This window comes from Pyrgilauda ruficollis, unplaced genomic scaffold (assembly GCF_017590135.1).
Source record: "Pyrgilauda ruficollis isolate IOZ18807 unplaced genomic scaffold, ASM1759013v1 scaffold55, whole genome shotgun sequence".
NCBI lineage: Eukaryota > Metazoa > Chordata > Aves > Passeriformes > Passeridae > Pyrgilauda > Pyrgilauda ruficollis.
Window position 1 is genome coordinate 2237110 of NW_024527155.1, and position 60948 is coordinate 2298057.

General features: G+C 40.3%; 2 protein-coding genes across 4 annotated transcripts; both read right to left on the minus strand.

The window, feature by feature from the left end:
- Nucleotides 1–14231: 14231 nt before the first annotated feature.
- On the minus strand, nucleotides 14232–32759 carry COPB1 (COPI coat complex subunit beta 1). 3 transcript variants are annotated; one of them, XM_041481214.1, is made up of 22 exons: nucleotides 32633–32759; nucleotides 29976–30126; nucleotides 29120–29349; nucleotides 28333–28502; nucleotides 28025–28139; nucleotides 27380–27472; nucleotides 26708–26845; nucleotides 25634–25753; nucleotides 25091–25198; nucleotides 24853–24999; nucleotides 24303–24448; nucleotides 23198–23294; nucleotides 22435–22595; nucleotides 21761–21881; nucleotides 21180–21407; nucleotides 20824–21003; nucleotides 19879–20023; nucleotides 18356–18475; nucleotides 17886–18031; nucleotides 16583–16672; nucleotides 15704–15859; nucleotides 14232–14562 (listed from the first exon to the last, which is right to left on the minus strand). In XM_041481214.1, exons 2-22 carry the CDS (start codon nucleotides 30064–30066, stop codon nucleotides 14503–14505), a joined length of 2862 nt encoding a protein of 953 aa, XP_041337148.1. In that variant the 5' UTR covers nucleotides 30067–30126; nucleotides 32633–32759; the 3' UTR covers nucleotides 14232–14502. The 3 variants fall into 3 exon arrangements, with proteins under 3 accessions (XP_041337148.1, XP_041337149.1, XP_041337147.1); XM_041481215.1 differs by lacking the exon at nucleotides 32633–32759 and adding an exon at nucleotides 32398–32543; XM_041481213.1 differs by lacking the exon at nucleotides 32633–32759 and adding an exon at nucleotides 32030–32159.
- Nucleotides 32760–34342: 1583 nt separating this feature from the next.
- Nucleotides 34343–43053, minus strand: PSMA1 (proteasome 20S subunit alpha 1). The gene is made up of 10 exons (XM_041481231.1): nucleotides 42745–43053; nucleotides 41730–41774; nucleotides 39460–39561; nucleotides 38861–38964; nucleotides 37993–38081; nucleotides 37706–37776; nucleotides 36691–36820; nucleotides 35990–36069; nucleotides 35191–35295; nucleotides 34343–34693 (listed from the first exon to the last, which is right to left on the minus strand). The coding sequence occupies exons 1-10, from the start codon at nucleotides 42745–42747 to the stop codon at nucleotides 34637–34639; spliced, it is 786 nt and encodes a 261-aa protein (XP_041337165.1). The 5' UTR covers nucleotides 42748–43053; the 3' UTR covers nucleotides 34343–34636.
- Between the last annotated feature and the right edge of the window lie 17895 nt (nucleotides 43054–60948).

Below are 60948 nucleotides of genomic sequence, written 5' to 3' on the forward strand. Positions count from 1 at the left end.
AATCTGTGCTCAGTACCTGCTTTGTTTGCTGTCAGAAGCACCACGGGGTACCTGTCACCCTTGGGTTTAAACACCAACTACACGAGTGAGATCAGCGTAATACTAAACCTGGCCAGGACCATTTCTGCCACTGACCAGTGAAAGATGTGTATTTCCCCTTCTCCTTATCTCTCTCAGACTCAGATAAATCCTCCCTCTTGAGCACAACTGTACATTCCTTGGGACATCCAGAGGAACACAAGCAGCACGAGGACATGCTGTAACCGAGAGTGCGTGTGTAAAGCAAGGCGTGCTGTCCCTCACCCTGAAAATTTAGAAAGGGAAAATATGGACTGTCCTCTCTTAGCTGTCATTGATGGGGAATCAGTTCCATGCAAGCATGATCAGAAAAGAAGTAGTCATTCAAAAAATCAGAGGAGTCAGTTGCCATCTTTTTGAAGCTGCTGTTTCTCCCAACCGCGCGCACAGCACAAGAGAGAAACTCAATTCCTTTGGGCAGCAGCCATCCCTATGCCAGCACCTGGCTCCCCTCAAAGGAGGAAAGGAAAAACAGCCAGAGGCCTTGAGCAGCAGTGCTTCCCTTTCCTTCATGGCACAGGCAGTGCTCTTGTGCACAGCACAGCCCTTGAGGGAACGGACCATGGCTTCACTGCACCCTGCTCAGGGCCCCAACTGCATTTACCTGGTGAAAGAAGAATTATTTCATTCAAAATGAAGTAATATCTCAAAACCCACTGGCTATGGAAAAAAGGACACTGCCACAAGATTCCTACCTTCTATAAGGCATTGGAGCAGTAAATCCAGGTCCTTTTCCATTAAAAACAAAGCAAAAAACAAACCTGACAAAGTAGGTGCATAAAAGAATTTTCTCCTACGGCTGACACTGAATCTAAATTAAACCAAATTGTTTTCATAATTTGAAACCTCTGGTTTCTCTATAATTACAATGTTGTGAAATGAGCAGGAACAGCTAATATATACCCACAGGGAAAATTACATTTAGTGACCCTATAATGATCTAGGATGAAGAAGATGCAATAAAGGAACCCACAGTATTCACTAATGAATAAGAGCAGTGGAGGAAACTAAACTTAATGAATGTACATAGGATTTTGATGTAGAACCTGCTGGCAAAAGTAGCCAACAGTTTTATTCCAGCAATGGTCTTAGCCATAAAACACTTCATTAGTGATAATCAACTTTCCCCATCTGCAGAATGCTCAACAAAAAACTACTTTAAAAGTTTTTTGCCTTTACAACATGCCGTGAAGTGATCTTAGTATCTATTAAAAATGAAACATTCTGATAAAAACTACTGTAAAATCACTTGATTTTAGAGTGGCTCTTTCTATCTGCTTTTCCCTTGCACTGCTGAACAGTATTTCTGTTGACCATCCACATTAAAATAATCTCACAGGGATAATGTGCTTTCTCTCTCTCTCTCTTTTTTTCTTTTTTTTTTCTCCCCCTTAGCTCTTATTATTACTTGTTAAGTGCTTAGGAAAAAAACCCAAAACTAAAAGCAAACCACTTACACAGGTGATTATGGAAAATTACAGAATGTTAGAAGAAATTTCCCTTCCTACACACAACCTTCCCTTGTTTCTTTCTCACAAACCTTTGCTCCTTGCAGTTTGAGGATATCCATGAGAGTAGGTAAAGAGAAGGTAAAAATCAGTGGAAGCCCTTACCTTATGGCATGGCTCAGCTTATGTGGTGCTAGCTGATGGCACAGCATACCATGGTCCATACATGTGAAGCACATATTGCAAACATACCATCCCTTTCTCCTATCTGACCATCTGCATAAGATTCAAATCCCAATTTTACAGAGGGAATAGTTGGCTTATAGTTAAGACAGTGTCCTGGCTAAAGCCCAGGGTGAGGAGTTCCTTTTGGGAAAGGCGAGTTCCCTCTCACTGACAGAGTTTGCAGAAATTAAACTGCCTTTGCACACCACATTTGCACTGTACCAACTCTGATTCATGCTCATGCTGTGGCATGTAGAGAAAAAGCAGAGAATAAGCTTAAGCCTGCTCCAGCACCATTAAAAAATGCAGTAGTCCATACAGGCAAACTCTACCCTGCCAAATTAACACTCCTATCCTTCAGGATTAAATATACACTTGCCTCTAGAGTACAATTACATCTGGTATCAAAACTTGACACTCTATTCTAATAGCTTTATAAAATTTCTGAGAAGGGTGAGCATCATGGCTGCCATTTTCTTCCAAGTCCATGAGAAGCCCTTCTCCTACCTCTCTGGAGCTATGCATCCACCAGTGCTCTGAGCTGGTAGAAAAGACTGACTGGTCAGAAAATAGGATTCCAAAGAATTTTCTAAAAATTCTAACTTTTAGAAATTTACTCTTAAAAATTTGAATTCTTTATTAAAATAGTATTATGTTACAGTGTTATAGGCAGCAGACAAACAGATGATTGGCATTTTGATTGTGCACTAGAAACTCCTCACCGATAAAGAAAAAGTGTAAGACGTCCTGTACAAAAGTTTCTGCCTTTCTTATATTCAGAGCTGCCCACAGAAGTTAATAAATACCTCAAAGACTCATTTCATCTCTCAGCAATCTGCTAGATGAAGAATTGTGAAGCCATTTATTCTGCAAAATCCCATTAGTTTTTGATAAACTCTTTCAGACAAACGGTAATTTTGAGTGATTCACCTGAACAAAATAACGCGCCCACATTTTCAAAATGCCTTTTGGGTGAGGTCAGGCAGAGAATGAGTCTGCCAGGGTAAATGACTGCATTTGTCTCCTGTCAAAGTCCTTCTTTTTGGGCACAAAAAGTACTTCCCTATGATTACAATTTGACAGAGATTGAGAAAATGGATTGATTTTTAATTTGCAGGAAATTTTCAAGAAATTTAGAGTAATAGACCCTTTTAAAAAGCTTCAGATGCTCTGAGAGTACATGGGGCTGTGTGTGTGAATGGGGAAGTGCTCATCCCTGTGGGTTTTGGTGTAGGGGAACCAAGGAGCACCCTCGTTTCAGTTACTTATTGCTACATTATGCAGAGTTGTGAACATTTGTGGAAGGAAACACACAGTACCTGGCTTTCAAAATACAACACAGTCCTCGGCAGAGATCCCTAATCCCCCTTGGGGGAGGGCTGGTAAGCTTTTATGTAGAAACAAGCTTCAGCAAATGTGCAAGAGGTGCAACAGGTATGTTGTAAGGATATCAGCTGAGGCCCTGACCCCAATGCAGACAGTGATAACTGCTGCTCCAAGCATGGTTAGCACCTGCCTGTAGATTTGGTAGTGAATGCACTAGAGGAAAAGCCATCCCATTGCCCTCAGGTCCAGTCCTCCCTTTCCTCCCCCTGTGGGAAGCAACAGCCCAGCCTCAGCCAGCCCCAAGCCTCTCATGCTCCAGGTTTCACGATTCCGTCTTGATTATGTTTCCAAGAAGCTCTAACCTGGCTCTGACTGGGACACCAGCAAACTTCCTCATCAGTTCAGACCAACTTCTAGGGAATGACAACCTTCCTTGCCTACCTTTTCAATGATCTGACGTACTAGTCCCAAACCTAGCACTGAGAAAACTTGAATTCGCACTCAGTCACTGCAGTGCTGACGTTGCAGCGTGGCTGTGCATGAGGTGATACTTTGCTTGGATCCCAGCAGGGCAGAGATAATCATCAGTCAGTTATTCCCAAGCTTAAATCCTGTTTTCATCACACAAATTCTGGAAACAGCTAAGAAAGACTACCCATTTCTCAGAGTAGCTGCTTAAGTTATGAAAGCTAAGGCTTAGTGTAACTTCAGAGAGACAGGTATCTTTTGCTCAGTCACAAGCACCAGAATTAATGTCAGACATAGGAATATCAAATAGACACAAGCAATCAAAGAAAATTGCATTGTATCTCCACTGGGCAATCTACACAACCCAGCTGGATTTTGAAACGATTCTATGGAACTCCTCTATGTGAATGGCACCAATTCAACATACTTTTGAGATGACTGAATTTTCTGTGATAATCTATAATTTTAGAGTTCTATCACATTTAAGGCTGCCATGAAAAAACATGAATAGACAAGTGGTTGTAATACCTGCATCACTTACATCATCCAGGAAAACTCTGATCATGTGCTACAGACCCACACCACAACATACCTCTGCTCCAGTGTCATTCACACCCTCCATCCAGCAGAGTTTTAGGGCAGAAACATTTCTGAATGAGTACTGCCAGGAGTTTAGTGGACAGCAATATTTCTTTATATGTCATTGTACTTCCAGCTCCTAATTATTCAAGTGCATTTTTAGATTGCTTTAAAAATACATCATATACTGCAAAACATTAAGTTAAAATGCCCCACCTGTAACTCTAAAAATGACACTGATCACACATAACATTTTAGGCCAGCAAAGTACATATTCCCTTGCTTTGGTAAGATCTGGCCACTTTGTGGCAGAGAACAGTGCCATTAAATGATTCCTGAACAACTTGGGTTACTAACCTTTTTCACAAAGGTAGATACAGAATAGTATCACAGAAAGCTGAGAAAATTAACTCCCCCACAAGTTTATCATAGTCTAATCAAGCAGGGTCAGCTAAGCCTGTAGATCCAGCTCCACTGCTCTTCCCTTTTTCTATGAATACACAGCCCTTTTGTTTTTCCTTGGTGAAGGTGTCTATTTTGCAGATTCTCCTTAAAACAGCAAGATCTGGGCCTCTAGGCTTCCCTTGATCTGCTCGGCTTCTTTGCAGCCTGAGGCAACTGAAGACTGGTGGAATATACTGAAGCACTGAATCATGGAATGGTTTGGGTTGGAAGGGACCTTTGAAAGTCATCCAGTCCCAATGCACAGCCCACACCACCCTGGCAATGAGCACAAGGATTGCTGCTGCTGGGAGATGGGCTGGGTGAGCTGGCAGGATGGCCAGGGGCAGAGGCTGGCATGGGTGTCCCTGTGATGGAAGGGACACCTGGCACGGTGTATTGGTGCCAGGGAAATTGCTGGATGTGCACCCACCTCCATGGGCTCCACACCATCAGCCAGATGGTCCATGGGGCTGGTGGAATTCCCATCTAAAGCAGCTTCTTCTTCCTCTGTGCTTCCTGCAGCCACGTGTCTTCTGTCCCTCCCCACAATGATGGGCAGCCACAAGCTTTGGTCTTGGACTTCTTGGTTTCAGGCACCCTTGGGACCAGAGGGCTTTAAATCATCCAACTGTAGGCTCACAGCTGGGGTTCATGTATTTTTAGAGCCCCAAAAAGTGGCAGCAAGATAGTTTGTGACATCAGGAGACCACTGTTATGGGATATATGTGACAAACTATTGCTTTTTGTAGCCTGTGGCCTAAAAGAAGGAGGGGAGCTGAGGGTGCCATTCCTGAGGGTTGCTCTCCTGCTGCCCCTTCTTGCACCTGGGTTCCCTGGGACAAGATTGTGACAAGGGTATTAAAAGAAGGTCGGGGTCTCTCAGAGGCATTGAAACAGACACTTATTGCAGCCCTCTAGAAGTAGATTTGGTCCTCTGCAACAAGGGATGTGCATGTGATTTAACAGGAACAGTCTAGCAAGAAGAGGAGCTTCCAAAGTACTGCCTACAAATGTCAACAGGACAATGCCATTTGCCTCCAAAAGCTGCTATGCCTGTCTCTGTGAAAGACAAACTGGAAAACAGCTAGAAAACATGATTTCACTGTAACAAACAAGGTGTTGCTCAAGTCTTTTCACTCCTGATGGCATGGGAGCAGCAGGAGAAGTCTGAGAAGCCCAGCTGTCAATTATCTATACATTTCCTTTCCCTGGCTCATGGGAGAGGTCACTTGAAACACACCAGGCTGTCTCTGTTGCAGCCTTGTCCTGTTACTGCTAAACAACACACAGTAAGGTAGAAAAATTGTAAAGAAAAGCCTTATAAAATCAGGATTACTCTGTTAGCCTGTAATTTCTTCTAAGTCAAGCAAGCATTTTGCAAGTTCCCATGTAAAAGCAATTGGGGTGTGAGCAGTTCGCTAGCATAACAATCAATTCCTGGGCAAAAAACAGCAACCAGCACAGGTATAAAGACTTTCAAAGCCATTAGACAGAAAAAGGAAAACTATCGCTAAAAAAACAATCTTTCCTGGACATAAAAACAGGGGGTTTGAGAAACCAATGAATACAGGATATCACCTTGGTATTAAGGCCCTTGGGACTCTCAAAGCAACCTGAGTTCGCAGTGGTGGCAGCTTGGGTCTGGGAGGCATCCTGTGCCATGTGGAACCTCAGCAGGCAGCCAGACACTCAGGGCCACAGGCCCCTGAACAACAATCCTGGGCTTTTCCCAAGGAAACAAAAGCCACCCGCCCAGGTTCCTGGTGTCATTTTGTAGGAGGCACTTAGGACCCTCAAAGCAGCCTGAGTTTCCATTGGTGGCAGCTTGGGTCTGGGAGGCATCCTGCACCATGCGGATCCTAAGCAGGCAGCCGGCCACTCAGGGCCACAGGCCCCTGAACAACAATTCTTGCGTTTTCCCTAGGAAACAAAACTCACCATCCCAGGTTCCTGATGGGAGTCACGAATAAAAAAATTGGCAAGAAAACTGCTAACCTGTTGGAGTCCCACATGAAGGAAAACTCTATGAAATGGAGTTCCATGAATAAGAATTGCCTTTTTCCACCATGAATTGCCTTTTTCCACCATGTGAGTTTCCACCCTTAACACAGTACTTACCTGACTCTTTATTATCTTTTGTGCATGTCAAAAACTAGTCTTTCTGTACTGAAAACTTACTGCATTCACACAAAACCACAGTAAAATATAAACTATTTCACAGAGCTGGCAGAGCCTCTGTTGTTCAGCCTGCTGCTTAGCAGAGCAAGGTGGTCACAGCCATCCAGCTCCCAGTTCTGTCTCACTGTACTCAGCCAGAGGTGTCTCTGAAATCTAAGCTCAACTACCCACCCATTTAGTGATGAGGGAGAAAGTGGGGACTGTTGACCACATTTTCAGAAGCAGAACAACAACTGAGCTTTTGTACAGAACTTTTCAACAGCAGATCTGTTGTTGAAACAGTGAAGAACACTTCACAGCAGTGGCAGCCTATCTCCACAGCTATGAAACTGAGGTCCTAAGGTGATTTCCTGGATATTCAGAAAAACTGACCTGCTCCCAGGTACCATGCATTAAATACTGCTACAAAAATCAGTTACAAGCTTTTGAAAACATGGTTGTTCCAGTTACAAACTCCAATAATTTCCAAGAAAAACGGCAATGCAAAAATATATTGTTTAAAAAAAAGATCAAATATTAAACAAGATTTGCAGGTTTGTTATTTATGTGCTTTACTTGGGAAGTTAGGGACTATGCTTTCAGTAATAAAAGTATGTATTTGTTAGGGCTTGTATCTTCATGTTTTATAGCAACACATGAGGAATTGGTTGGAACACACACAATTCCCGATTTTTCACTTAATTAAGAAATGCATTCCATACACAATTTCCTCACACAATCTGTATTTTCCATAAATATTACATTTGACTGATTAGCTGATAAATGTCTTCATGTGCTCTTCGCACCTGCCTGCTGCAAGAGCAGGTTTCTGTGGCGTTTCTACGGTAACATTCCCATTTATTAAGGCTGGATATAGTAGCACTGTTGAACTTGTACATCTGAAAGTGCAAGCGAGAACAGGCGTAGGAAAAAACACCTGTTCTTACTTATGGATCAGGCATCCAAACCCTGCAATAATTGCATCTCTTAGTCAAAATGTATTAACATAGTGTTACATGCTTGAAAACACAAGCACTAAACTATCAGGTCAAACACATTTAAGTTTTAATAGCTTCTTTTCTTTCACCATTAAAAGGAAGTTTGATATGGCATTCAAAAAATCCCACTTAAGAATCTAAGGCAATTCCTAACAATCTGAATAAAAGATGAATCTGTTTTCCAGGATGGAAATACTGATATAAGTAAACTATAACAAAGAAAATTGGATGAGCCAGAAAAGAAGAAGGCTCCTACAGCAGGCTTTTTACTGGCAGGTAGGTGCCATCTGAGCAGGTAAGCAGCTGCCTGAATGCAGCCTGGTAAACTGGGGAAGACTGGATTTATAGAAACTTTATAGAGGTTTATTTATAGGGGTATATTTATGGAAAATTTATAGGGGTTTTAGGAGTGAGTGCAATCAGCAGGACTCTTCCCGGGCACAGGTGTGGCACCTTGCAGCTAGTCTGAAGCCACTACTGATACGTGCTTTGCTGCATGTGCTATCAGTTACAGATTCAAGCTGCCTTCTCTTCTCCCTCAAGCTCAAGCACAGATGAAAGGATACAGAATCCTTGAAGATGACAAGACTTCAAAACCCCACTCTTTCTCCTCAGAACAATAATTCATGTCAATGTGGATGTAATTAAAAGGAGCCAGTGAAAGCCCTCACTTTTTAACAGTGACAACATCAGCTGCACTCAGCAAATAAACTGGATCACTTTGCCTTGTGTGTGATGCACAGGCAAACCTGTGCATCACACACAAGAACTTAAGTGAACCATTTCAAGTTGCAGTTTTCAGATATTGGAGTACTGTAAACAGGCAGAGATGGTGCTTAAGGTCAAATAGATGGTGCTTAAGCCCAGAGCATAACTCCCATGTGGTACAGAGAACTGTGCATTTGGTCTCTTGACAAGATGCCTGTTGATGTAGAACTGCCTCCTACTGACAGGAACAGTCTGAAAGGTCTCAGAACATGGGATAATGCCTCAAGCAGGCAGCTACTTCTCTGCATGAGGTAGGAAAGACAGAGGTTAGCTCATGGCTGAATTGAAGCTCAGACACCCACCTGGAGATCAGCTTCGATCTGCTCTGACCTGTTGCCATGCTGGCACTGCAAGTCTAGTCTCGGTTTTCGCCAGGAATGAAGCTGTTGCTAGGTCCTGGTCCCAGGTGCACATCCCACAGACGTGGGGTCCCAGTTGTCGGTTTCTGCGTGTCTGGATTGAAGGCCCTTGAGACAGTAGTTCATGTTTGGACTCAAGTGTTTATTATTTCTGATCAGTAAAACAGTCTCACTACTGTGAGTTCAGCAACTTTTCATTAGAAGGCACAAAATGGCTAACAATCTCTTGTTGCAAGGTCTTTTAAGACTAAACTATCCAATTAAGAACTGATACCTGGATTATTTTCCCTTTTAACCCAATAACTGATCCCAAATAACCCGCAATGTGGACTTTTCTGCCCAATTACAAAATGTCACCCAAACTGATAAAGAAGGAAGAAGAAGCCTTCTTCCTTCCAGAATGCCACCCAAACCCATGAAGAAGAAACCCAGGATGACACCCTGTGCCCTCCATCTTGCTTCCATCCACAACATACTAAAAATACCAAAACCTAAATTTCTCACCAAGTGATACACCTACACTACTCTCTACAATCTACTTCACACTTCAGTAGATTCTAGTCTATTTTGAAGTCTAGAAAATTTTCTCCATGAATGAGGGTCAAAGTCAGTGCTCACCTGGGGATCAGGGCACCCCAGAACAGACAGAGAAATATTCCCAGTGCCCTGGGTTCCCACACAGACAGACCTAACTGTGCAGGTCCTGGCAGCCACGGTGCAAGTGAGGCACAGGTTTGTGGCCTGGGTCACAACTTCAGGTCCCACCAGGAGGAAAACCACGCTAAGTTTGAGCCCATCCCAAAGACTACTGTACATGCAGAGGAGATCCCACTTAAAAACACGCACTACATTATTAAAACAGATTAACCCAGTGGGTTTGCAATGCCCACAGGTCCCACACAGCTCTGCCACAAGTTTAGGACACCTCTGAGGTGAAAATTCTACCCTCCCAAATTAGAAGGTGCTTACATAGGCCTGTCATCCACCATTCCTGTGAAGGGGCTTACATAGGCCTGTCATCCACCATTCCTGGCCTCAAAAAAGAAACTCCTGCTAAATGGTGCATACTTCTGCACTCTTTAATCTCTTTTAGTCATAGCTCAGAGGAAACTGGTCCACTAGCACCACTGAATTCAATGGATATTAAAAAAAATGACAGAATTTCATTTGAAAAACAAAAGTAGGGATGCCTATGCAACATATCATGGTAGTTTTGGTCAGATCATGTAGAGCTCATTGTCAGTGAAAAATTAAAATCAAGGAAGGAAAAAACAAAAGGACACAGGGAATCCCATCTAAGTGAAATTTCTACAAAGTAATAAAATATTTACATATAGCTTAAGAACAACACAGCAGAAATGTTTATTCTTGTGTCTAAATATTAGTGACAGAAGTTATTCAGAAAGATCAGATGAAGAACTTGTTACGGCATTTTGAAATTTATCTCCCAACTTTGGACGTAACTAAAATCAGAAGCATGATAAAATTCTTACAACTCTTTCTGCTACTGTGAGAAAAAGAAGAAACCACATTTTTAGTGAAAAGACGTAGTGTGACCATCTGCTGTGGCAGACTTTGATCAGCTATTACAGGAAAAACCTGAAACATCAAACCTGAAAACCACTGCGAATAAGATGCAGGAACAGTGAGATCCACTAACACTGCTTCTGAGTTGGGGCCAGGGTAACAATAAGCTTAGTATGTTCTGCTTCTCCTAAATGAAATTGCAGTGAAAGAAAGTGCAAAATAGGCACTTACAAGCCACAGAAACTGCAGATCTTATGCCTGTCTAAAGAAACTGGTTTAGACATGTATAAAATGTCTACATTTTATATACAGAAAATACTTGTACTTTATAACCAAATTATAAAATAACTACAGTCTATAGCTGGAAGAATTTTGCTCATCTTTCAAAACAAAAGAAATCACATTTTGCAAGCAATTCCATTCTATCCTTAACAGCTGTGGATCACTGATGAAATAAAAAAAAAAAATATAGAGTTAGAAAAGGTTAAAATCACAAGTTACAGAAAATACACATAAAAAAAAATCTAGTGAAATACAGTGGATATTTTATGGCTTTGCTCAAACAGAAAATGGCCTAGGTTAGTATTACAAATGTACAGGCAAAGTTTCAGCTAGAATTTCTTATATTACACCTCCATCCCTTTCTTAGTGAATTCATTTTCATGTCTCTCAAATGGGAGATCCTCCCTAGGCCAGCTGTGCACAGCCAAATCTATCTCACTGTGCTTTAGAAAAGTAAAATCTCTAGAGAAAAGGCAGTGTTTGAACAGATGTACTGTATTAGTAATCTGAGCTGTGAATTGGTGTGCACTGCTTACACTTAGCTAGGCAACCTAAAAATATACAAAAACCAATGGAAAGTGACCCCAAGAGTGGGCCAAAATTACTCCCTACTGCTTATATGACAAAACTTGCAGCACACTCCTGCACCAGATCCTTTACTTTCTTCCTTAACACTTTAAAAATAAAAGGCAACAAAAAAACAACCTCTGAAAATTTATCAGTTGCAAGACAGCACCCCCTGGTGTAACAACACAATAAAACTTTGAAGAATTTATAAAATGCTTTAAATTGGTGCTGGGGTGCTGCTAACTAACAGGATTAAGTGACTGAGTCTTTCAGCTGCAGCTTTGTGCCAAAAAGCACACAACAGAGAGCAAACACCTCACACAAGGCTTCACACTTCTCAGAGGTGCACAAAGCTGCCTTTACAGAACACTTACAAACCTTTCTGAAGGTTGGTGTACGAACTAAGCTCTTCTGTGGCCTGATTTTTAATTTATTTTTTTGCTTATAAAGTTTCTATAAATCCAGTCTCCCTATTCATGTTTTCTTAGGATGAGCCCCAAGTCTTATTTGACACCCAGTTAAGAGTTGCCTGCATCTGCCTGTCCTCAGGTAAACATTCCTGTTTCTCATGTTAGCATCTAAATAAGACATAAATACAAATCCTCATGAGGCCCTGAATAAAGAAACCTGGCCCTGATTCCTGGCAGGAGGGACATCAGGAGCATAGTACAAACTGGCTTCCTGCTATTCTAACACTGAATCCCGCAATGACTTTCTAAAACTTTTAATGGAAAAGCAGCAAGCTTTTTGCTCCATTTACTCCTCCTGGTAATTTATTCTTGTTCTTATAGAAGTTTCTGAAATCAGAGCAGTGGAGTAACACTCCCTTAACCCTGGGAGAGTGTATGCAATACACACTACTGTGCAGAAAGCAGGGTATAACAACTTCTGATATCAAGTTTGGAACAATTCAGAACCACAGCTGTACACCAGATTTTACTGCAGTGAAACAGCTGCAAGTGGATCCTGAAAAATGATGGTCTGTGCAAGATACTCCTTTGTATGCACGAGACCAGAATCAATTTGTTATCTGAGCTGCTGAGCAAAAGCTTAGCCAGAACACAATAGGATGGATGTATGAAAGAAGAGAATTTCATCTCTGAAGCATATACATGAAACACAGATCTAACATTTTTTGTTTTCAGGCTACTGAAAAAATGCATGCCACCAATGAAAATGTCTGTACAAAACCAGTTCTGCAGAAGAGCTGCTGGAAAGCATGGCAGGTGGAAAATGAATCCTAAAGTCATGGCAGCTTCTGCCGCACAGATGTTTCCATGTCCTTCCCTAAAATCCTGACTACAAAAAATATCCAAAACAAAATTATGTTCCCCTCCCAGCTGACTAAAAGCCACTTGAAATATGGATGTCTGCACGTGCCAGGATGTTTTTCTATTCTCCAAAGAGGAGAGCAGATTGTGACTGAAGCATGCTTGGATAACACGTACTGGAAGTCACTCTCCTTCTCCAAAAACATCCGTTCCTTGGCTGTGGTCAGCAAATTCATCCCACCCAAACCAGTCAGTGCCCACAGAGCTATGGCTCAGTCTCTGTTAGTGACTTACAACTCACAGTGTCTTCATGAAGAGATGAAACCATCCATTGGACTCCTAGGATTTTCTTTTATCTTGGTTTGGCTTTAAGTGACTGCAGAATGAGATCCCCCACACTCACCCCAGAGCAGCATACTGATATCCATGGAATTTCACAGGAGCTCCCATGCAACATACTCTTAATGCTTTTCTCCCATCAGCACCACTCACCCCCAAATTATGAAGTATTGAGCAGATAAGACGAGAATTTGCTTCTCCCTACTACATCCTTGTGAATCTGGAGTAACTCCCCAGAAAGGAGTACAGCTGCTGTGGGATCATGCAGAGACATAAGGACATTATCAAGGCAGTCCTGCACACTCAGAGCTTCAGCTCTTGCTGCTATCATGTTATGCATGATCTAGAGCTTTCACTAAAAAAAACAACCAATGGCAAAACCAAACAGGGATTTCAAAACATGAAAAAGAAACAGGTCACTCAGCAAAACCACGCTCAGGTTTTGCATTGCATTTCTAGGGCCATCCTTTAGCCAGATAAAATTTCACTTCAGAATTTACATGTGTGCTCCTTGTGCTCATTATTTTCATCACTAAGGCCTTAAATGGCAATCAGCTACTCAGAATATTCTCTTCTTTCCTTCTGGAGCAGGTCACAGCTGTGGAAATCCAGCAGCAGGACTTTCAGCCAACTGGAAGAGCACTGCTGGCTCTGGACACTCTTCTGTAGAAGAAATTGCTTGCAACGATTTAATAAATTCAGAATTAATGCTGAATAGATACAGTTGACATTATTTTCAATCTATGGTTATATGTTTTAATCCACTGCTAATTTGCGTAAGATTTAGTAGCCAAATGGTGTTAACTCACTTCAACATCCTGACCTGACCTTCACTCACAACTCTTCCTTTCCAACATAGTTCAATTCGTTGCAAGCTCACAATGAGTCTGAATCTTTCCTTCCTGAGCTCACACACACGGCCAATGGCTGCGTTCACTGAAAAACTGCTTATGCTGCTACAGCTTTAATGCTGCACTTGGTTGTCTTTTCCACAGTAACTGAAAAGTAAGAACACCGCCAGCAATGTTATGTTACTCAGGATAACTCTGTTAGGAAAGCACTTTAGAAACAAAGTTTAAGGTTCTACAACTTGCTGGAAAGGGCTGAATTTTGTCAGCCTCTTTTTTGATACTACAAGCTTGTCTGTGCCAAGTTATTACATTACCATCTAGAATATACAGCCTTTAATTTAGTTGGCAAATTTATATTCTCCTAGGTATACCAGAGTATTTTAAGAATCATGATGACACTCTCACACATTCAGGTCTAGCCATTATTGTAAACACTTAAGCTATTACAGACTCCCACCTTCTCAGAGCATCAAAGTACCCCTGGACAGATATTCAATATTGATCAGATAATACAGAGATTATAATTTACAGACAAAACAGTACTGGTATAACTTGTTTATTGTACTGTGAGCATCAATATATATCAGAGACAAAGAAAACATGACTTCCAGGACAAAGAAAAAAAAAACCTGGAGATTTAAAATTTGCTCAATATCAATCATGGAGAACCTATAAATTATCTGCTGGAATGCTTTCAGCTCAAAAGCTTGGCTTCTACAATTACAGAACACTGAAGAATATGAGATGTTCTGGATCCCAAAAGCCACATACCTAAGGTTAAACTGTAAAAGACCTGAAAATACATTAGATAAAATTTATAAACTTGTCTTCTTCTGAGACAGATTGATCTTATCTCCCAGGCTCAGGGCCATTCCCTGTAAGGAAAAGGAAGACAACAATCATGACACAAATACTTCACTTAAAAAGAACTTTATCTCATCTATATTAAAATTGAAGTTCCATATATAGAAATCTATTGAGTCAGTGGCATGGAAAATTTCTATTTGCTCACATCTTTGTACATTTCATAGTGCTCACTTCCTTATCACTCACTAGGTAAAGGTTAGGTCTACATATATTACTGAGACAATGAAATTTAATTGAGCTGGCAACTGTTGATAACACATGAAAAGCAGAAGAATAAAACCTATTTCAACCTTTTGACCTCTGACCAATTGAAAGAGGACTACCAGGGGAGAAATTACAACTGCCTGTCCAGTTACTGAAATTCAACTGTTTAAAGTCCCAGTGCTGATACCAGCACACTCAGTGCACCACAGCTATGGAAAATTATTTAATCACAGAGCCAGATTAATATTGCACAAAACCTGAAGAACCATCAAAAGAAACTGCATGAATAAATCCACATATTCAATAGCACAATGATTTCAAGATGAAACCATGCTGGCATATGTAATTGAATGCAGTCTTATGTAAAAATGGCACTGTAACATATCAGAAACTTTAATTTAAACCAGACCAAAATCTTTGTAGTGACATCACATAAATTAAATGCTTTCTTTGAATATGAAAACTCTCAGGTACTCCTTTATTGCACACTGTTAAAAATAATTCTATATTACAGTGGTGTTTTTGCTTCATTTATCCCAAATCCCAGTCTTTTTTTTTCAGTTGGGAGGTAGAAACTCTAAAATCCAAAGCAGACTCATATATCTACAGAAAAAAAACCTCCTACTAAAAACCCTGGGATTTTGTTGTTTTAAAAAAGAATCAGTGAATAGGAATTACATGCATAAAATTTCCTTGTTATGTGACACTGAAATGTGCAATTTGGCTGGAAAAACATCATGCAACCATGGGGCACATTTGCTCTTTATTTAAAAGCAAGTAAGATATAACATCCTATTTGCAGCACTATGGACAAAATTGGGAAATCTTGGTACAAAAGCCTATTTTATGGCAACACACCAGAGAAAAGACTGTCAAAAATGTGTAGATTTTTAGGAGTGCTTGGCACATTGTCCTAGAAAGGGTGAGGATGGCAGGCCCCATTACCTGACTCTTGGCCCGGATCCGTATGTGGCCCGTGACAGGCGCCTCTGGCCCCAGGTGAATCGGCTTCTCAATGCTCACATTGGCCAGGGCATCTTCTCCAAAGATGGAACGGGCGTAAAGATTGGCTGCCATAAAGCCACAATAGCCTGAAAGAGCCTGTGGAAAGAACATGGGAACTTTTAAAAGACCAAAATCCTCTAAACACAGTTTAGTTCACCCAGGCAGTTACCAATGTATCATGTTTACACCTCTTTCTTCACCTGGAATGTTTTGTAACATGTGGGAATCATGCACTGGGAAACAGTTGTGGCCTTTTTCTAGAATTCATACTGGGAATTATGCAGTCTATAGAATTCACCAAGACAAGACAGGAGGGCATTTTACGGTTTGTTTCAACCAAGAGCAAAATGGCAAAAAGCTAAACAGCTACTATATTTAATTTGGTTACTACACATGTAGTAGCTAATAGCTATCATACATGCTATATCTTAACAGTAAGTAGCTATTATATGTATTTATTTTGCTTTATCACAAAAAGGCTAAACTGGCAAAAGAAAGGTAAATTTTGTCAGAGAAGGAAGAAATATGGAGCTACTAAAAAACCCCTTTATGTAAACAGATGGTGCCATCAAGTCTGTGCTACAGCTTAGCTACTATGAATCAAAATGGACATTCTGATTTTCCACCTTGGGACTACAGAGAATTTTGGTAACATTTATCAGCTTTTACTAATTTCAGAGTAAAAGCTTTGAGGTGTATGTACTATTTCATTTCATAAGCAGGCATTTCTAAGAATATTAACAACAAATGTTGAACAAATTAAATAATAAAGCACAGGAACTAAAAAAGGTATCTAAAACTCTCCAAGAAATAACTCACCTTCTCTGGAGTCAGGCATTTCATATTGGTTGACTTCAGTATGTGCTGTAAGTATTCATTTAAATCAATGATATTTGTATTCACTGTTACCTTCAAGAAGGAAAAAAATAAAAAGGCAATTACTTTAATTAGCACCTCAGGTATTTCTGAAATCTCTTCTTCAGGGCTCCATAAAGGAGATCACTTCCGCATTCCTCCTTGAGCAACAGCACACTCAGTAAGCTGCATGCACTTCCCACTATGTGGTGGCATCACAGGAAGTGTTCCCCTCCTGCCCTTCCACTTGTTAAGATAGAGAATTTGAATATGATACTCTGTTGAACACCTAGATTCTCTATAGCAAACAGTGGACTCCTTGTCTGAATAGTTTACACATTGCCAGAACAAGAAAAAGCAATACCTAGTCCAAAGTTTGCTTTTAACCAGTGATAAAGATTTCTTTCATCTTCCCCTTCTAGCAACAAAGCTCTCTGGGCCGCCTTGGCTTTATCATATTGCATATTATGTGCCTTGTTTAAATTGTTTTTTAACATATCTCTTAGAAGGAGACTAAGGCTTCAAACTACTAAGGCTTCATATATCATGTATTACAATATATTGTGCACAAGTTCTCCCCTAGGCATTTAAATCTAGTCTCAAGTGAGCACACCTATGTACCACACAAGGCTACAGTTCATGTAAAATATCTCTTATTCTGCTTCTATTCCATTCTTATATGATATCATCTCCCTTAAACCCTTTTTTCAGGTTTGGGCACTCTCAGTTACTATGAAGTGTAAGCACTGTCTTGCTGGTCTTACCCAGCACCCAGAACTTTATGCTACAGCTGTACCGCAAAGTATCAAAGTGAAAGAAAGATGTTCCTGTCCCCCTGGCAAGGGGCTGGACTAAACAATCTTTAAAAGGTCCCTTGCAACTCACAGGACAATGTGATTAAGAACTGGAGAGGATGAGCTGCACGAGTAATTCTGCAGCCTCAGTATAAACTTACACTTGTTGTCATCTCACCTTTGAGCCAAAATACACAGCAATCACCAGTCAGCTTGGACAGCTTCCATACAGGAGGTAAAGCTCAATGCACACAACCTCTTTTGCAAGCCAAAAACCCAGTTATTGCATTGCTAAGCTTGTGAAACTGATAAGATAGCTGTAAGAGAACAAGCTGCTTGAGGCAAACATCCAATGAGGATGTTCAATGAGGTTTATGTGGCAATAGATAATGCTGCTGTAATGAGCTGCTGTACAAGAGACAGAATTGTATCTCATCAACAAAGTAACATACAAAAAAATCCCAAAAACTAACTTTGTTTTCCCATTCAAATTCTGCCCACATCTGTCTGAACTCAGCATCTGTGCAGGAAGCAGGCTGGATGTAATCCATGATGTCAATGTGAATATCACTGAGAACCACACAGTTTCTGTCGCTGGCTGCTCCAGAGACATCGTACACTGCAAGAGAACACACAAAACCATTTCTGAATGTTCCAAAAAGTGAATTTGCACTTAATAAGGGTGCTGAGTTACCATCTGCCAGTTAACAGCAGTCAACCCTTGCTCAATCTCATGCTGACAATCATCCTAAAGGTAGCACATTCTATGATGGTTTTAAGTAACAGTGATACAGATTTTTTTTTTTAAATCATCACAAATTATTTACATTGTAATTTAATTTCTTCACCCAATATGAAGGGTTTTACTTCTTTTTGAGCTCATTAAGCAGTTAAAAATGCAATATATTCATGTTACTTTTGTACAATTAAATTGTTTACTTACCAACATTACCAAAAATTATTCCATTTTCTGTTGAAGCAACTTTGACATTAGCTTTAATGTTTGCAAAATCATGTGGAGCAAGTGTCAGAGGAGATGGTTTTTCCACAAGTTTCAAGTCACCTGTGTAAAGAAAATGGGAGATGAAATCAGGGAACACTAGCAGTATACAATGAGCTTTGCTTCTGAACAACAGCTCTTTATTTTCTTATCATTCAATTTTTGCATCTGTAGAGCTGCACTAAACACCACCATAAAGATATTACTTGATTTGGAATTGGTTGTTATTTTTTTTATAGTTTTCTAATTGCAAGATAAATTACACAACACACAAATTTCAGTTAAAATATTGCTGTGTTCACCCAAACCCCACTGAAAACAAATGCATATATTGAATTAAATGAGCTTTGGATGGAGTTTAGTATTCATTTATCAAGGAAATGGTTAATTCTACCTTGTATTTTAATCACTGACATCACCATAAGGCCTAACCCTATAGTCAAGTGCCTCAAACTCAAAGTACAACGTCCAGCACTACAGGCACTAAGCTATTCATGAACAGGTCAAAAGTATGCCCTTGATTCTGAATATAATTGCTCCAAGGAAACATTAAGGGATGCATTTTTACTAATCCTTCAGTAAGCAATTGGAAAGACTCCTTAATTCTATTAAACTGCAACTTGGGAACACAGCATGAACAGCATGAGCTCCACACATGGGAGTGATGCCTCAAGTCAGCTTTTGCAGAACATCAGCTGGGAAATACAGAATTCCACTTAACTGAGCTGACAAATAAAAAACACAACCTATTAAATAATGCATCCATTTGATTTATTTCCATTATTAGTCTCATCAAATTATGTACAAAATTTTAGGACAAAGGTTATGCCCCTCCAGTCATGTTTACCATAGTGAAAAGTACATAATGTGAGTTCTCCTAGCATATTGTATGAGTATTTCAGCTCCTGACTGCCAAAGCAGAGGACAACTAATAAGAAACTGGTTACTGTTCTTGAATTATCTGCTCCAGTGACTCCTCTAAGAGAAGTTAATGAAGCCTCAGTGTTGTCCAAGCAAGACTCTGGTACAGGGAATGGTTTCAGTTGAGTAAATGCAGTATTTAAGTACCTCAGGCTGAGTGCAAAAACCACCTAGGGCAGATGGCTTTCTGCTCCACGCCAGTTGGGATTTTGACCTATTTTTATTTTCCTGTCTATGGTAGCAGCACAATGAAAAATAAATACATCAAAAAACCTGTCTATATCTCAGGAAAAAAGAAGGGGAAATGGAACACTATGTTTTTAGTGATAAAATCTGACCATGACTTCTATCATCAGATTGCATTGTCAGTGTCAGTATATAGAAAATTCCACCAAATACTTAAAACAGTATATTTTTAAAGGCCTTCAAAATGGTGACTAACTGGCATCACTTTGGAAGTGTTTCAGGAATTCCTTACAGCACGGTAATGCCCAGTTCCCAGAACCTCAGAGCTGCTTTGTTTGCAGCAGTGCAGCCCCCCTTACCCAGCGTGGCCAGCTCCAGGGTGCAGTTCTGCAGGGTGTCACTGGTCTGGTTGACCACGAGCACATCCAGCACGATGTCATACTGATTGACGTGGACATAGGCTTCTGCATACACAGGGTCTGAGAAACCTGTCAGCTGAGTGACCTGTGACACAAGCCAAGGGATTCACCTTCTCAGAAACCAGTTTAAAACACAGAATCATTCAAACAATCACAAAAAATAAGAATAAAGTACACTTAAATTGATTATTCTTTAATATGGGCCTCCAAAACAAGTAGCCTTCCCTCACAAGTCCTCCTGCATACACACTATATCTTTATATACACATATAAACCCTCTCCAGACGAAATGAATTCTGAACTATTAAGTTCCTAAAATATGAACTGTAATGCCATTTATTCTTAAGATGATCAGCAGCACAAAGAAATGCTGACTTAAAATGAAAAGGTAACTTCAAACATCAAAAAAAAAAAATCATCCATTCTTTCAAAGTCTGGGGGTTTAACTCTTAACTAATGAATTACTCAAGTGATTTCTTCTCTTTAAACATCCTCAGCAGGTTCTAAGAAAAAAAAAAAAGGCATAAAGAGAGTGAAATAAGGATGCACTGCACTTGGCAATAGGATACAGCAGCCAAACAAAGGGGATCTTAATCACTTCTGGTGTCCTTGCTCTTTGCCCCATGAACTTTATTGGGATTTCAAAGCAGCAAACCCTAATTTCTTTTCCACATTTCACCAGCTCAGCACTCTCCAGGTCTCCTTCTTGTTCTTCCTCTTCCCATTTGAGAAGGTAAAAACTATTAGCAAAAGTGCTTTTCTTCCTCCTGATCCCAACCAGGATATAATTGGGTCTTCCCAATCAAGCAGCATAGTCTGGTTCATCAGTTCCAGTCTGCCATTCCCAAAGTGATGCATACAATTGAAGCACTGATTTCCCACTACCTTATTAAGTTTGGAAGCAAGAGGATCAGCAGCCTCTTTCCTCTGTGTGTTTCCCATTGCTGCAAGAAGGCTAAGCTGGAACTGGTCTTCTTTTGAGCTCATTTCATTTTTAGCAGTAAGCTGCATGAAGGAAATGGGATCATCTGGCTGAATTGTCACATTCCTCTTCTCAGATTCTTTCTGCAGGAAGAGAATAATTCAAGAATTTGCAGTGAATTCCATTCCCCAGCACAGAAAAACAGTCAAATAATGGCTGACCTACACAGAGTCAAATGGTGACATTTCTGGGACCAGCTTGGATGTGAACATCTGTAAAAACTCCAAGTGTTTATGGTTACACATTTACAACAGCTCACCTTCTGGGAAAGTTTCTCCTCTTCTAGCTTGGCTGACAGCATGTGAGAGAGGGACTGCCTGCATTCTTTGTTGAAAATGTCATTCATGAGAGGAGAACACTCTGACAACACTTTCAGACACAACGAAATACGATCCACATCATCATCTGTAATTGGCTTCTTGGGAAGAGAAGACTTTCCCAAGTGGAGAATAGTGGCCATCAGCAGCATAGCTTCAGCATTAAAGGACTGAGAAGGAGCACAAAGAGAATGGAAGAAGGTTATTGCATTTTCCACAGCTTTAAAGAAACGTTGACTTCTGACTTATTTAGAAAAAGGTGCGCATTAATCAAATCATAACATTCTGAATATATTACTTAGTTTTTTAGTACTTGTTATCTGAAACCAAGCAGAATGATTTAGAGACTGTCTAGACAGAATGGCTGGAAAGCAGCAGGTCCTGTTTGTGATCCAAACTATCATTATTATCCGATCACATAACTGGCACTTTACTCTGGACTTAACCCATTTTGCATCTTTGTAAAAGAAAAGAGGCAAAAAGCAGCTCTTCTTTAAATGTGAAAACACAAGAGATGACTCACATTTTGTTTCTTCTTTTCCTGAACTAGGGACACATAACGTAAAGCGATCTTGGTTAAAGTTGTAGCAAGGGAAGCTGCAACAAAGAAATCTCCATCCAGCAAGAATCCTCGTAGGGGAGGTCTGCAAAGACAAATGACCCTCAGAAAACTACTTTTGGATGACAGTCCTCAGCCTACTTCTCTTGATATCTTAACTTTCACATTGTACAAGCAAAACAAGTTTGGAACTCCTCACAAGGTTGGGTTTCTACTTTCTCAAAGTAATTTTCTAGACACAGAGATTTCCACAAGTCACACAGTCATTTCTATGTGGACTAGGGAGAGAGAGCTGTAGGAGTGCAAAGTGATATAAAGTGAAGAAAATATTTTAATCTAAAGGCAGTATCTCTGTATCCAACTAAAACTGTGGAAGAGCTTTAGAAGTAAAAAAAAAAAAAAAAAAAAATCAACTAGAATTTAGGATATCATAATTAATAAAGCACTTATTTACACAGTAAGCTTTGATTACAAATCCTAAGCAATCGATCAACTTCCTATACTGTTTAATTGGGATAATACCTTAAAACAGGAAACTCCCTCAACCACTGAACTCTGCATGACAGATAACACCACTCAAATAAACAAAGATAAAAATTAACCAAGTCATTCCTGGCCAAGCAGGAAATCACAAATACCTGTCTTCTTCCTTTTTGGCAGGTCGGGAACTGCTAAGAGCGCTTTGTGTTGCATAAGTGCCCATCTCTGTCACTAATTTTTGGGCTGGACCCACAGACACCTCTTCTTCAGGTTTGAGCTCACCAGCTTCTTTCTTGATTTCAGATTCTACTATTGGGATCTAGAAATGAGCAGGAAGCAACTGTTACAATTAAAATACAAGATATGTTTTTGTTCTGCAGGTTTTAATAAAAATTATCTGCATTACTGAGTTTTTTATAAACAAAAGGTCAGCTACAGTGCATGGGACTGGGGAGAATTCGAGGAAATAAGCAGATATTGAAATACACACAGAAGCTTCCTACACATGCAATAAAGCTCTCATTGATTAATTAGACTTTGTTACAGAAGTCATTCTCTCAGAACAACCCAGACTTAAAGCATTTTTTCTTTGCTACTGGATATAATTAAATCATATCTTAAAGATGCCATAATTTTCTGAAATAAGGAATTTACCAACTCCTCTCTTAACAGATATCACTTATTCTCAGCCCAAGTGTGCTACTTGAAAAAAATGAGTAATGAATGCAAAACCCTGACTACTTTTTACTTAAGATTTCCTGGGCAAATGCCATTACACAAGTCCCATCACAAGTCCCCAGTACATTGTTGCATCTTACTTGATCTTCCTAAAATACCTTTTCTTAGAAAACCCACTGCATGATGGCAGAAAAAAACCACAGAGTAAACACAGTTTACACAAAAACCCCAAAATATACACACCTCTCCGAGTGATCTGCGAACCTCCGTCATCACACTTTGTATATCCTCCTTTGTACTGCAATATTCTCCAAGGATCCATAATGCTCCTCGATAAATCCTGAGACAAGAACAGTAATTTAAATCATGCTTTTGTGATATACTCAAACTAGCACCAAGAAAAGTGATTTAAAGTGATTTATCAGGTAGTAAAGGCCAGTCTTGAGAAATTCAAAAGGACATAACTGACAAAAGCAGGTTAAATCAAAAGCAATTATCTTTTAAGCCTCAGTAAACTCATGAAAAAGTACATCAAATTAGATATATTCTCTGCTACATATTTATTTCCATCTGTGTTAAACCTGAAATACACAAAATTAAATTTCATTGTGATCATAATGAAATACTCCACTGCATGTGAATAAAGTCAGCTCTAAATTCTCCTTTTAACTGAGACAAACTAATTTTTCCATTATAAAGGAGAAAATGAAAAACCAGAACAAGAATGAAGATTAGGAAAAGAACAGCAAAGCTTCAGAGGGATTTTTTCCCCCACTTAATGAGATTACAATGGAGATGGGATTCAGAGTTTTCTGTGTATTAGGAGAGTGACAGAGTGCTCTTCTGACACAGAGAAATTCTCATATAACTTAACCTTTAGGTCCAACAGCAAGCAAAGTTTTTAGAGCCTTGAAAGGTACTAAAATAGCTTTATTGTTTGTAAAGCTCAGTCAATGTTAGATTAGGTTTTCTAACAAATGTTCAGTATTTCCAGTTGCCTACAAGTGCAAATTCCTTAGGAATTGTTTTAATAAATATATTACTTTATGTTTGGCCTTCATCAACAACACTATTTCCTAGCAAGAGGAATTACAATTATCAAGTGCATCACAGAAATTAAAATCAAATTTATTTTGTTTATTCAATGCAACAAATACCCAATTTATCTCTTGCCCAGGTAGGCAAGAAGAAAGCTGTACCTAGAAATTCTCTTCCTCAAAATATCTAGGCTCAGAGTCACTCTGTGTGGGTAATGTGGATTTTGGTCAGTATTTAATGACAATATACATTCAATGCAAGTGAGCCACAGGTGCCCCCAAGTCTGTTTGATGTAATATTCTGGACTCACTTGACAGATTTAATAGCATGAAAGACTTCAAGCATCTTCTCAATAATAAGAGGTCTGAGGTTTTCAAATCTCTGGATTGCTTCCCGCACAAACTCCAGGACATCGGCGGCTGCCGCTTCGTTGTTGTCACTAAGGAACTCCATCAGCTGCCACAAAAGATTAAACATCAGCACAAACAGCAGCACAGAAGTTTGTACAATAGTATTTCCCTTTTATGTTCAGAAAAATAAAATTCATTATGGATCTCCAGTGAAAAAAAACTGAAGTCAAACAACCTTAAGCACACTCCAAACAAGTACCAATTATCACATTCCCAAATCGTTTTTCTAGTGATACAAATTATTGCATTTTTAAAGGTCCTCTTCAGCTCATGTTCTTCAAAAATATAATAATTACAGCATCAAAAGTCCTATGTTTCTTTAGGAATTAAAATAGCATTGGCTCTTGTGAGGTTAATTATGAGGCCACTATTAGGAACACCTCAGCTCCAGCAATTCTGCAGGAGCTGGTGTAACACATGTGATGAGAATATAATGAAGTATTTGCATACCACTGGAATAACATTTGCAGCCATGTCTGGGAAGCGAACACTACAGGAATGCAGTGTCCGAACCAGGAGCTGTCTGTACTTGTCTGTATCTTCATGCTCTGTCACATTATTAGTTTTAATCACTTCCTTCTTCAGAACAATCACAAGCTGCAGAAAAGATCAAATCAAAATTTTTTTAAAGTGACATTTTTCAAAAGAAAGAAAATAGTGTAATGAATCAAAAGCGCATATAATTTACCTCCTCCACATTTCTTGAAGACACAAGATCCAGAGCCAGCTGAAGGGTCTTTTTGCGCACTTCTAGATCTGGAGTGCTCAACACTCTGAGGATGTCCATAACTAGATCCTGAAACAATAACAAAGTAAAGTATTTTGCCCTTGTAAATTACTTCCTCTTCATACAATTCTAAATTTCAGTCCTCAGTGATTTTCAAAGCCTTTCTGCTGTATTATATACATAATATATGATCTACTGATGAGCAAGCAACAGGCATTAGAACTCCTCAGTGTTCATTTAATACATTTACACAAAAGTCTCCTATGCAGCTACACCATTAAACCTTAAAACCAGGACAGCATTTGTCATTGTTAACTTTTATGCAGACAATAAAAGCAGCCAAGTCAGAAACACAGAAGTCCATCCAATATATTTTTACCAAAAACATACCAACAGGAAATTGAAACTTCAGTTCTTCTCTCCATACATTGCAAAAACCTGGGAGCTTTGTTATTGAAGGCTTTTCTTTCCTAAGGCTTACAGGAAAAGAGACACTCCACATACCTGCAACACTCGTTCATGGGAGGGATGCTCCTTCAACTCAATCAAACGATCCAAGACAATCAGTTTCACATTATTATCACTTTCTTTAATAATCAAATCTATGTAGCATTGGGCAGCAGCCTAAAATGAAAAGGATCAAAACTGGTTATTTTAGTCATGACGAGGATAAACAGGAACATTTCTGAAATTGAGGAAAAGACTCCTTCTATTATACTATTAAAGCAGCTACTCAGAGTTGGCACAGAAATTAACCTGATAAACAGACTTTAAAATTTTTTGTTCGCCATGTTACAAAAGTCACACATGAAGGCTCACAATGGCATCAGCTTACAGTACACAGACTTGACTTCAAATTCAAAGACCGTTATCTGACATGTTTTGGGTCAGCTGTGAAATATGCAACAGGGCATGAAAACCAACTTAAAAGAGTTGGCAGTATTAGTCTACCTAGATTAGGTTTTAATGACAGCTTCTATGTACAGTGTGTCTACTTAACAAAAAGGGTATGCCAAACCAAAAATGCTGGAATTCATACTCACCCCCCTGACTTTTGGAAACTACTATTTACAATGCTCTAAATCCATGCATAACCTATCTTTTACATTTCCATATAAATTCAAAACTTCAAAGTGATCCTCAATAATCAGCTGTAGAAACATAAAACTAAGAACCTCAGGTCAATCAGTAATCAACATGAATCTTCACTGCTTTATGCTTCTGCCCTGGTCTGAAATGAGTCATATTCATGAGTAAAAAATTTCATTCAATCTCTGAAATCTTCAGCTGTAGTCTGCTTTGCAAACTAGGCCAAGCAGATCATAGGCTGGTCCAACAGTTTGCACAGTATTCAAGCTTGTGCCCTACCACAGTGACATGAAATCCACTAGCTCCAGGTCTGCTCAGTCTTTTTTTGTGACCAGTTCTAAGAGATACTTTAGGACAGTATTTCACATGAGAAGTGTTGCACTAGCCCATGTTACTAAACCCTTCCCTCCCAAGTATCAACACGCAGCACACAGTGTTCACTTCAGTGCACTAGAAGCTACTGAAGAGCTGAAAACATCACTTTCATACCTTGATTGCTGTGGGTGCACTGGAGAGTGTAACCAGAGTACCTGCAGCCTCATACTTCACTGCAGGACTCGAGGACTGCAGCAGGTTGTAGATGCAGCGAATGAACCGAGCTCTCTCTGATGGATTCGCGTGACAGACCTTGATAAAGGAATGATCCACAGTTGGCACACAAAGAAAAGAGCAATCCTATAGCTCAGCTGCTCCACTGTCCTACAGAGAGGAGAAAGCTAACCAAAAGGTGACAACCTTTTCTGGTGCCAGAAAGTGTCATTCACAGCTGTAAAAATCTAATTTCAAAAGCTGTTCTCAACAACTCTGAGCAATGCTACAGGGTCTTAAAATCTCCCACCAAAAGGAAGGGCAGAGCCTCTAACAGGTTCTGTAAGAGATGCCCTGCTCATGCCCACCAAGAGCACTCTGATAATACTGTCCCCACCACAGCAAATCTGGTGAGACTTATTGCTCTGTACAGTGCACACTTGAGCTCTTTATCATTTCAAGAGACAAATTTTATTCAGCTCTATTAAGCAATGACATATTCCTGACACGGAAAAGAAGCCAGCTCAATCCCTTTTCCAGCAACATTCTATCCCTTTTTAAAAACAGTCTAATATAATTCTGTAAATTAACGTGTACATTTATTTTAAATGTGCCACGACATTTCCCTTTTACCTTGTAAATTAGTTCAACAATAACCAACTGCAGTATGTCACCAAAGGTCTGCACTTGGTCAATACAGGTACTCAAGTAATCCAAAGCTCGATCCTACACAGAAGAAAAATTATTTTACATTATTCAGAGTTTGCTCACTCAGTTGAATTTTAAATCAAAGCACATTCTCAACATCAAAATAAAAAACAGCCTTTATGCAATGCTTCCACAGTTTAAGAAAACACTGTAGACCTAAAGAGAAAAATAATCCATCCTGTCTACAGAGGGCAAAAAGAGAGACAAACTAATGGCAGTTAGAAACAAAAGTGACTGTAGAACAAGTAATCCAAAACATTAAACAGACACTGCCATTTCTTTCTCATGCAACTACAAAAACTTTAGAACAGCACATAATGGACTACTTCTCAGCGTGGTTATGCTCACATTTTTCAGCACCTTCACCAAATAAAGCAGTTCTCCTTTAACATAAAGAGAGCACTAAAGACCTACATTATCAGTACCACATATCCCACAAAAGCATTAACACTACCATACATGGGGTTTTTTATGAATACAAGTAGTTTATACTACCAACAAACTACTGGCTAGTTACTCAGCATATTAACAATTATTAAACCAAATGATTTTGAGGGCAGGTATTCTCACCTGATCTGCATGAATCAGCATCATAAATGCATTTCTTTTGCAGCTTGCATCTTTCTCATTCACCAAGAAATCATGGATCAGTTCAGGAGCATCAGGTATAAGATGTTCAAAGTTCCTTTACAAGAAAAAAACGTAATTAAGAGATACTGGCAAGGAGAAGAACCCAAGGATGCACATTAAACAGAAAAGGCACACAAACATAAAAATTCTGAACACCACACTAGGGCGTGATAAACACTTGAGCTCTCAAAAGCTGAAGGCAGCCCTGGAGCTGTGCGTGCAGGACTGAGCCTGGCTGGTGCAGGTACCTGTAGATGGTGTAGATGGCCAGGACGGCGTTGCGGCGCACGTAGCTGTGCCGGTGCTCCAGGCACGCGCGGATGGCCGGCATCAAGGGCTCCAGCAGCTCGGCTTCCTTCAGCTTGCACAGAAAGCGCAGAGTGGAGCCTCGAATAAACTCATTGGGGTGCTGGAGATCCTAAAAGCAACAGGAAGCATATTTGAAATGCCAGACTCTCCAGATGAATGCACTTACCACCTTCTCCCACACTCAGCTCTCCCATGGTACAAGTTCCAAACATCCCCAATGACACCTCACTGTTTTCTCAAGAAATGCTTTCCCAAAGCACTGCTGCCTCACAATATTTAAAAGTATGTGTTTATGTGCAATAAAACTTACAAAGCCTGTAGGATTTTTTTTTCTGGATTATATTTTTCCAACCCATTCCCAAAGTTGAAGCTCCTTAATATCTTTATGAAGGTGTTTCCCAAATATACCACAATAGTGTCCTTTTATGACCCACAGCTTGTCCCAAGATGCCTGGAAGATGGTAACTATGTTACCCCTCACCTTTAATGTTCACTGACAAGGAAACAGAGCACTAAATTTTTGTTAAGTTGTATCAGTAAAAGAATACAAAACTCCTTGGTCTGCTGCCTATCTGCATTTATCCAGCTCTGAAGCACTGAGACACAACTGATAGGAAGGAAATGCTGAGCGTAAACAATGTTTATTTGTATCAGTAACACAAAATGCTACCCCTTCTATAGAGATCCAGCAGAGGAACACAACCAATGAAATAAACAAGAGGCTACCTTTCTGTATGCATCACACACAAGGATCATTTCCTGCAGGAGCCTGCCATCTGGAGTGGTCTTTGGCACGATCTCCCAAAAGACGAGCAGCAGCTTTTTGATGGTATGGTCTTGGAGAGGCAGCACAAAACGTATGATGGTCATCAGGAGCCCAGGCAGCTTCTCACCATTCAGAATCATAATGATTACCTTCTTCAAGGCCTCTGTCTTCAACTTGACATCTCCTTTTTCTAGAGGAGGAAATGAAGTGAGGAAGGCTGACATGTCACAGATACTTTAACAGGAATATTGATCCTCAGTGTCAGAAGAAACAAAATCCTCTGAAGGAGGGAAATACAGCATATCAATAAAATCCATGCCTTTACTTCTATTAAAGGATAAAGAGGAAGCAAGAGATATTTAAAAATAAGCATGGAATTAATGGAATAATCAGAAGATCAATATATTGGAATTGAAAGAGTTCAAATTCCAAGGCTGTTTTAATGCTTACATTTATACCGGGATACTACAATACGCTGTGGTGTCACACATATATCAGGTACCAACACTGCTGTTTTGGCAAGTGACAACAGAATTTGTTGCTTATTCTGAAAAATTCTGCTCAAATCTGCCTTAGCCCAAGCAGGTATTACGATTTTGCACAGAGTGTGGAGTACACCAAAGCACATAAAACAATATCATGAAGTTTCTCAAAACACAGCAAACAGAGGAACGTCCATCTTCCAGAACTCAACAGAAAATAAACATGAAACTGACTTGTTTCAGCTTACAAAATGTAAACAGTACTCTAGGAAAGGCACAATGAGAGAATAATTCAGGTAAGACAGAGTATCCCTCAGTCACTGCCAACACTTGCCTAGGTCATTTTTTAAGCTGATTTCAGAAGGTGGCTCTGAGTCCATGGGAACATTGATCAAGGTGTAACACACGTTCTCTGCAGCAGTCATGGCTCTTGGTTACAGCAGTCCTCTCAAGGGAAGAATTATTTTCACACAAATGTCGACAACCTAAAAACCAAGCAAACAAAACCATCCCAAAGTTAAAAGATTTTATTAACAAACACAAAAGCATAATTGTAACTGACTTAATGGCTTGAAGGGATTGCTGCTTTCTTGAGAAGCTGCATGCAAAAGCTTTCTTGCTTGGCTGTTACCCTAAAATATTCCTGTGAGCACCACAAAGATGAAGAGCATGACATTTTTCAGAGACAACAGAAAAAAACCAAAATCTTTCCAATATTCTGGGCACATTCAGGGATAACACAAGTGTACAGGGCACCTGACTGAAGCCAAATGAATGCAGCAGCTTCTCCCTCCTGAAGTCATTCCCTGATCCCAGCTATATATCCCCCTACCTTCCCTGCACTCCTGTGCCCCTCCAGGTGAATGACCCGAGCTGCAAAATCAGCTGAAAAGACTCCACAGAAAAAAAAAAAGAAAAAACTAAAAGATAAAGTTCTGGACTCAATTAACAAGATGAATCAGTCTATGCAGGAAGCTTTGAAGATGAGCACAAGGTCCAATAGAGCAGAAACCAAGGATGGGAGTAAAGACCAAGTGATGGAGAGAGAAGCATTTTACCTGCCAGGGATCATCAGATCAGTTCAACTCTACTGTCTCCATTAGACACTAATGAGGAAACCAAGACTTTTTTATGGTGAAAAAGGACAAGAAGGCTAAAGATCTATCAAAGCTGCTGTGTGCCTGGCAGTCCAGGTAATGAAATCTGCTATTAAGATCAATTCTCATTCTCATGTTTGCTTTTTCCTTGTGTAATAGATATCTAGGATCAAATCAACCCTTTTGTTGTATCAATCCTCATTCTCCTGTTTGTTTATTCATTATGTAATAGACATCTAGGATCAAATCAACCTTTTTATTCTATTTCTTAAGTAATGATAAATGCTCAAGCTTGAGCTTCCTTGGCTAATGCTGTGATACCACACTGACAAGCACAGCAAAGAAAACCATTACTTTTTATTACATTAGCAGTTTTGTGCTTTCTACAGAAATTGTGTCAAAAATAAATAAGCTTTTATTGATATTAATTGTCTGGAAGTCTGAGACTCCCTTTTCTCATCAAATGGGCACCCAGAGACCCTCACCCTGAACAGGGAGCAGGGAAGTTGTGCTGAGCTGGGCTGCTGTCTCTTTGTCCACACAAGAAAACAACTCACATCAATCAGCACCACGACAACCACCCCAAAAAATACTTGCAATACAAGTTTTTAAGGAAACGCTCCTGTTCCCATTATGAATTCTGTATTTTAAGGCCCAGATCCCTCAACCTTGTTGCTTACAAATATCTACATAAACCACCCATTCATGAAATGACTGGATGTGGCACTTAGTGCCATGCTCCAGTTGACAAAGGTGGTGATCAGTCAAAGGTTGGATTTGATGATCTCAGAGGGCTTTCCCAACTCTTTTCTTGCCTCAGCAGCAGGTTTTTGCTTACTTTTCCTACGCTGTTACCCAGAATTCCTGCCTCAAAGCCCTGCAGCCAGCACCTTCACCTACAAGAACAACTCACACAGACCATAAAGCAGATCCTTGTGAAAGCAGGGCAGGTATTCTTTACTCATACAAAGACCTCAGCTGCAGAATTTCCAAAATCACGGTGAATCATATCTCTGAAGTGTGATAAATGAGTGCACTTTGGGCTCTGAAAAGCAGCAATGAAATACAACTCTCCTAAAACACAGAGCTGGGAGATTTGGCAGGGAGAACAACCAGCCAGTTTTCCTCCTTGCAAGGCACAAAGACTTGAAATCAGAGACATTGAGAGCCCACAGGGACACAGACACAGGTGCTACTTTAACTCTCCAGCAGTAATATCTCTGTCCCCTGTGGGGAGTCACTGAAGGGTTGGGGTCGGGACTTTAAAGACCAATTCATTCCAACTCCTTACCACCAGACCAGGCTGTTCGGAGCCCCATCCAACCTGGCCTCGAACACTTCCAGGGATGAGCACCCACAACCAGACCTCGGCACGCAGGGGAATCGAAAGTTACAGAGTTTACAGAGCGCAGGAACACAAAAGCCACGTCTGCTCACCACCTACAAGCCCGGGGAGCCTTGGGAACGGGGGCACCAAATGCACCAAAACCTCGAGGATGCACCGTTTTACTGACGCACAGCTATAATACAGAGTGTTCAAAATGTTTACTAAAAAATCCCGACAAATTTCCAGCCGGCTCGGGGCTATTTCTCCCTCCATGTCCCAGTTCCTACTTCCACTCCAAACCCGGGCATTTTAAGCTACGAGACAAAACTTCCCTCAACGCGCGGGTCCGCCTGCCATTCCCCTGAGCAAAGCCCGAGACGCGCAGCTCTCGGGGCGCCACAAGCCCTCCCACAGCCGCCCGCACCCCCGGGCCCTGCCGGGGGCCACCGGCAAGATGCCGGCGGGGCCCTGAGGCCTCGGGCCTCGCGGGGCCCAGCGGAGAAGCGGCGCCCGCTCCTTCCCCGCGGCCCCGCGAGGCCGCGGCGGGCCGGCCGTGCGGCTCCGTACCGGGCGGTGGGGTCGGGCCGGTCCCGGCGCGGAGCTGAGCCCGCGGCGCTGCCGCTCCGGCGATGGCTGACGTGGAGCCGCGCCCGCCCCGGCCACATCGCGCGTACGGCGGCCGCGGCGGGACACGCCTCCCGCCAGCGCGAAAGGGGCGGTGCCACGGGAGGGGCGGCGCCTGTGACGTCACGGCCCCGCGCGTTGGGATCCGGGACCGTCGGGATGCGGGAAAAGAGCGGAAAATAGCGACCGAAACTAAGAGGGAAAACCCCACACGGATGGACGGACGGATGGATGGCAACAAAACAAACAAAGAAAAGGCAATAAAAGGGGGGTAGGAAATGGTAAAGGGAAAAATAAACAAGAAATAAATGGGTGGGGAAAAAAAGGAACTGAGGGAAATTAGTAAGGAACTGGAAAATAGATTATGGGGAATTAATATAGGAGAGGGGACATAAATAAATAAGGGAAAAGCAAAGGCAGGGAAAATGCGGGGGTGAACAAGGGGAGAGAAAAAAAACAATGGGGAGAGAAGCAAAGGGAGAGAAAAAACCAATGGGATGTGGAAGCAAGGGGAAGGAAAAGGAGGAAAAAAACAATGGGAAAAATAAATGAAGGTGAAAACATAAGTAACGGTGAAAAAGTAATTAAGGGGAAAAATGAAAATGAGTAAGAGGGGGAAAATGAATAAAGGGGGAAATAAATAAGGGAGGAAATAAATAGAAAAATAACAGGGAAAAACCAAAATAAAAATAAATTTAGGAAAAAGCAGGTTTTTTTAGCACTTCTAAACCAAATATTTAGCTGTGACACTGCTCTTTTGCTATTTTCATATCTGAACTATTTGTATGGATTCAAGACTGTCTTTACAGCCTATTCAAGACAGCACCATGATTTAGTAATTTTTGTTTAATTAATAAATATTAATAAATTATTAATCTGCAAGTTCCAGGCCTGGTTTTTTTTTCTTTAAGGTCAGTGAGCAGGCTATCAGGGCCTATGAGGGTCCACCCCAGGTTGTTCCTTGTAATTTTCAATGCAATCATTGGCGAGAATAATTATATTAGAATGATCCAACATAGAAAAGACTGAACTCATTCTTGCTTAAAATACAGCATCCCACCCAGGAAGCACCAATTCACTCGGCCTCCCTGCCAGATGACTCTGTCACTGTTAGTCCCAAATTTTGTGGCACTCAGCTTAAACCCAAAGAGCACCAGGTGCACACAAGCTGAAGGGACAAAGCCCTGCAGAACCTGCTGGTTCAGGAGCAATGCAGGGACTCCATAGCTCAGCTCAGGAGACCTCTAATGGGAACTTGTGGTGGGTTTTTGTTACTCCAATTCAGCCCTCAGTGAGCTAAAAGCCCTGTTCTGGCCCAAGGCTGGCTGATGGCTCTAAAGAAACACTGACATTCTAAAAGAGCTGAGGTTGAGTAAATCTCCCCCAAAAACCTGACCACAACTGGTTGTCAGCTTCATGCTTCTTCAGCCTCATAACCACACATGCCTTTTCAGCTGGGACAAGCCGAAATGCTGTTCCCTGTTTGCTCCATGAGTATTTTATGGTTTCATAAGCATTTTAAGATCCTCTCAGTTCTACACGGTAAGCAAACACTCTAACAAATGGTCAAACACACAATGGCACCTTGGTATGACACTGCTATTTGTGAAGAGCTGTTTTTTCAGACAAAAAAAACCCAAACTCACAGCAGAGTCCGAGAAACTGATTTATTTCCACTTGTCCTTATGAGTTAAAGACAGTATCTTTTCTTTATAAAACAGTATCATGTACTATTTAGAAAATGATTACACCTTTCTTGTCCGAGCAGTTACACCCAGATGTCCTCCTGTCTGTCTTTTAAGGATAGGTAGGTCGCTTGGTTTCTTTCTTTATGAGCAATCCTCAGAATGTAGCGTCAGAAAACATATATAGGTGAGGATAAAGTTACCAGCAAATGGATAAATGTTCCTGGATAATTATACATTAACAGAGGAACTCATCCACCAACTAGTGCTCCATCGGCTCCTCTGCCTTCTCCACGGTTTCTTCAACAGGCGGAACCGGCTTAGAGAGAGGGAAAAGAAATATTTTAGGAAGGCAGAAGACAACACTTGACAAATCAGCTTTATCCCCATTGGAGCACCACAAGTGGTAAATGTAGCTCGTGTCAGCCAACAGCTCACAAATTACTGTTATCCAAATTAAGCACAAGCAGGACACAGATGGTAATTAGGAGACTATGGAGGCGTCTTGCAAAGGGCGTGAGAAACATATGCAACATACACTTCTGCTGTAAAACAGTGAAAACTCATACTTGATCAGAGATGAGGAAAGGAGATGACATTGGAACAGCCTGGCATAAATCTAGCATAAATTGATTTAATAAGTATCTGAGTTACCAGTAAAGATTATGCAGTGTGCATATAGTAATTACATATTGTAAAAATTGCGTTCCCAAAACTCTGCTACAGTAGTAGAGTTAAATTTATGTTAAACATAGCAGATCATATCTAATTATTGTCTTTCAACTAAGCCTATTTATTCATATCTGAACCACTCACCTTTCTCTGTGGTCTCTCCTCAAGACCTTCTAGGAATGGTGCTACATCATCATCATCATAGATGGTAAACTCCATGTCTTTGCCCACAATTCCAATTGAAACATTCTGTCAAGCAAAGGGTTGGAAGCAGTGAGAAGCATTTTCCTGCAATTAACTTTGGCTTTACAGCTTTCACTTATAAAAGCTATCGTATTTCAAAATCTTCTAAGGCATTCAAGGGTTTCAATTTCTTTCATTTTGTTTTCTATTTAATAACACACACAATTTCTCAAAACCACCTATTTTCATCTCATTTTGATTTTCAGTATTTTAAGACTTCTAAAAAACATGGTGAGCTAGGAATAAAAAAACATGGAAAAAGGTAGATAATTGGATATAATTAAAATTTTCTTCTTCAACAGTTCCTCAATTCATTGTCAAAAGTTTGTGCAGCTTTGTGATGCTGGATGCTCTATAAACTGTTGGTGCATTACCTTCACTCACCGCCCAAGTGAATTACTGGCTGTGCTCACAATGCAAAGTTGGGATTCTACAGCTGCAGGCAATGCACCTTAAACACTGATGAAACAAAGCTTGAGAGTGAAGCCACCAAGGAAACAATGTCTTATTTAGTGAAAACATGGTTTTGTGAAGAAACTTAAATCTGAGAAGAACACAGAACAGCAGATACACTGGTGACATGAAATAAAGATATTGTCCACCAGTATTCAGCTTCAAAGCTTCAGTGCCAGCCATACTTCACAAGAATTTTGCCACAGTTACTTCCAAGTAACAATGGCAAAGGAAACCTAGTCCTTACCTTGGTGGTCAGATCCTGTTCAGCAGGAAGAGTCTCTCTCAGGGCTCGCAGTCCATGTTTAACTAGCTCATTTAGATTACCTTAAAATGGAATCAGAAAGACATTGACAAACTATATGGTATTACCTCTAGACACTCATTCCCCTTCTTCCTAATCCTAGCTGACAACTCCAAAATCAGCTTGGGTCAACTTGACTCCCAGACCTCCTCTCCTTTCTGAGCAGAGCTGGTTATAAAAGTTTTCCTTGAGAAACCAGCCTTCCCTTATATTTGAGGTCAAGTGCATCCATTTTAGACCCCTGCCTTGATTCAAGTTTTTTTCCTCCAAGCAGGTATTCAGTGGTTCCTCATCATCATCCCATACAAAAATAAATTTGCCACTTAAAATGCAGCACCTAAATACTTGCCCTGACATACTCACCCTGCTCTGCTATGGAAACACTTTCCCTGGGTTAAAAAGGGTAGAGGCTTTTAATGTTTTTCACAGCTTTTCTTTCCACTAGATGAAATAAACACCCACACGTTAAGACATGAAAATCTCAGCCACATTCTCTAAAATTTTGTCTTTGTGCAGATTTACAGTTATGCCAAACTTGGCTCACAATATTTATCTTCAGCTCACTCAATGCAAAAGGATGGAGTGGCAGCAGGAGAGAAACTGCAGAATTGATGAACACCAGTGGGTAGAGTTCCATTACTCACAGTCAGTGAACTCAGTCATGTGCCTCTCCAAGTAAGTTCGTGCTGACTGTGAACGAGCACCAATGGACATTGCTTTGCAGTCAAAATAGTTTGCAGAGGGACAAGTCTGGAAGATGTGAGGGCCCATATCCTACAAAGAGAGAAGAAAACCCCCACACAATGTTAAACAAATATATAAATTCACACCACCTCTGCTGCTAGAGCACGTAATTTTCTAAAAGAATTTTACTTCATGGTACATGACACCTACATGTGTGCACAGAAATGTATTTTATATATATTTTATATTGCTGATCATATTACTGTTCTTATGCAATTCCTTCAACCCTGTTGTTTAAAAAACCACAACAACAATTAAAAAAAAAAACCAAAAATCTCTTTTTTTCCACTTTGTTCATCTGCAACTTTTAAATGGACAGGATGGCTGGCACAAAAAAGTGTTTCTTTCTTTGTTCTAAAAATTGCAATGTGCTTAAGTATGCTCCCTACTTCATGGCTTGCAGCAGGTATTTCACACACATTCTGTCTTATCTACAAAAAAGTAAAAACTTGCCATAGACTAAACCATGCCATCCAATATTTCAGGCAATACCAAAATTTCCTCCAACCATCCTCATGTCAACAATCTTGAGGACAGAGATTCTCTGTGTGCTGCATTAAGCAAAATGTTGTTGCTAAACAAGTGAGAGAGAGGCCAGCGGTGATTTCCACATCCATTTTCTTACTGGAAGTTTTTAAAATAATAATTTGCAAGCATCCAAAATCAATTGCAAAATATTTACATAAACAAATCTCATTTTTGCACCTTAAAATACTCAGTAAGCACAGGTAGGATTAGCTATTAATTAACACTTCTGAGTTGTTTTAGAGTAAGATACAGAAAATTCTTTCCTTCTGCAGAGAATTTTGACGAGTCTGCCTCTTCCATCTTTCCCTCTCAACATCTATTTGTTGCATTAAGTTTCCCTGAGCATATTTTCCTGCAGATCAGTAGCAGCCAGAGCAGCTTACTCACATCATAGCCTGCGATGAGCAGTCCTACTCCATAGGGCCTCCTGCCGTAGCGCTGAGTTGGAATCTGGGTTTCTTAAGAAAGCTAAGGAAACAATCTCAAAATTATATGATAATTACCCAAGAATTTTCCTAAACCAAGCAGAGATGGACCAAAATGCATCCTTATGGGATGTTCTCTGAAAGTATACACAAGCAATGTGAACAAAGAAGAATTGTCCAAAAAACTTTTTCAACTTTTAAGCTGTGACAGATGAAAGTCATTTTATGAAGTGTATAAAGAAAGGATACTGCTTCCAATTAGTGACACTAGGCGAGAAACTGGAAGAGGTCTATCAAACACAAATCTAGAATCCAAACACTCTTGACGCATGAAATTGCTAGGGAGCAAAAATATACAAAAAAAAAAATTCAAAATTCAAATCAGATCAAAGACACAATGAGGTTTGTCTCAAGGCTTGTCTGTTAAGGTAAGCATTTTTGTTTCAACTCTCTTCATGAGAAAAAGGGTCAACGGTGATGATTTCATTTCTTTCCATGATTTCATTTCTACATGACCTATCATTGTTATTGAGAAAGTTGACCACAGGTTTGATAAAGTATAAACAGGGTATTTCAGCCATACACATGCAAAGAAAGTAGAAGTTCACGCAGGCAACAGACGGGTCCTCTGGAGAAATGGCAAGGTTAAACGGTAACATTGCTTTGTGACATTGCAGCAATTAAACTTATTTCATAAATACTTCCCACCCCTTCTGATCAAAGTTGCTAAAAGCAAGCCCCCCAGAAGCCCACATAAACAGCACTGTATGTCTTTAATAACTTTCTCAAATGTGTGTACACAGAAGCAGCTGCCAGAGGAAAAGAAGTGATGGAGTTTCTCAGACTGCTTGGAAACCCTATTACACTGAGGAAACCAGACAGGACTGTTTTACTTGTAACAAAACCAAAGAGCAAAATTTTAGGCCAAACAAATGAGATTTCTGCCAACTAGTTAAAAACTTGCCAGAATTTCATGCTGAGGTCTTTGGCATAATATAACATTAAGCAGCAACTAAAGACTAATCCTTAGCAAAGCAGAAAATGTCATTTGCAATAGTCTGAATGAACTTTCCCTCATTATTGCAGCACTGTGTATGTCAACAAGCAGGATACTCACCACAAGAGTCTTGCATCGGCAGTAAGTCCAGCAATTGAAATACCAATATGGTTGTCAACGTACAGGATTTTTTTCTGATGAGCTGCCAGCTCAGACTGTGCTCTCTGTGCATAAAAGGAGAAAGCTATGTAGCAAATTGAACAGTCTGCCAAGCACTGTGGAGAAATCTGCTAACATTTATAGCAAGAACTGAATATGTTCATGAAACAATAAAAAAAATTAAATTTATAACTTGCAACAGAAGACAAGAAAAACCTAATTCCATTTCAGTTCTCTCAGAACAAAAGAAAGAACAGAACTTACTCCAGTCTTAGGAAAAGAAAGGAATATATTTACTGCTTAATAACAAATGGAAAGAAAACAAAAAAAGAGGAACACATCTGTTAAAGGAAAAAAAAAATCTTCTATTCATTTCCTTCACCATTTGGTGAAGATCTGCCTTGCATAGGTACTGGAAGTATTTCAGTCCTCAAGCAAAGGGAACCTGCAATTGCATTTACATTTGACGTCTAAGTACAGACTGCACAAAACTAATTTGCCAAACCAAAACTTTTCTATGAACATTACTGTCCCCACTGAGAGCAGAGTTCAGAAGTTACCTTGAGAGCCACCAGGACAGCGTGTGTTTTCGACTTCAGCCCCACAGTAGCTGAGCCTTGTTTCACCGCTTCCATGGCATATTCTATCTGATGAATTCGGCCCTGCAAAACAAAGCGGAAGGTTGTCAATCACTCTCTAGTTAATCCTCTGAATCAGTTTCCAATGGGTTTGCATTTTCAGACCTTTGGCTCCCCAGCCTAATGGGGACACCCACTCCAAGAGAGGTTAAATCAGCACGTGATTCAAAGACAGACAGAACTTGCAGCTGAAGCTGGATGCTTTAATCAGCTTTGCTGAAGAAATGAGTCTTACACAATCATTGTGTCTCACCAGCCACTCCCCAATAACTTCTGAACAAGTTATTGGCCAACTGCAGCCAAGTCTGAAACAGGAGTAGAGGTCTCAAAGAAAATGAAGTCTGTACGAGCTCTGCAGAGGTGGCCAGGAGCTTTAATGTCCACGTAACAGAAGCACTGAGGGTTTTCCCATTTTCAGCACTCCAGCCCGTGTCAGACAGCCAACACGGGCACTCCTGTTCTGCAAGCATGGACACCATGGAGCTGCATCCCATCAGCTGGGAGGGAGTGGAACACAGTAGCTGTTATGGTGAATGTCCAAGGGATGATCTACAGGATACCACCTTCCCACAGATTGTTGGAGATTTCTGGCATAAGGTTTTTTAAGTCTACTAGAGAGACCCTAATGTGAAATTTCATCCCCTGTTGTAACTGGAATTTCAATAACACAGGATATCTCCTGCCCAAGAGCAGGACTGAATTGCTGTGACCTGTCCAACATGAATTTTATGGCTGTCAGGAACAATATGCAAGACTGTAAAAATGCGACACCACTTCAAGTTTTTAAATCTCCTATTTCCTTTTCTTTACTAACATATTTGAAAACATCTCCCAATAAAGTATGATTTGCTGCTGTATTAACAGTGACAAAAACTATTATGGCATCACATCACTGCCTCACCTGCAAGAATGGATGGAGTATCAATTGCAGCACAGTAGCAATTTTAAATGTATTTTTTTCAGAAAAAAACTAATACTATTAACATTTTCAAGGCAATTTAAGCAAAACATAGAAATTTGTGCTGTTGATATTTGGCAGTACCTGCTAAAAGTCTCAAGAGAATGTTATAGTTTTTAAAGTAACTTTTAAAGTAACAGGTAAGACAAAAAAATTTAAAGTTTGTGATACAGAACCTGCCAGGGAAACACAATCAGTAAGAAGGATTAAAACAACTCAAAGGCACCTACACCTTCAAAGGCACCTACACCTATCATGGTATTGACTGAAAAAAAGGGGAAATATTCAAGGTTGTCTTCATGGAGAATGGAAAGGACAGAACACTCTCTGTTGCACGGTACCTCACACAAAACAGTACTACATGAAGAAGAATTTCAGTAGCAATACAAACCCACAAACTAACGATACACTAGCTTTATACTAATACAATTTGCTACCTGCATTTTAAAGAAATCTCTAGTTTTGCTGAATATATAAACGAGTCTTTTTCCAAGGCTCTGGTTTCCTGTAAGTATCCTGTCTTAAAATAGCCACAGTGAGAGAAGAGGCAATATTAAATACCTCAGCTGACAGTGTCTTTTAAAATTCCAGAATATTTACTTTCAACACAAGCTGTGTACATTTCAGAACACAGTGTATGTTTTCAGTAACAATATACAATGTGAAACTGATTCAGAAGTAGTAACATTTCAAATTCAAATGCAAATCTCACTTGAACCTCCCAATTATAAACTAAAGAGCTTCTTTCCCATATTATCTAGTGGACAGAAGAGAAGTTAGGCAATGGCCAGCAATGGCTAGCCTAACTTTGGGGAGATTGAAACAGTTTCATGCTTTGTGTACCTTACTTACCAACTTACTGCAGCTCTGTGAAAGGATCATAGAGTCGTGGAATGGTTTGGGCTGGAAGGGAGCTTTACAAGATCATCTATTCCAACCACCCACAGATGACAGCATCTCTTTTGTACCTCACAGGTACACTTAGAAAGCAACTGCCTTAAGCACCTGGAGGGGACAGGCGCAGGTAAGCAGCACTCAGGTTCACACAGCAGCAGACAGGGGTGTGCTGAGGGCTCTCTGGACACCTACAGCCTACAAAGGGAGAAGGGAGCAGCCTGCAGGAAGCTTCAGGCACCTGAGCACAACCTTTGTGACTGTAATACCACTGCTGTGAGGTGGAGAAAACCCAAAAAGCAAGTTAAAACCCCAGTGAGCAAGTGTATGAAGGTTTTACCTGCGGGCTCCAAACCGTGACATCATTGTCATACTGGTTGCGAAACTGGAATGAACAAAATAAAACTCATTAGTATCCCTAATAAGCTAACATAGTGCTCCTGGAGGAAACCCTGCTTTTTTCCACAGAATCCCAGCACTACAGAATCCTAGAAACAATAAGGTTGGAAAGACTTCTGATACACCAAGTCCAATGTGTGACTGAACACCGCTCTGTTAACTAGACCATGGCACTGAGTGCCACATCCAGCCTCCCTAAACACCTCCAGGGATGGTGACTCCACCACCTCCCTGGGCAGCCCATTCCAATAACCACCCTTTCTGTGAACAGGTTCTTACTTTGTTAAATTCCTTTTGTCAAACTGTTAGGTGGAAGGGATCTCTAGAAATCATCCAGTCCAAGCCCCCTGCCAAGGCAGGGTCGCAGAGCAGTGACACAGGCACACATTCAGGTGGGATTGAATGTCTGCAGAGAGGGAGGCTCCGTGATCCCCCTGGGCAGTGCTCTGCCACCCTCAGGGTAAAAAAGTTTTCCCTTATGTTGAGGTGGAACTTCTTTTGTTTCAGTTCATGGCCATTGCTCCTCATCCTGTGCCAGGGCACCACTGAAAAGGGCCTGGCACCGTGCTCTTAGCCTGCCTTTGAGATATCTGCATGCATTAATGAATCCCCTCTCAGCCTTCTCTCACAAACTGAACAGGCCCAGCTCCCGCAGTCTCCTCACTACAAAGATGCTCCAGACCCCTGCGGAGATATCTACATGCATCCTCCCAGGGCCTCGGAACTCTTTGTCCCAGCACCGAAGCAGGGCCCGCTCCCCGCTCCCATTCGTTTTCACGCCGGCAGCCAGGCCCAGTCCCGCCCGCGGCCCCGCGTGGCCCGGGAACTGCTTACTCACGGGCCCGCTCCCCGCCGCCCGCTCTCCCGGCTCTCCCGTGCCGGCTGGGCAGGCCGGGCAGGCGGCGGGGGTCCCCTGTCCCGGGCCGAGTGCCCTGTCCCGCCCCGGCGCCCCTCACCATCGTCCTGCTTCCCGGCGGCGGCGGCGGCTCCGGGCGGCGCGGGGCAGCGAGCGCTCCGGGAAGGGAGCGGGCAGGCGGCGCCAGTCGCGCCCCGAGTCATCGATGGGCCGCGCCTGCGCTCTGCCTCTGAGGGGCAGGCGGCTCGCGAAACGCCGGTTTAAGTTACCTAATTTGTTTTGTTATTTTTAGGCTTTCTGATGAATAAAGAAGTTTATTTGGTTCGGAAACGACTTCCTTTCCTCGCCGTTTTTGCGTGGGAACAGGAAGTATAAACACTTTATTAGGCGAGCTGAAGAGCTTTCAGGCCTCCCGGAGCTGGCAGTGAACGGTCCCGCAGCCTCGGCCCCAGCGCCGCTCCCCAAAAACTTCCTACGGCAACAAGGGACTCCCCAAAGCTCCGTTCACTCCGCCCACGGGCCCAGAACCACACGCAGACATTTCCTCTCCTTTCGGCAAAACCCCGTTAGTTTTGATAGAGGGCTGAGCCACGCCAAGGCTCCCCATTGTTCTCCATTTGTACGGCGAGGAATGCCGGCAGCCAGGATTTTAGCGATAAAAAGGCGGGATTGTAAAACTTCGTGGGGAATATTGGTAATAGCTGCGTAAATGAATAACTTTTGGAAGCTGTATGAACTGCTGTAGGTTTATTAAATCACAACTGAAGTATTTTCCCGAGTAATCTGTCCCTCTTTATTAGATGGATAGAACAAGACGAAGCCAAACCCGAACTCAGCAGATGTGCAGCTATTAAACATTTATTCTGAAGGGAAGGGGTTGGGGTCAGCAGCAGGAAGGGGGGCAGGACACGGAGTTCCTGCTGCCGCAGGCTGCACATGGGCTCTCTATTCCCAGGGCAGCAGCGCAAGAGGATGCTGGAGGCAGGAATAATCTCCAGAGCGGGGAAATGCTTACCGTGGGAGGAAGTCATTCACTTCCTTCGGGATGCTCCTTCTTGCCCTTTAGGCTCAGGACGAGACCTCTACAGGCAGGGCTAAAGCCAGAGGGTTGGAGGTGTATTTGTGATTTCACCTCAACGTGCTGGTGCTAAAGAGCACCCAGCCTATTCCTCATCAGAGTGTTTGAACTGAGGGTGTATGTGTCGATTCAGAAGGTGAGAAAGGCAAAATCAACAAGGCAAAATCAAATAGCTCTTTTTCAGATAACAAAGGCATCACACAGAAAGGAAGTGTCTTGCATATGTTATGAATTTAGTTGCAGAGCAAAAAAGCGAATGACGAGCAGCAATCAATACATTACATTGAGATGTCACAATATAAAAGAGTACAGGACTGAAAAGTAAAGCTAAAACTGTCCTCACATGTAAACGAGCTACTTACTGAAAAATCTAAGTTGGGAGAAAATAATGTTTTCTCCCTTTCAGTTTCACAGTTGGCGACCTGATGACCAGGATGACTTTGAAGCAATGAATACACAATTGATAGCTGTATGAAAACAAGTTCAGTGCCCAGTAGTGTCCAAATTAAATGTAAGGAATGATTAGGAAGAAGAACAAAACATGAAGCATTGCTGTGCCCCTGTATAAATCCATACTGCATATGACACCGTTGAACATTGGCCATGACTCGTTTCCCACCCTGAAATGGTGTGACACTGGGAAAAGTAGAAAGAAGGATTCAAATTATGGAATAGCTTCATATAAAGGATGACAGTAATGAGTAGAAGTCCTCAGTGTAAATAGCAGGAAAGGCTTTGAACTCCTGCCAAATCACAGCTGGCACAGAGATGCTGAATAGATTCCAGGCTTCTCTCTGTCCTGCAGTGCTGGTACGGGGTGCCATTAAAAGCAGCAGGTTCAAGCCAAGCCAAGGGGGTACTTCTGGGTTTTGTCATACCTGTACCATGGAAATCTCTGCACCTGAACACATAATGGGCTTTTGGTCATGTATTGAGAGATTCATATTGGAGATATTGGACAGATGCACAGACTAAACAACTGTCCAAGCCACCAATGCTGCTGCTGCAATGTTTCAGCTAAGTGCAGCAGTGAAAGCATACCTAACCTAAACCATGCATATACAGTCTCAAGAGAAACTAATGAGCCTGTTTTATTCTATGCTGTGTTTCCAGCAGAGTTATAAACAGCATCTGACATCTGAGCGATGACAGGCATTGCTCTGCAGAGATTAATGTACAGCAACTGAAAGGCAAGGCCATTATGCCTCTGCTTCTGCTGATTCACGAGAGGAAACAACATTCCTGCAAGTCCCTTTTTGGGATACCACTCACCATCAGCCCACATTAACCCCTATGTGCTATGCTCCTGTAGTTAGATGGAGTATTTGGCAAAAGATTGGCTCCTCTGAGGTCAGCGGTGACACTCTGGGAGCACTCCCAGGGGCTGCGTGTTGTGCTGCTTAGGCACAGCAGACTGCCAAAGCAGGAGGAAGAAAACTGCTGTGCCAGAGTAAGAGACAGACTGAATGAAGGCAGTGCCTCCATCCCCTTGGAGAAGGGGAAGGGTAGATCCCAGAGAGATCACAGAGCCACTCCTGTCAGATGAACAAGTGGTTGCCCACAAATAGCAGTGCTGTCATAATGCGCTCAGGACTGAGCATTTTGACTAAGTTATTTTGAGAACTGTCTTACTGCCTTGACAATGTGAACAGTCCATATTTGGATTTAATGCAGGTAAGAGATTTGCTTCATTAATAGATATATGGTGACCAGACTACTCAATTAATTAGAAGCCTTGGTGTATGGCATACGTAGTATTTGGTGACATTTTCATCAAGTAGGTTAAGGCTAAAAATAAAAATTTGACAGCAGTTATGAATTTACATACTTGACTATAGAATAATTTAAAGACAATCTTAGAAGTTCTTACAAAGAAAAAAATCATTTTGTATTAATACTGTAAATAGGAAAAAATAACCTCGGTATATAAATTACACCAGATTTCTATTCTTTTGCTGACACATTAGTAGAGGTGCAGACATTTCAGTCTCTATGACAAACTTGCATTCATGTTGCCAAAGGCATTTTTTACCATTTTTAAACTATTGACCAATTTAAATCACTGGAATATTTTGTCATGAAAGATGTTAACTACACACATTTTAAAGTCCGCTCCTTACTTTTTTTAATCCCTAGCTTTTGTGGACTGACATCAGTCGACCTTTTTAGGACAGGCCTACAGGGCAACTAACCTTGCTTGATCATCAAAGCTGGCTAAGAAAGACCAGGCAATGCTGAAAGCAGGCTTAAATAATCCCTGTGGAAAGAGAGCTGCAGGAAAGAGTCTGGCTCTTTCTGTCCAGTTCTGGAACAAACAAGGGCACAAGGTTCAGCACAGCAGAGCTGTTGTAGCATATCCTGGTCATGGAAATAGCTTTTATTTGTAGGTTTTTGTTTGAATAGACCAAAAATATATTTAGAGATAAATTTAGATGGATACTATTGCTGGTTATTTCTTGGACCTGAAATTTATTTCTTCTTTATTTCTTTCCTCACTCCGAGAGAGGAAGAGTTTCTGTATAATAAGCTTTTATTGTACAAGAAAAATGTATTTTGAGCTGTAAATTGCTTGCTAGCCTAGAAGTTATGATTTAAACAGCATACATAGAATTGTCTGAGTCATCAAAATACAACTGAAGAATTATTATGAAATTTGTGGAGTATTATGAAAGATATTGTTGCAGATATGAGAAAATCTGCTAAGCTTTTAATTTAATGAAAAAGAATGGCAGTTACTAAGTTTCTGTGGATAACAAATCCATTTCAGTGGGCATATAGCTGCATAAGCTCTTTCAAATATATTAACTGCTCTGTTGATTCATAGTGTTGGAACTGTTTTTGAGTATACCTGAATCAAAACCTCATCAAAAAGCATCATCAAACCTTCAGCAGTGGACATATAACATTTTGAGACAGAATGATGAACAGATCAACGAATAAACACTGTCTCAGTTAGGTTCAAAATTTCTCTCTATGAAAGAATCATCACAGATAGGAAATAACAGGGTGGCACAGAAATGAAGCCATGAGACCACTAATGGATCCCATTTCCTTACCACCAACATTGTTGTCATATTAAATTAATGAGTAGACAAAGTATTACTTTCTTACTTGTGCATTTATATGCCATAAATATTTTACAATGAGTGCTTATATGTAGATCACACAATAAAATGTTCAGAATATTTTTGCCGCATCTACTGGTGCCAAAAATTTCTGCTTGAAAAATGGAAAGACATTTACCTACAGAAACAAATTTTCTGGAGGATATTAAACTTAAAAAAAAAAAAAAAAAGAAAGAGAGAGAGAAAAGGCCCTAGGAATGACGTAATGACGTACTATCCATGACAAAACATTAAGGATTTATGTGACACTTCTCTTTACAGGCATTTTCAAGTTCTGTGGGAGAGATAAACATTGTAATAGTTACTGTTTAGGCAATGGTTCTGGTATTTGTAGACCACATCTTTTTAAAAGTGACTCAGCCTATTCTGACTGTGGATTGAGTTTTTGATTAGGAAAGACATCAATAGAGAATTAATAAGCAGGAAAAATAGATGTTTGAGTAGGCTTTAGTCCTAAAAATCCTGCTGTCATCAGCAAGGTTTATTTTACTTTTTGCCAAGCTCCTAATTTTGCTACATGGATTTTAACAGCTTTGCTGTCATGCATATCCCAGTCTTCATAGAACAAATTTTTTTTGGCACTGTCATCTTTATTGCATGTATTCCTAAACTAACAACAATGCAAGCAGAAATTTAAGCCTGTCCTGACAAATGTGAGAGAGCTTCTGGCACTGCTGTGTCCATTGTCTGCGATAATTCTGACAGATCATGGAGCTCAGACACTGCATCACACATGCTTAAATAATGAAAAAATTCCATTGATGTAAGGATAATTCTAAATCCAGAGTATTTGGCACTACCCTTGGCTTCTATGCCTGGTCCCTGGAAGGATTCAGTGATGGGCCAAAAGGGCTTTAAATTAATTCCAGACCACCTTGATGTAACCCTGCCTTGAATGCAGTGAGTGAGTATCTAAAAAGCTCTGCATTTGTTATTAAAATATCAGCACAGAGTCACACATCTGCATGTCTGGTTTTAATTTTAAGAAGTATGTATCAAATAAATTTGTGACTACAGATGTCTCATTCACAACAGATTCCACGGCATGAAAATATTTTTAAGCTGTGTTTATCATATCATTAAGCAAACGGGAATAATGATTATTCAGACAAAAGTTGTTACCAAATGAAAGGTTTCATACTCGGAGCACAAAATTAAAAATATATATATATATATATATATATATACTGTGAAATCAGAAGACTATTCCTGCATTTATATAGACCCTCTCAACTGTTTTATAATACTCAATAAGCACAGGAAGATATTTTCCAGGTTGAAAATTGAAGACATGCCTTAGGATTTTGAAGGGACCAGTGATAGAGTCTATCAATTTTTTGTTATGCAATTCAAAATGCATTACATCAATACAATTACCAGAAAGCCCTGGACACCTTCTTACCTCACAGTGAGCAGTGAATATGAATGGATTTGTATTTCTTTCTGTATTGCAGAAAATCACATGGGTGACAGTTACAAAATAATCTCCTTTCAAACAGAATGCTCCTTTTATCAGATTCTGTATTCTCAGTATTACCTTCAAATTCTGTATTCTCACTATTACCTTTACACAACAATCAGCATGTTATTTAGAATAGTTTCAGACAAAAATACTCTTCTTACCTCTAAAGCTAAACATTAAGTTAATTTGTTTAGGATCTTATCCAAAAAAATCACTTACACAATGTAATTTGAAGTATTCCCTGGTGCTGCTTTCCTATCAATAATAACCACGCTTCACTTGTGTATGTAGCTTGCCCTTTGATATTGTAGCTTTCTTCTAAAGTGACATCAGTATCTATTTCTAATGCAATTAAGACTCATTAATCATTTCTTCAGAATATATTCAACCTGGATTTTAAAATCCAGTTTCTGAGTTACACTCTTTAGAACATTACCAGTGGGTTTTTTTGGACTGACTTACTTCAGTATAGCCACAGTTTTACTTAGATCTTGAACCTGTAGTTGGTACTGCCAAATTTAAAACAAATTAGGAAAGCATATAAAATATTTTTTCTGCTTTTATTTAAAGCTGACAGTTACATGATTAAATCTCCAAATTCTGTGTCATAACATCTGCCTAGTGAGTTTAAAGGATTAATCTAGATACTGAGTATCACCCTCCAGCAACACATTTGTGAATGGTCTTCTGGGTTTTGGCCTAAATCTGATTAGCCACAAAGAAGGAAAGAAATTGAAAAATAGGTCAGGAATTGACACTATCACAACTTCATTATGCACATTTGTATTTTTACAAAGTTTTTAGTAACACAGCGTTGTGCAAGTGTAGTATAGCAGTAAAACAACAGCAGTGCTTCATTCTTGGGAGGGGTTTACCTCTCCTTTAGCAGACTTTTGAGCATTGGTTAGAAATTGACCAACTATCTCTGGGTTCCAGCCAGAGATGAACTCATTATGCACTCACTTTTACAAATTGAAGCGAATGTGAATTTCAGAGAATGTTTCTGAGCTCATGAAATGCCATTTCTTAATCTGCACTGCTGCATAAGCATTATCACTGTTTTAAGGTCTTTTATTGAAACAGTTGATAACTTTTTAAACTTATATCTATGCTTGCATGTGTTCTTCCATACCTTTTCTTTCTTAATGAATAGTCTTCTAAGATTAGGCTCAGTTATGAAGGATCTGTGATGAGCATTCACAAGTACTTCAAAGTTCAAATGACATTTCTTCGCTTCAAATTGTTAAGAAGCTGAAGAAACAACTATGATACTCAAAATCTACCTGAAAACTATCAGATAAAGGAGAAAAATAAATTAACAAACCTTTCAAGATAGAATTACTATTGTAGCAACAAAACCAAGAAGGATACTAGTCTGGAAGTGCAGTGCTAAAAGAGCAGTCAAATAGATTGAGCTGCTAGAGGAATCCAGCACCATCCAGGAAATAGAGCAGAATTCCTGACAAGGACAAGGAAAAGAAAATAGTCTTTTCTGTGTGTCACATGGAAAATTAAGCCTACTTGGCCAAATACATTTGGCTTTTACTTGTTCTTCTATTAATTATGGTATTTCTCTGAAGAGAAAAAAAATCACTCTGGGCAGTAAAAAAAAAAAAAAAAAAAAAAAAAGCCAACCAACAATTGATTACAAAAGAGTCTGGAAGCCACTCTGGAGTAAAAAGACTGACATTTCCTATTCATATTCACATCCATGGGAAGAGTAGGTCTTGGTTAACCACATTCCTTGTAGAAAAGTCTCAAGATCATTGGCATGGACTTCCTGCATGTGATATGGATGCTTGACTGACCTAATCTGTTTCTCAGCTCATTCAAGAACCTGGGCAGATTGCTAGCAAATGTGTCTGATACATGATATATTTACTTCTGGAGAGGACAGCATACCTCCTTCCCATCTCAAGTCTCTCAGACATCATAAGTCTCTAGCCAAGGAAGCAAGAGTCTGCTACAAAGACCTTGGAGAATGGGCAATTAGAAGAACATTCAAATAATAATGTTCCTCAGACTCATCCATGAAAAAGTCTATACTTTAATAAAAGACAAAACTTGACATAACAACCAGTAGAGGAGTAAGTAATTTTCTATCACTTCTGCTTACTTCTGGTATGATGTTCCAGCTCACTCCCCTTTGTGGACTGCAATGCTCCTTTGGAAAGGATGCTCAAGAATCTCTTTCTTTATAATGGCTTTATTCTTCCTGGAAACACAGAAGCCAAAAAAACTGCCTAAGAAATAAGGGGCTGGTGAAAGCACAGACTGCTGTCCCTGCTGTGTCAAGTGAGGCTTGCAGGATTGTTCTAGATGATATATGACCCTCAATAATTGGAGTGTCAAACTTCTGGCAAAAATCTTTAGGCAGTAATCTGATAAAGGTCACCAGATGGTCAAAGATCGTGTGGATATAGTTTGAGAAGCACACAAGGTAATTCCAAATGTGGAACTGAAATGAGGCTGAAGAGTCGAGTCTTTTATGGAACACAACTAACTGCTGGGTTTTTGGAGAAGTAGCCTTGGAAAGTACTTCTGATGTCCTGAGGGGAGCTGAAGATGTTGATCACAGGGAGAGCTTTCCCATAAACTGTATGATAACAGGCCATGGCCTGCTTTAGGGCTCGCTGGAAAACAAACAATGGGATGTTGCAGGTCTGAAAAGCTTCTCCAGTTGCCACAATAGAGCTGACACACTACTAAAGTCTCATTCAGGAATCAGAGTCCCAGGTATGGGGTTATGTCTTTGGACTGCTGCTCTTTCCCAATCTGATTGAAACAGAATGCTCAGAAGCAATTTTCTAGCTGTGTTGCTGGGATAATAAGGTGTTTTGATGTTTGGTCCTCAAGAACCCCAAAACCTAATTAACAGATGCTCCTGACAGTAGTGCTAGTGATCTCAGTGGGTATAAAGAGAAAATTGGCAAGGAATATTGGCTATCAATGTAAAGGGAGTGATCATCTGAGATTAGGAAACAATTGCCAAGATCAATGCACCTCTCAAGACCCCAGAGCAGAACCCAAAAAATATAGACTAAAAATTCCAGTAGTAGTCAAAACCCTCTTAGCTGTAAGAAAACAGAAAAAGTTTCCAGGTTGGGAGCCAGCATTTCACAATATATGAAATGAGGAATCATTTTGATCCAGTAGACATTTCAACTCAATTAGTAGAGATAAGTTTGTGCTTATTGTCCCATTGTCATTATGCAGGGGGCTGACACTTGTGCCCTCCCCTGCTGCCATCAGTAAGATTATCTGGCCTGGAGCACTGGTACAGATAAGGTCCTCAGGGTGAACAGAAACAGATCAGCTGATAAAGAGAGCATGGAACCTTTGCCCTATTCAAACAAAGTGTCTTTAGCTTACTCCTAATCATCAAGAAAGCTTTTTAAAAAGTGAGCTCTTCAAGTCCTATAGCCTGAGCTCTTCAAGTCCTGTGGCCTGTCCCTAGGGAAAAATGAAGTGAAAAATGGGGGGAAAAAAGGTGGGGAAGGAAGAAAAACAGATGGCAGACTTCTTATTAGAAGAAAGAGCTTTTGACTCTTGGAACCTTTGTTTGCATTCCATATCTAAATATTTTACATTTGCATGTGTGAACTATTCCTGGTGATTAAGCAATTAACAATTCATGGGAAGTAACCCATTCTATTGGTTAAGGTTCACATAAGTTAAACTTCTGCAGGTCATTTTGTCACTTGATACAAACTTTTCAAGTAACTTGAAAAGCTTGGTCTGACTTCACAAATATTCTCTAAACCAGCATGTCCATTTATAAAAATATTTTATCTATGTTTCAACCTAAAACAAACGTAACCAAAAGTGCTTGTGGATACTGCTGTGGCAACTGGAACTTATACCACATAGTAATCAATTATATACTAATTTCACTTACATTCCAGGTCAATATATTCCACTATAAAAACAAGGGCTTTTAGCTAGACCTCTCAGAAACATGTTTATAGGTAATTTTGTTCAAAGCCTGAGTATAAAATATATATATATTAAAGCAGTAGTCTTGTCTATCCTCTCTAAGACCTTTTTACTTTGCTAGGCAATAAAGAAAAGAATCAGGCCTCTCAACTGAAAAGCTGAAAATTATCTAGTTATTTTAATTTACATGCTGGATTAATATATTTTACAGCAATTCAAGGTTTTTCTGTTCAGAAATATGCTAATGTCACCATTGGATTTGGTACAGGCCTGTTTGTAGAGGAGACCTGACTGGGGTGGTAACTAAATAGGATACATCTCAGGATTTCAATTAACACCACAACTTTCTCATGTGCCTTTTAACAACTAAACTGTTGAGTCTGGAAAATTATCTTTCTTCTTCTAATATATCAGAAAGCACTGAAAATTTAACTAAACTTTTCCATAAAACCAGAATGCTATTTTCCTTCTTCATTCCACTCCTTTCAGAACTCACATAAAAAAATGCATCAATCATGGGAAGGGAACATGGTAATAAATAAAAGCAAGACTTAATTTATGTGTAGATGATGTATTCCTCACTTTCAGCATTAAAGAAAGCAAATATGCCAAGTATGTAATATTTTAATGATCAGGACTACATAAACAACTTCACAGTAAGAAATCCAGGCCAAAACTGAAGATCATAAAATCTTGTTCAGACCTGAACGTTAACAGTACCGCCTGACATGTGATGATCACTTTTTATACAAAAGAGCCTTAGAATTAACAGCAGCAATTTGAATATATGATGTAAAGAACTTCAGCTAAAGTGTGTCACTCAGCTGCTTTGGTATTGGGGTAACCCTCCTGGTACACAGATTTTTTATAATTTTCAGACATCAAATAATGAAAGTAGTGAATAGTATTTTAAATCCCAAAGATTACATACATTTAGGAGACCTACATTTAGGGAACTGCTACTCTGCAATAAGCCCTACAATCATTAAGTACTAAATACCAAAGTGGCCAGGAATCACAAACTTTCAAACTGTTACCAAGCACACACTGGTACTAGGCAGTAATTATTATGAATTTTAGAGTCTTTGTAATTAGCAGCAGTCACAGAGAAACAGATTACAAACCAGCAACTTTTACAAATCAGTAAGTAAATAATAATAAAAGGTAATACAGGTTCATGTTCACTTCATTTACTAATTGTATTGTTTGTTCACTATGCTTTTCTCTCTAGCAATATACTGGTGTAATACAGTATTCATGTTTAATAGAAATTCTAATTGTAATAAATACATTTTTAATGCAGCAGTAAAAAATACTCGAATAAACACAGCATAAACTGCAGTTTGTTGTAGGTCAGTGCTAGTGAATACTGTAGCAGTGAAATTTACTATGAAACGTGTATTGCTCTGGAAAAAATATTTGAATGTTGACTAAATAAAAACATCTGTAACTCATTTCATGGTCAGTGTTACGCTAGTAGTTATGAGAAAATAAGATATATGTGTTTCATATAACTTGCAATTGATATAGTATTTTTTCCAAATGTAAATAAAATTCCATCAAGTTTGAAGTAGACAGATTTTCAGGTTACAAAAAACCCTTGAGACAGTTTTTTCCATGCTTTCATAAAATCTTACATAGTCACAGAATCATTTCGATTGGAAAGGACCCCTGAGACCTTGAAGTCCAGCCTTTGACTTATCACCACTGTGTCCACCAGACCATGGCACTGAGTGCCACGTCCAGTCATTCCTTGAACACCTCCAGGGACAGTGACTCCACCATCTCCCTGGGCAGCCCATTGCAATGTTTGACAACCCTTTAGTGAAGAAGTATTTCCAGATTCAGCTCCATTCTTAACCTCCCCTAGCACATTTTAAGATGATGAGTCCTCTCATCCTGTCACTGGTTGCCTGGGAGAAGAGGCTGACCCCCACCTGGCTACAACCTCCTTTCAGGGTGTTGTAGAGAGTGATTAACAATCACAACAGGAAACATTATGGAATGGTATAAATGATATTGCAAGTGCATGACAAATAGGAACTCAGTTAATGATGTAAACTGAAACAAAGTTATTGGCTCACACAGTGAGTTTCTTAGATTAAGCATCAGTCATTGCTAGCTCGTTACTACTAATTGAGCATAAGTGCAAAGATATAATGTCAACTTCTGGGTTTCCCTAATCAGCTCTGGTAAAAGCCTACTGCTGTGTCCAGTTTGCTTCCTTTCAAGGTCCTTTCCTCAAAGGCTGTTGTAAATTCAAATACAAAAAACTCCAAAGCAATGGAAGAACCTTTCTAAACGTGTTGCTTTTGCTATTGCAGGTCAGTTGTTATCCTTTCATTGCAAGGTCCAGCAGGTGCACATGGCTGATTGTTTCTACACCATTACTTTGTATACCAGCATGCTGGTCTCATTTTAGCTATAAATAAACACATAAAATTTAATCAACAGAAGTTAATAACTTGCATTATCTAGATTTAGAATTATAAAATTTCTACAGCATACCCTTATTTTTACTTATGTAATCAGTTCAGACATGCTGTTAACAATTTTCTAAAAGATTCTACTTATTAAAAATATTAACTAACAAAAACACACATCTTGGAAATATTTAAACACATTTCCACATCTAACTCTTCCTCCTCTTACTGTAACATCATGCATTAAGATGATAAGCACTAGTTTTGTGTACAAAAATAGCTGAGTTAAATGATCCAGTCATTTATGTGTTACTTGATCTTGTGACACTGCTTTACCTCGATTTGTTTACCTTTGACAACTAAATACGTTTGCATTATTTACAAATATTGAGGGTTGTGTCGTTGTGCTGTGTAGAGGTGACATAAGCAGCAACCCCATCAGAATTACAAAAGCATTTCACTTCACTCAGCGTGCAGTTTCTTGTATGGTAAATTCTGAGCTGTCTTAATGGGTACTGCTTCAATAAACTGTGGTTCGCAGAATCGGAAAGGACCCACAAGGACCAAAGTCCAGCTCCTGGCCCTGCCCAGGACACCCCAGGAGTCACACCTTGTGCCTGAGAGCATTGTCCAAAAGCTTCTTGAACTCTGTCAGGCTGCTGCTGTGAGCACTGCCCTGGGGAGCTCTTCCAGTGCACAACCGCTCTCTGGGTGAGGAACCTTTTCCAGATATCCCCTGACACAACTTCATGAATGAACGGCCAACAAGACTTTCAGCTAAGATGCTAAGAGTAGGCTGATAAATTACTGAAATTTTACAGAGTATTGATTACAAATGCTGAGCAATCCTATTGTATTATATGAGCAACAAAAGTGACTTTTAGCTTCAGAGGTAGACTTAAATAGAAAAGATGATTGAACCAAGTTGTTTGAAACTGGAATGCTTTCACTACCTGTGATGTCTTCCTGAACAACATAGAAGGCTCAGGTTATGTGTGATCAGCAACTTGCCCTTAACAAGTAATAAAAATAAAATTAACCTAAGAAATGTAGGTGCTTAGGTTTTACAGGACAGACATAAACCACATAAATTTATAATTTTAAAACCAGACAATTTCTGTCTCCTACCACAATTTATTCCTGTCTGCTTTTTTACTCAGATAAATTCCTTCTGTGATTAGAATGACAAAATACTTCCACATTAATGAGCTAATTAGCTTAATTGCATAATTTTGCTGTATTTTTAATCTCATGCGGAATCTCTAGCAGATATAATTACTAAGTCACAATTACAGGATTCTGTTACATTTTTTTCTTCTTTGGAACATGTTTTTGTTCTGGAGATTTGCTTGCATAGACTATCTTGTTAGTCCTTTGTTGCTTCGAATGCTAAAAAATAAAATTAATCTCCAAACAACAGAGAGTACCAGAAGGCTTAAAAGTCCAGATTTTTTTTATTCAAGAAGTAAGATATTTTACATATTTCCACTAGTTGTCAGATATCTGCAGCCTGATACTTCAAGTTGAAGGTTCCAGTTTTATTGAACTATGAACAAAACAATTAGTGACTTTGTTTATGCTGTTTTCTTCAAGGTCCAAGCTTGTCCAGTACTTACCATAAGAAAGCATTAAAGTCTGATGATTTTCTAAATACATTAAGGTCTATAAGATTTTCATGCACAAAACTGGATGGAATAATACAGCCAAGCAAAACAGTTGAGATTATCTTCAAGCATGTGCTGAAACAGGCCAGACCCTGAAGAGGTATAATTCAGTAAATTTCTTTACTGGGTTATTTTATGCCTGCTGACAGTATAATGCAATTTTAGCAATTTAACAGAATTTAAAAGAATGTTAATTAACAAGGACCTGTCTTACTGATTTAAGGTCAATAAAATGGGTATCTGAAAGACCTGAAAATGATGGAAGCTCTCTGAAAGACTCAGCTCATTTTTTTCTCCCCTCTCACTCCCAATAAATGTCCTGATTCAGACTGATTTTGATCTTTCTGAGAATATACTAATGCATCTGATGCTCATGCATTAAGTCAGACTTCTCTGAAAAATCAAACCAGCTCCCTAGTTAGATTTAATCTTTAACTCTATTAATAAGCAGAGTCCATAAAATGCCTCTATTTCAATTCAAGACAGAAATTTCAAATAGCAAGTTAAGGACTGAATTGACATTGAAATATTAGTATGTATTTTAAAGTTTAATGCTATTTCACTGAAAGTGCAGGTTTTGTAATAAAACACAATTCAGCATAAAATAAACTTTTTATAGAAATGCTACACATAAAGAAAGTCACCTTCTGTTTTATTATTAACCTCCAGTTTCATTTACAATATAGGATGACAAATTGTACTTGAATAATTGGGTGAAAAAGTGAAATCTGGTAATGTTTGATGAATTCCTACATTTTTATTATTACCCCCCCCAACTATGCCACTATTCTCTAAATAAGCTCATGTAAAAAAATTAGTACCATATATAATTACACAGTTCTCAAGTATCTTAAAGCCACAACTTTGACAGCTATTTGTTGAACGTGATAGCCCATTATCTTTATTTTTGCTAGGATGTGAACATTCAAATTGATGGTGCCTTGGAAAAAACAATTGCCAAAGACATCCAAGTTTTACTTAAATGGGTACTTTCTGAACAACTCCTCAATTTTTTTTTTTTAGTTTATACTTTATATATAGCATTAAAATGTTGTTTTTAATAGTTATTCAATTCCATTAAATTCTTTAATAAATTCAATATGAAGTGTTAGACAATTAATTTTTTTTTATAGGGACATACAGATTATACATGTTTTTTTTTTTTTTGTATTTTTTTTTGTATTTTTTTTTTTGTTTTGCTAACTGGTTATGTTGTAATAATGCCATTTCTCTGTTTATTCAAGCATTGATGCACAACTGATAAAAAAGTTGAGGCAGACACAATTACTGCCTGTGTAATCCTCTCTTTAAATTAATTGAAAAATTAATTTCTCAAACTCTAGTATTCAAAGAAAAGCCAATTCAAATTTGACGGCCAAATTCAATGGCATTTGTCCATGAAATTCCTAAGGGATATTAATGAAAGAAAAGCAGCAAAAGTCATAACTTAGAACTTGCACACAAAGTAAGTCCTCTTTTCCCACCTTTTCTTGCCTATGCTCTACATCTCACCTGTAGTCAGGTAGTAGAATACTATTTCCAGAATATGGCATCAATTTACTGATTCTTTGATCATACACAAAACTTTCTACACAAATTATCCCAGATTATGATGAGAAAGTCAAAAAGGAGGCTCTAGAAAGCACTGATGTGTCTCATAATTTCTTGGAGTTATTACTCTGTGAAAGTTTCCAAATTAGGTACCAAATTGATAATTTCTTTCCCCATGAATAAAAGGGCAAGGACTACAGTCAGGGCAGGTTTACGTGCAATAACAGTCAGATCTGATTGTTATTAATTTGATGCTTAACAGTATGAAGTGCTTGAAGAGAAACTTTAAAGAGGACTTTCTAGAATTTACCTAACATTTTTGTGCTGATTCAAAAGAAAGCACAAAAAGGTTTTATGAAGTGAAGAGCTAGGCAACTCTGTCCAAAGTTACTAAACAGATGGAAAAGTTGTCCACACAGTGAAAAACTGATAGGAATGGCAGCACTACATTAGGAAGGAAAAATCAAATATCTGTATTTCATGTGTCTGAAAAACAGGAGAAAAAGGTGCTTTGAGAGGAAAACAAAAGCAATTCTCAACAGAGCTGATTTCTGCACCAAGATTACAGGGCATTGGCAAAAAGAAATCAAATTGGGCAGTAAAAACAGAAGGCAATTATTAAAACTAAGAAATATTAAATTGAATGTGATAAGATTTAGACAGGTTCTGGATATGTGGGTCACAATCAATAGGCTGAAGAGGATGCCAAGATTACAGCCTTGAGTGAAAAGAGTAATTGTTATGCAATTAGTTCTTTCTAGTTATTCTACACTAGAACAGACAATGTAAAATAAAGTTAGTATTTTGAAATATAGACAAATTCTCATTTAGAAATTACAAGACAGAAAATGAAGATATTTGTTTGTGTATAGAGGCCATAATATCATTAGCCACTGTTACACAGGTGCAGGTATTCTATCATATGGTGCCTTAAGTATCAACCAGTTCCAGGAGAGGCAGGAAGTTCAACAGAATCCAAGGGCTGGGTACTGCCCTTCCGACACAAGAATCCTCTGCAGTTCCAGGCCTCTCCATCCTTCCTGCAGGCCTCTGTGTGAGGCCCCACCTCCCTCCTGAGCCAGGGGCACTTGCTCCAGCTGGTGCTGCCACCAAGGCCTGGGGCACATCCCTGGCATTGTTGGGCATTGCTGGGCACCCTCAAGCAGGGCCCCATTCACTGAGCACCATTGCTGTCTCTGGGCCTGCACTGTGCTCCCAAAATCCTGGGGACATCAAAGAATTAGAATAAACAGCCCCTTGGCATGGCCAAGGGAAAGTTGAGCAGCAGTCATGGGCAAAGCCTCTTCTCCTGCCAAAGGCAACTTACTGACGAGGCCGTGCCAGCCTTCTCACAGATGGGAAGGACATGAGAGGGCAAATGCCAACAAAGATTTTAAGTGTGCCAAGGGATATTTGGGTTGGACATTAGGAAGAACTTTTGCCCGGAGAGGGGCATAGTACATTGGAATGGGGTGCCTGGGGCAGTAGGGCAGCTCCCTTTGTGGGAAGAGTTCAAGGGAAGAGTGGGCATGGCACTCAGTGCTCTGCTGGAGCGGCCATGTTGGGGATGGGTCCCCAGCTGGGCTCAGTGATCGCGCAGGGCTCTCCCAAGCCAATGGATTCTGTGATTCTGTGACATCACAGCCTCTGGGGCCAGTGCAGGGCTGGGAACTGTTCTCAGCCTGTTGCCGTGCCCAGAGCGTGAACAGAAGTTGGCGAGGAAAGACAGCCAAAGTGTGTGCTGAGGTGGCAGCTCAACCTACAGCAGCACCATGGCTGGCCACGGCTTCCAGTGGCTTCTGAGAGTCTGCGTGCTCCTCATGCTGGCCCAGCCCCTCAGCCCTTCCAGCTGTCCTGAGGGGCACAGGGGCACCTTGGGCCAGCTTCCCAAGGACATGGAGCCACAGGCCATGGGCCCTGAGACGACCCCCTTGTGGGTCACAGTGCCACTTTCTTTGGTGGGCTTAGCCCTGGGGCTGCTGCTGATAGGAATTGTCCTCAGATGCTGCCTTGGCAGAAGGCTCTGGAGATGCTGGGGAGAGGTGAGGGAGGGGCGTCAGGCAGCTGGGATGGGGGCAGGGGCCAGGAGGAAAGAAGGTCTTGTTCCAAGCCTGTTTTGGGTGAGGCATGAGTGCCCCTATGGAGGAGAAAAGCTGATCAGATCCAATGCTTCCTGGGCGTCCTGGGCAGCACTTTGCCCAAGGCCCAGGTTTCAGGCCCTGGGTGAGGAATTAGGCTCGAGGGCTGAGCCCCAGGGACACCAGGCTGAGCCGGCCAGGGCCCTCTTTCCTGCAGCCTCAGCTCAGGAAAGCCCAGCCAGGCCAGAGTGTCTCCGGGAGCGTCCACAGGCATCCCAAGAGGGCTCAGCCCCACGCTCTCCCGTTCTGTCTCTTGCAGGAGAAGCGCCAGAGCCCCTCGGTCTCTGCAGGGCCGTGCTGCTGCCGGGGACGCGGCTGCTGCCGGGAGCAGCCGCAGGTGCTGAGGCACAACCGTGCCCCGACGTGGCTGTACCAGCGCCACAGCTCCGCACAGGCCCAGGCAGAAGAGAGCGGCAAAACCCCGGCGGCCTTCGGAAGAGGAGGAGACCACTTCTCCCCTCAGCTCTGGCACAGCAGTGCAAGGGGATGTGAGAGCAGTGCTCAGCCCAGGCACTGGGTCATCCCCCACCAGAGGTTTTATTGAATATCCCGTTTGTCAGCCACACCTTAGTCATAGGTTCCCAGAAATGTTTTCCCTTAGAAGATTAAGGTTTTTTAGAGTTCTTGTTGTTAGAAATTGACCATTTTTTAGATATAAGGTTGTCCCCATGTAGATTTCTCACTCCCTAGTTTTTGATTGTTAGAATAGTCCATTTGAATAAATTTCAGCTTTTCTGCACCTTGCTGTGTTATTTTCTTAATATTCCATCTTTTATTAATATAAAAGTATTTCATTGGATGAAGGAGTACCTTGCTGTTTTGTGAGAAATGCTAATATTGATGGCTTACCCATTCCTACAAATCCAATAGGACAAAGTCTACAAATCAGCTTTACAATCTCAAAAACTACTCCAAGTTTTACACATC

What these genes read in the sequence shown, in the direction of transcription:
- COPB1 (XM_041481214.1), bottom strand. Translation starts at nt 30,066, where the DNA reads ATGACTGCTGCAGAGAACGTGTGTTACACCTTGATCAATGTTCCCATG. An exon ending in GTGCACCCACAGCAATCAAG is followed by an intron (nt 25,754 to 26,707) that starts GTATGAAAGTGA and finishes TTTTCATTTTAG; the next exon opens with GCTGCTGCCCAATGCTACAT. An exon ending in CTGCAAATGTTATTCCAGTG is followed by an intron (nt 24,449 to 24,852) that starts GTATGCAAATAC and finishes CTTTTGTGGCAG; the next exon opens with CTGATGGAGTTCCTTAGTGA.
- PSMA1 (XM_041481231.1), bottom strand. An exon ending in GCCGATGCAAGACTCTTGTG is followed by an intron (nt 38,082 to 38,860) that starts GTGAGTATCCTG and finishes TTTGCTCCCTAG; the next exon opens with CAATTTCATGCGTCAAGAGT. An exon ending in AGGAGAGACCACAGAGAAAG is followed by an intron (nt 34,694 to 35,190) that starts GTGAGTGGTTCA and finishes CCTCTCTCTAAG; the next exon opens with CCGGTTCCGCCTGTTGAAGA.